General features: G+C 39.5%; 2 protein-coding genes across 6 annotated transcripts; both read left to right on the top strand.

Annotated features, from left to right (window-relative positions):
• The first annotated feature begins 6,383 nt into the window (after positions 1-6,383).
• HRG (histidine rich glycoprotein) lies at positions 6,384-17,125 on the top strand. The gene is given in 8 exon segments (XM_016200184.2): positions 6,384-6,575; positions 8,834-8,947; positions 9,785-9,875; positions 11,265-11,431; positions 12,696-12,776; positions 15,112-15,213; positions 16,335-17,048; positions 17,051-17,125. Coding segments are annotated over 8 exon segments (1,536 nt in total).
• A 3,312-nt stretch (positions 17,126-20,437) lies between these two features.
• Positions 20,438-48,035, top strand: KNG1 (kininogen 1). Of its 5 annotated transcripts, none has more exons than XM_087817895.1 (11): positions 20,438-20,632; positions 25,113-25,223; positions 26,807-26,891; positions 30,074-30,246; positions 31,550-31,657; positions 38,103-38,187; positions 39,035-39,204; positions 44,215-44,322; positions 44,439-44,525; positions 45,945-46,022; positions 47,955-48,035. In XM_087817895.1, the coding sequence occupies exons 1-11, from the start codon at positions 20,438-20,440 to the stop codon at positions 48,033-48,035; spliced, it is 1,281 nt and encodes a 426-aa protein (XP_087674021.1). The 5 variants fall into 5 exon arrangements, with proteins under 5 accessions (XP_087674021.1, XP_016055667.2, XP_087674020.1 ...); XM_016200181.2 differs by having other exon boundaries at positions 20,438-20,636; positions 25,117-25,223; XM_087817894.1 differs by lacking the exon at positions 47,955-48,035 and adding an exon at positions 38,871-38,886 and having other exon boundaries at positions 38,103-38,191; positions 39,064-39,204; positions 45,945-46,751.
• The last annotated feature ends 17,113 nt before the right edge of the window (positions 48,036-65,148 follow it).

The raw sequence follows: 65,148 nt of genomic DNA, 5'->3' as shown, positions 1-65,148 counted from the left end.
TCCACCTTTCCCGTAGTAATGATCACTGATTTGTAGCTGAGTGTCTCTGATGTCGGACCTGCCATACTTAGGAGGGAATGCCCTCCTCTATCTGAGCAGGTGCATACTGTGATTCTTTTGATCACAATGAGATAAAAATTGAAGGATACCAAGAGACTGAGATTCATCACAGAGTTTCACGCTCCTTCTACTCCATAATTATTTCAGCACTAAGTATCGGTCAGATATTGTCTGCACAGCCTTCAACCTGAAGGTGGAATTTCTTTTTCTTACCTGTCTGAATAGTCTCCAAGACCAGAACTTGATAAAGTCACTTAGCAATGAGGGTAGATGGAAGAGACAGTTGCCTGTGGCCTGTGGCTAAGCCTGGGGAGAATCAGATATTGTTCCAAGTTTGGGAGTTTTCTGGCTTATTTAATAGTTTTGCTCAGAGAACAAATTGAGAGCCTAGATAACATTCATTCCCAATTTTTCCACCTAAAAAATATACATATGGAAACAGCCCAAGTGCCTATCAGTAGATGAGTGGATCAAAAAGCTGTGGGACATTTACACTATGGAATACTATGCAGCTGTAAAAAAGAAGGATCTCGCACCCTTTGGGACAGTATGGATGGACCTAGAGAATATTACGCTAAGCGAAATAAGCCAGGCAGAGAAAAACAAACATCACGTGATCTCACTTATATGTGGAATTTAAAGAACATAATAAACTGATGAACAAAATAGATTCAGTGACATGGAAGCATAGATCATACTGATGAATCTGAGAGGGAAGGAGAGGGGGGAGGAGGGGTTAACCAAAGAATTTATATGCATATGTGCATAACCCAAGGACACAGAAAATGCTGTGGTAAGGGTGAGGGACTGGGGAGAAAAAGAGACATCTATAATATCTTGGAAAAAATATATATGTGTATATATAGATATATACAATGTATAATATTATATACATTCATATATATTGTGTTTATATAATGTATACACATAAATATATGTATTACATACAGATACACACACATACATATCTTTTGAAATATGAGAAGTGTCATGGGCTGAATTGTGACTCCTACAATTTATATATTGAAGTCCTAACACCCAGTACCTCAAAATGTGACTATATTTGGATATGAGGTCTTTAAAGAGGTAATTAAGTAAAATGAAGTCGAGAGGGATCTAATCCAATATGACTGGTGACCTTGTAAGAAGAGGTGATTAGGACACAGATATGAGCACAGAAGGAAGACCATGTAGGGACCATACTGGCAAGCTAATTCAATAGTCTTGTCAATAGTCTCAAAATGCTATAATCATTAATTATTTCAGGCCCTTGTATTCAAATAATAGTGCTTTGCAAATTGCTAATGTTAATCTTCTGTGCTGGAACTTCTAGATTTGGGCATTTCTAGTTATGTGGTATCAAGAATTCTCTCTGATGAATCTTTAAAAGTAACTTTTTTAACAATAAGAAAATGAATGACCCAATTTAAAATGAGCAAAATATTTGAACAGCCCTGGCTGGTGTGGTTCAATGGTTAGAGCATCAGCCCATGCGCCGAAGGGTTGTGGGTTTGATTCCCAGTCAAGGGCACATACCTAGGTTACAGGTTCGATCCCCCGCCCCAGCCTGGAAGTGTGCGAGAGGCAGCCAATTGATATATCTCTCTCACATCAATATTTTCCCCTCCCTCCCTCCTTCCCTCCTTCCTTCCCTTTCCCTCTCTCTCTCTTTCTCTTCCCTCTGTGTTTCTCCCCCTTCCTACCCCCTTTCCACTGTTTCTGAAAAGCAATGGAAAAAAAATATCCTCAGGTGAAGATTAACAACAACAATAAAAAAGATGTGAACAGACACCTCATCAAAAAGAAAAAAAGATGTGTAATGGCAAATAAGCATATGAACAGGTGCTCCATATCATATGTCATTAGAGAGTTGAAAATTAAAACAGTGATGAGATACCATTATTCCTCTATTAGAATGGCCAAAATCCAGAACACTGACAATACCAAATGCTGACAAGAATGTGGAGCAACAAAAACTCTCATTCATTGTTGTTGGGAATGCAAAATGGTACAGCCACTTCGAAAGACAATTTGGCAGTTCTTACAAAACTAAACATATTCTTACCATGCAATCCAGCAATTGTGCTCCTTAATATTTACCCATATGAGTTTAAAACTTCTGTCCACGTACAAACTTGCACATGGCTGTTTATAGCAGCTCTACTCATAATTGACAAAACTTGGAAACAACCTGAATATCTTTCAGTAGCTGAATGGACAAACTGTGGTACATACAATGGAATATTATTCAGTACTAAAGAGAAACAAGCTATTAAGCCATGAAAAGATACGAAGGAACCTTAAAGCATATCACTAAGTGAAAGAATCAAATCTGAAAAGGTGACAGATTCTATGATTTTAACTACATGATATTCTGGAAAAGGCAAAACTGCAGAAACAGTAAAAAGATCAGTGGGTGGGGGGTAAGGAGGGATAAATAGGCAGAGCAGAGAGTAATGTAGGGCAGTGAAACTATTCTGTACAACACTATAATGGTGGATACAGGATATTACACATTTGTATGAACCCATAGAATGTACAACACCAAGAGTAAACCCTAACATGATCTATGAATTTTGGGTGATAGTAATGTTTCAATGTAGGTTTATTGATAATAACAAATGTACCACTCTGGCGAGAATATTGATAGTGAAGGAGGCTGTATGGGGAGAGTGAGCAGGGAGTATATGGATGTCGTTTTTTTTAAAGTGCCTTGTATTACATAAAGCTGGATGTTATACAATGCTGTCAACTGATCCAGTCATCGCCAAAGAAATCAGAAAAAACACAAGGATGTCCATATTAACATTATTTATAAGGACAAGTAATTGGAAACAACACACCTGGCCAAATATAGGGGGATGTTGATATATTTTAAACATATATAACATACAATACCACTTGATCTTTGAAAATAATCTTTCTGAATAATATTTAATGATTTGGTAAAGTCCTCCTGGTATAACAAAAATTTGTTAAAAACATTTTCCTTGGGAAGAGTTTTGAAGAATGAGAGACAGGATAAGCCCTGGCTGGATAGCTCAGTTGGTTAGAGCACTGTCCCAGTGCACCAAGGTTGTGGGTTCAATCCCTGGTCAGGGCACAAAGAAGCAACTAGTGAATGCATAAATAAGTGAAACAACAAATTAATGTTTCTCTCTCTCTCTAAAATGAATAAAAAATTTTTTAAAAAATGAATAAGGAATAGAAAAGGAAGATTTAATTTTTATTTTACACATTCTGTAATATTTGGTATTCTTTTAACTTTGTGTAAGGATTATATTTATAACTAAAAATTGTATAATTAAAATAACTCAAATTTCAAAATAAAACCTTATTTTAAAAAAAACACCAAAAACCCCTAACCTTTAGAAGGCTTATATGGCTTCCAGTACTACCTCTCCAAACTAGAAGCTCTAAGTAAACACTCACTCCAGTGGAGGGAAAAAATACCTGTATGTAAAGAATAATCCCAACTATGTAAAAGCACATATATTACAGATATTCAAATAGAAATAGTCTATGAAGAAATATATAATTGTTCATGATTTTTCTCATTTTAGTAGAATCAGAGGTGAGTTTTTCTTAGAGTTTTTATATTTTCCACATTTATAAAGCTCATATGGCTTCTAGTAGTACCCTTCAAAAACAGAGGTTGTAAGTAAACACTCAACCACACTGGGGCCATTCTCCCCCTCAGGACTGTCAGGAAGCTTTCCCAAAGCCAGTAAGAAGCTTCACCAAAGCTAAATGTCACTTCCTAGATCAGACAGTTCCCCAGGACAGACTCTCTCCTACTCAACCATCATTCTATCTCCTCCTGACCGTTGCCGCCCTAGCACCCCCCATCGGCTCCCTGAGATGTCTCATCTGAAGCTGCCCCAGCAGCTGGAATGGCATCACTAGCATTTTCAATAAAGCAGGAGGGAGAGAAGGCATGGCTCTTGGGAGTACCCCTGGGCCTTAGCCAAACAGAAACGCAGGAAAAGCTTATTCTCATCCTTGGTGACTTTTCCCTTTCTCATCCCTTCCCTTCACCAGCATTTGGTTTGCCCAGGACATGGCCAATATAGCAGTAATTGAAAGGCTTAATTAAGGATCTCAACTCATTGAAACATAAAACAATTTTCATTTTAATCAATGGCATGCCCCCTACCCACCTTTGTGAGAGCCCCTTAATAACACTATGGCCAGATTTCATAATATTCCTGTCATTCTAAGTTACATTGGAGTTTGGTTATTTAAAAGCTAGTGTTTCCCAGCCAGTGTGGCTCAGTGGTTGAGCATCGACCTAGGATCCAGGAGACTGCGGTTCAATTCCTAGTCAGGGCACATGCCTGGGTTGTAGGCTCGATCCCCAGTGCAGGGCGTGCAGGAGGCAGACAATCAGTGACTCTCTCATCATTGATGTTTCTGTCCCTCTCTCCCTCTCCCTTCCTCTCTCCGAAATCAACAAAGATATATTTTAAAAAATAATAAAATAAAAATAATAAAAATAAAAGCTAGTTTTGTTGCCCCGCCTGCTAAGCTCAGTGGTTAGAGCACTGGCCTGGGCACCGAAGGGTCATGGGTTCCATTCCCAGTCAAGGGCATGTACCTGGGCCTGGTGGGGGCCAGTGCAGGAGGCAACCAATCAATGTGTCTCTCTGACATCTATGTTTCTCTCTCTTTCTCTCCTCCCCTCCCTCCCTCCTTCCCTCCCTCCTTCCCTCCCTTCCTTCCACTTTCTCTGAAAAAATCAATGGGGAAAAAAATAGCCTTGGGCAAGGATTAACTAACAAAACCCCCCCAAAAGTAAGTGTTGTTAATATTAAAAGTTTAATCTCAAACACAATTCAAAACATTTTTCTTCTACTTTTAGCACTCACTAAAACAATCTGTGACTGGAAAGTGAGGTCTGCTCTTCATATACCTTCACCTTCCCTCTCTCTTCAAACTCCCTCCAGGTTCTGTCTAGAGCCCCAGTGGTTCTCAACCTTGACTGCACATTGGAATCATCTGGGAGTTTTAAAATGACCAATACTTGGGTCCACCCCCAGAGATCTTGGTTTAATTGCTCTGGGAGGAGGCTTGGATATAAGGATTTTCAAAACTCCTCAGGTGATTCTAGTATAAAGCCAAGCCTGGGAACCATTGCTGTGGACACTTAGACACTGGTGGCAGAGAAGAGAGCAGGGAGGGAGATGCTGTTTAAGTGATGTAGTGGGAAGGAAACCTGGGCTGATTCTCTCTGGTCCTTTCTGATGCTACTGGTTCTCCTGGTATGAAGGGTCCATACAGATATATTGGATTCGTTGGAAGAACAGGGCTGAGGGGTCAGCTTAATTCCAGCTCTGTCCCCCAATGCTGAGCGCCCCCCCCAATGGTGTATTCCCTCTAAGCCCTTCTCTGGGGTGGGTGGGCAGCAAATGGCTTGACTTCTACCCTCACCAAGGTTCTTTTCCACAGGAACCAATTTTTTTTTGGCATGCTTTAAAGGCCATGGAGAACTGGAATGATAGGTGTTGTCCTCAACTTCTTCTCAGGCACAATAATAATAATAATAATAACAAAAATAATAATCAATAGCATCACTTATTCAGCACTTAAATTCATGCCAAGAATTATATTGGTTACATTATATGTTTTCTTATTTAATTATCATACAGTCCTGCCACAAGGTGTTAATCCCCATTTTATATATGAGGAAACTAAGACTCAGAGAAGTTTCATAGCTTATTCAGCATCACATAGTAAGAGGGTCACAACACAGACTTGAAATTCAGATCTGACTCCAAAGCAACAGCCTCTTAATCATTCTATTCTACCCGCACTCAGGTCCTTTTATGGTCTTAGCCATTTAACGCCTCCCTTAAATAATATAGCTGCTTTCTACTAAAGACTTCTAGTGCCATAATCCAAAGAGGGGAACCATGGTGGCAATCTCTGGCTGAGACAGGAAAGCAGATGGAGGAAAATCACTTTACTGCTAACCCTACCCCCCACACCAATGAATGAGGCAGTGCCTATGGTCAAAAACACCTTGGACCTAGTACCTACTAGAAATATCCAGATTTGTGCAAATCACAGTTTAACTCCCTCACCAGAGGCATTTCTCAACTTTCTGTCCCCAGGACTCATTAATAATTTACAGCTTGTTGACAGGTATTTTAACTAGGGGTCAAGGTGAACATCTCGGTTACACAACAAAAATGTATAAAAACTGTTTAATCAATAGTGTGTGGGTGTGTACGTGCATGTGTGTGTGTATGCATTTAAAGAGTCCATATAAAGTCCTCTGCTGTGGTATACCATAGCAAGGGATGGTTTCACATTTTAACAAAATGAGGGCATTCACGGCAGCTCTGCTTTCCATCCTTTCAATCACGCTGCAATATTCCTGTGCTGTGAGCCCCATAAACTGCAGTGCTACTGAGCCCCTGGCTGGGAAAACTCTAGACCTGGTCAATAAAGGACGTTCGAATGGCTACCTTTTTCAGTTGCTGCGGGTTGCTGATGCCCACTTGGACAAAGCGGTAAGGAACTGCCAATGGCACACCTGAGTTGGAAAACCATGCACCAGGGGCAAGTGTGACTCTAGCCACTAAGCCTACTGCTTTGCACAATGGAATGGCTTTGGTTAAGGTTTTCTGTTTAGTTTCTGCTGCTGCTCTAGACTGTTCTTATTTTTTTCAAACTAACATTTGTTATTAGTATATCCTTAACTATGAATCAATCTATGAATACTTATAAGCACAGATGCTGAGTCCAATCAATAGCTTGGTACTATTCCTTGCCCTCAAGGAAATAAGAATCAGCTCACACACACACAGGGAGACAAACTGTAAGTTCGGTAGGATATGTTTAAGTGACTGAGTGAGTAGTATAGATGTTGGACAATCTAATGAAAGGAGATCTATTACCATTGAATGGGAGAAGGCTTCATTTGGGTCCCAAAAAAATAAGCATGTTTTAAACAGGAAGATGGCCTGGCTTAAAGGCATTCCAAGGGGATTCCAGGAATACCACCTCTATGTGAGTAAAAAATCAGGAAGGAGAGTATTAGGGAGTAATTAAACATAAGCAGGGGTATCCCAGAAGTTCTATGTGAGACTTGGCACAGCCAGCAGGGTGGGAGAAAGAATGTAGGCTTATCTTGATGCAAAGCAAGCCTACTACCTTCACTTAGAGCAGCAATTTTCAGCCAGTGTGCCGCAGGAATTTTTAAAACATGCAATACGTGACTATTCAGTCATTGGCACTGACCTCTTGGTTCCTTAGATAATCAAATTAGAAAAGGACAACAGCCAGCACAACAATAGCTGTCCCATGTGAATGAATAAAAATTATACCTTTTTTTTGTCAGATTGGCAAAAGAATGTATTTTTTTGGTTTGCCACAAAATTAGTTTATGTGTGCCATGAGATGAAAAAAGATGAAAATCACTCACTTAGATCATATGCTTATTTGCAATAGGTTTCAGGACTTTATAGAGATTATGGAGGGAGGCCTTCCTCCCCAAAACCCCAAAATAACTTACCCTTTGAGGGAACCACTAAAATCAGGGAAGTCAGACAACAGAACACCACAGAGGACAAGAGATAACTTTATGCTTGTTAAAGCACTAGATGTGGAGGCAGTAATGGAGCCAGAGAATGAGTGTAGGGACTGAGTGTAGGTATGTAGGATTCAACCAGCAATTCAATGATGACTAGTCTCATCCCATGTTCTCTGCCACATTATAGGACACAAGATGAATTGGCCAGTGCTACCTCTGAATGGTAGTGTTAAGGGTGAGGGTGGGAGGCATGATGTGCTTGGGAGGTGGATGCAGGTGACATGGGCTTGAACTAGAAAGCTATTTTATATGTCCAGGAATGAGGAAATGAAGACCAGACACAGGCAGTGGGATTTGGGGCATTGAGAATGAAGAAAAGATATGAGACATTTCAAAGAAAGACCATTCAAGGCCTGGTAACTGGCTAGCAAAAGCAAAGGAAGAAATCAAAGTTGATGTCACATTTTTTTGTTATTTTTTTTTAAATATGTCTTTATTGATTTCAGAGAGGAAGGGAGAGGAAGAGAGAGAGAGACAGAAACATCAATGACAAAAGAAAGTCATTGATTGGCTGCCTCCTACACGCCCCCTGCTGGGGATCCAGCCAACAACCTGGGCATGTGCCCTGACCAGGAATCGAAACTCAACCTCCTGGATCCTGAAATCTCCTGGATCCTAGGTCAATGCTCAACCACTGAGCCATGCCCGGCCAGGCTGATGTCATGTTTTTTAAGCCAAAGACTAAGGTAAGAAATAATTAATGGTGTCACTGACAAAAGACAAGATAAGTTGAGACAGGTAGCTGGTTTATAAGAGAAGAGAGTGGTTTTAGCTTTGGGCAAGTTGAAATTACGGCAAGAAGTCCAAGTTCAGGAATAGAGCTGAGTGAAGGGACACAATTGCACATACAGATTGGAGCTCGTGATGTGGCTAATCATCACTTATAAATCAAGGTTTACACCTTCAACATCTTCACCCAAACCAATGCCGCCATTTAGTGACTGCTTTATAAGCTCATGTGCAGAAGCAGCATCATGACCAATTTAAAAGGACATTGGAAGTAACTTTTTCAAGCTACTTATTCAAAATAAATAGATCAAATGACACAAAGGTAGACATCTGCAATGATTTGGAAAGGAATAGGAATTCTGTTTAAGAAATCAAGAGATTGCTTCTATTGAAAACATACTGGGCTCCCACATGCTACTCACCTGTTGCTTTCTTGGAATTTCTCAGGGATCCACAGATGTCTATTATTTAGTCTTAGATGTGAAAGAATCTGACTGTCCAGTCCTGTCCAGGAAACACTGGGATGACTGTGAGCCACCTTCTAGACGTCCATCTGAAATAGTAAGTAAACATGGTGTCATTCTCCTCTTCTTACCATTCTTGACTTCTGTCTACTCTGCTTATTCAGGGTAGGTGTATTCCTAGGCTAACACAGCAAAAGACTATGAATAGTTTCTGCCTTTTGACTCATGGAGATTATGTTGACCTTGGGTAATATTCTCTTGAGGGCCATACCTGGGAGCCCAGTGGGGCTTGTGGTCCCTCGTTGCTGCATGGCCAGCTATGAGACCTTGGGCAAATCACCAATGTCACTAAACGTCCATCTCCTCAGCTGTAAAATAAGAGGAGTGGTTTGGAATACATAGACTCTAAGATCCTATCTGGCCCTGAGAGTCTATGGGTCTAGAACCTATGAATTTGTAATTGTGTCCTATGAAGATTGGTCCCATTAGCAGCAAGGGCCAAAGGGCTTAGTTGCAATTACCATGAAGAAGAGGGTCTTATCCTGCACTTTGCACATGGGCACTCAGATCCCAGGCTCTCTGCCGCAGGAGAAGAACACAAAGATGAAAAAGCACAGATCTAAGATTTGAGTTCCAGAAAATAAGATATTCACATACCTAGAAATTTTAGCATTTTTTTCCTCTTAAAAATGTTTGAGATATGGCCATGATCTGTTTAAACAGTTTCTCTTTGGTTCTCATGAGGATTTTGGATGCCTATAGCATCAAACTCACAGAAACAGATTAAGAAAATACAGGTTTTGAAAGAGGACTTGTTGAGAGAAACCACAAATAAATTTTAAATGGATAATAAGGTATGTTGCATCATGTTTTCATTTCTTCATATTCAACCTGAAGAAAGCAGTACACAATGACAAATTCCTCTTTCTTACAGGTGATTGGACAATGTAAGGTAATAGCTACAACACATTTGAGTGAATTTCAGGATCTTAAAGTGAGTGACTTCAACTGCACCACAAGCTCTGGTATGGTAATCTGTTAAAATACTACCTAATTCTATATTGATATACAATTCAATCATAAAGTGGTATTTAACCAATAATATTATGATGCACATATAAAAAATGTCCCCTACCTATGCTCATGGACTTAATTATTACTTACTTTCTTGAGAAGCAAGAGGGGTTTCCCCTGTTACTGATGCACTTTTATTTAAAGAAATTCAACATATAAAAATAGAAGTCTACATAAGGCAGTATAGCATTGTTGTAGGGAACAGGGGCTCTGGGGTCAGATTTGCTTGAATTTGAATTCCAACATCATTGTTTACTAGTTGCGTGGTCTAGAGGGCAAGTTACTTAACCTCTTTAAGCATTCCTCATTTGTAAAATAAAACTAGTAATAGTACTAGCTCTCCAGGGCTTTGTGAGAATTAAATAAGATGCTCTGTGTAGTACAGTTCCAAAGTACTTAGCATTCGGTAAATATTGACTTCAACATCTAAATGTTATGCCCATGCACCTAAAGGTTGCTGGGTTTGATTCTGGGTTGCAGGTTCAATCCCCAGCCTCTGCTTGGGCACAGGTGGGACACAGCCAATCAGTGTGTCTCTCTTGCATCAATGTCTCTCTCCCCCCATCCCTCCCTTCCACTCTCTCTAAAAATCAATGAAAAAAATATCTTAGGGTGAGAATAACTAAATAAATGAATAAATAAATGTTAATATTAATACTACAGTCTACAAAGCAGTTATACATATGTCATCTCATTTAATCTCACAACAAGACTATGAAGATTATGATACTTTCTATTTTAGAGTTAAAATAACTGAGGTTCAAAGAGGTTCAATGACTTGGCTTCAGGAATACAGCCAAAATGTGGTGAACATAAGTCCACCCCACCAGTGTTGACTCTAAAGACCATGTTCTTTTTATTTACTTTTTCCAAAAGGATTATCACAGAATTCCTTTAAAAATAGCAAATCTCAACATGATTCAATGTACAAAACTTCAACAGCCAAGCAGCTCCTTCAAGAGGTTTCCTTAAAGAAGATTGAGCTTACCTTCTCTCTCTGGGCAAAACTTCAGGTTAATAATGCTCTCCCTCCTTGGCAGAGATAGGAAGAGCTCCTTAAAATATTAACACTTTATGAATGATGAGGGCGGGACATCATGAAAAGGGTCACAACAGAGACTTGAGCATCAAAAGGATCTGGGTTTAAGTTTAGCTCTGCTGCTGATTGGCTGATTGGCTGGAACAAGTTTCTTAGCTTCTCTACCTCTCAATTTGCCCATCTGTAAGACAGAAGCTACTGTATTGTTATGGTTGCCACCATGCTTATATGTATTAAGTCACAGCATTGACATTGCTGTTTCCAACCCAGTAGCCACAAAGCTGCCATTTTCTTTCTCCAGTTTCTTCTGCACTCGTCAATACTAAAGACAGCCCTGTACTCTTCGATTTCTTTGAGGATACTGAGCCTTACAGAAAAGAAGCAGAGAAAGTCCTTGAGAAGTACAAAAAGGAGAATGATGACTTTGCCTCTTTCAGAGTGGACCGGGTGGAAAGAGTTACGAGAGTGGTGAGTTTCCACTAATGTCCAGCTATAGTCTGAGGGCCTACACTGCAACCTCACAGGAGCAAATTCAGTAGCATTGACCCTCTCCAGTGGCCTTATTGGCCCAGATGCTTTTCATTATTATAATTTTAACATTTTTTCAATTAGAATTAATATTCAATATTATATTGGTTTCAGCTGTACACAAATTCAAAAAGATATATGCATCCTTATGTTCATTGCAGCATATATATACATATGTATATATATTTATATACATATATATATAATGAAATATTACTAAGCCATAAAAAAGAATTAAATCTTACCATTTATGACAACATGGATGTACCTAGAGAGCACTATGCTAAGTGAAAGAAACCAGACAGAGAAAGACAAATACCAGTTGCTTTTTAAATTGAGACTCCTGTTGCAGTCTCAAGAGACAGGCAGGCAGCAGATACCACAGAAGGGCCCTCCCGCACCTTTTTTTTTTTTTTTTTTTGGAGCTGTGGAGAGTGTGATATCTAACAGAGAGGAGGTGAAACCCAAATAAAATGAGCAAAAGACAGAAAAGCATACTAGGATTATGTGAGTCATTAAAATCACCTTATCCTAATCTCCATGTATTATGATGGAAAACTGAGGCACAGAGCAACTACCTCACCGCACCTCGTGGTATGGCTGGAGCTACTCAGTTCTTCCCAGTCCAGGGACCCAAGTGCCTTCCACCCACAGTGGGCTTGTAGAACAGCTAGTTGATGTTGCCTTGTATTTTGAAAACACAGAATGAAATAGATTACAGTGCATACAAGCAATCTAATAAATACAACGCAATTGCTAAAAAAAATGTTTTAGACCTATATGCATTAGAAAGAGTTTAAAGATACATTGCTAAGGAAAAAAAGCAGGTTACAGAACAATACTTAGACTATGATCCCCTTTATATTAAACAATTAGATATGTGTGTATATACACAACATATTTAGGAAAAGGCTAGGAAGAAAGACACATCAAATAGTGGTACCTCTGAGAAGAAGAGGTTGGAGTGCAGGAAGGATGGCTTTTCACACTATGCTTGATTATGTCTGTATTATCTGAACCTTTTTAATGAGATAATATTCACCTTATCACTTGATAACTTTTTAAAAGGCTGAGACAATAAGAAAAATGGCACATATTGGTGATTTTGAATCCTCATAGTGCTTTTACAGAATATTGGATAATAGGTATCTACTGCCTTTTTAAAAAAATGTTCCTGAAACTGCTTTGATCTGATTTGTTCTAGAGAGGAGGGAAAAGAACCAATTATTATGTGGATTTCTCTGTGAGGAACTGCTCCAGTCACCATTTTCACAGGCACCATAATGTGAGTATAAGAGATGACTGTGCAATACTAGTAACATTTAGAGACTACTTACTATGTGCCAGAAACCCTTGTAAGGGCTTTACACATATGTTAACCTATTCCTCCCCCCCCCGCCCCCCCCCCGCCACACACACACACCTTATGAACTAGGTGCTATTTTACTAGGTGCTATTTTTATACATGATTTACATACAGGGAAGCCAAGGTATGGAGAATTAAGTGAATCATAAGAATATTGTTTTACAAATATACATCATAGCCCGGCCGGGTGTGGCTCAGCGGTTGAGCATAGACCTAGGATCCAGGCGATCGGGGTTCAGGGCACATGCCCTGGTTGTGGGCTCGATCAATGACTATCTCATCATTGATGTTTCTATCTCCCTCTCTCCCTCTCCTTTCCTCTCTCTGAAATCAATAAAGATATATTTTTTAAAAATAAATAAATAAATACATAAATATACATGATATATACCTAAACTTAGCACTGAGGTGTTCTTTAACTCATTAGAATAAAGACTTAGCTAAAACTAGTAACTAGAATGCATTAAGAACCTACACTCATGGGTGCTTTCATTCACTTCATCTCATTTGCTCCTCGAAGTGACCATATTTGACAAATGGGAAGGTAACGGGCTCAGTGAAGTAAGGGTCTTGCCCAATGTTCACAACCAAGCTGAGATGAAAATTCATTTATATACTTAGTCCAGTGGGATTTTCCCCCTAATCATTTATAAATTGATGCTCATGTGCCTGCAGGAAGATGTTATGAAAGGTATGCAGCATTTATATAGTGACTTATAGTTTACAAAACACTTTTACATATGTTATTGCCTTGTTGGAGCCCCGTGACAACCCCATTGAAGGGACACAAATGTCTGCTTCCATTTCCCTGGGACAGAAGGGCCTAGAAAAGTAAACACTTACCCAAGGGCACTTAGCTAGAAAGTGATAGGATACAGGATTTTAATTTTGATCTTCTGATTTCAAGTCAAGGATTTTTCTGGAGTTTAAGAACTTGTCCTCCAGGCCCTAGCCAGTTTGGCTCAGTGGTTAGAACATTGGCTCAGGGACAGAAGAATCCTGCGTTCTATTCCAGCCAAGGGCAAGTGCCTCTGTTGCAGGCTCAATCCCTGGCCCCAGTCGGTTCGAGAGCAGGGGGCAACCAATCAATGTGTCTCTCTCACATTGATGTTCCTCTCTCTCTCTCTCTCTCTCTCTCTCTCTCTCTCTCTCTCTCTCTCTCTCTCTTCCACTCTCTTTGAAAAGCAATGGAAAAAATATCCTTGGGTAAGAGTAAAACAAACAAGAAAAAGAACATGTCTTCCAGGGCAGAAGAAAGAAGGCATTCATTAATTCCTTTTCTGGCTGTTCAACTTTTCAACCTGAAGTAGTTCTAGAATCCTGCTTAGTGACCACCAGAAAAGACACCTACCTCCCTTACTCCCATCCCAACAAACCCTTAATGATCTTGGTGTGGGTAATGCAAACCCAGTGCAGAAACATGGAGGCTGGAGAAGAGGAGCTCAGTGTAAGTGTTTTACAGCATTATCTCATTTAATTAAGCCCTCCCACAATCTGTGGGTAGATATTATTGTACCCATTTTATTAAAAAAGACTAAGTTTCAGAAATTTTATACAACTTACCTAAACTTCACACAACTAATAAATGATGAAGCCAGGATTAACATAGGTCTGTCTGACTCCAAAACTGTACTCAGAACCTCAATGCTCAACAGTCTCTTCTGAAAAAGAGTTTTCTTCTTAGAACTTTGACAGCTGGGTTTAGAGATCTCTGGGGCAGAGGGGTGCCAGTCAGGTGTAGCTTCTGAACTTAAGGTAGGGCCAGCAGGCAGTCACTTTGACATGGTCTGTGCAAACCCATTTTTATACTGGCTCCCTGCTTTCCAAGACTTTCCTCCAAAGTACCAGTTAAAGTTGTACAAATCTCTCATCTACACCACTCTCCTTTCTTTCTAGGCACAGGCAACTCAGGTCTTCAGTGCAGAAGGGTTGGTCAAGGCATCAGTGACATAACATTCCCTACTACCACCTATGGGGAGGCCCAGACTTTCATGACTAGTGACCAGTCATGGAAAAGAACCATAGCAACTTGTAATGAAAATCTTTGGAACCTGTACTTTTCCCAAAGTGTTGACTAGGAAATAATTGTTCAATAGCTGATTGAGAAATTTGATGATATCGCTTTGATTTTTCTAGAGCTCTCCTTCCTTTCCAGAATGTCTGGAGGTTCACAACTCTAACTGGGCACCTTCACACCACCTGCACACATACACACAAATACACAGACACTAACAGGCTTTTCTCTTATTTATAGGTCTTTGGATTCTGCAGATCAACTTTGTCCTATGATGTAGGAACCTCTGACATGGAAACTCCAAAAGACGTTGACATAGACTGTGAAGTCTTCAACCTTAAGGTGCGTTGCCTAAGCAGTATTTGTCATGAGCAGTGCTAGACTATGTGATATTTTCACAGACATAGTGTATTTTGTTCTTATGGCTCTGTGTGTGTGTGTGCGTGCACACACGCGTGTATGAACAGAAGGAGGGAGAGATGAGATGTGATTGGAGATGGGGGAGTTGAGAGAAAAACAGAGAGAATAGCCCCTGGGGAAAGGAGTGCAATTTCTGGTATGACACCGAAAGTGTGATTTTTTTTTTTCAAGAATTGGGAAGGTGTGAGATTTGTCATAAAAGTAAAATCATGACAAATTTAATCAACCTTTAATGAATTTGAAAATGGTCCCTGTAGTTCAGGCTCCAGTGCTGTCTTAGTAATCCTAGTTTTATTATTAGGCACATAATGTAAGGGGAATGAACTAACTTCAAATTTATTATATAAAGATATATAAAATAAGATGCAAAACAATATTTTATGAGAATATCTGTGTATAGAAACCTTTGTTCTACACACAAATATTCTTCACAATATTTTTTTACATCATCAAAAAAACTGAAAATAATTCAAACATCCATGCACCAAATCAAAAAAGGGGGCAGGTTTGTCACCATGAACATGGCTGCACAGACTTTTTAAAAATATTAAAACCTGAATAAGGAGAGTGAAGAGGTGAAGTGCTCACCCTTTAGGAGGAAGAGGTGCTGACACCTTAGAGTCTCAGAACTCTGTTGAGAGCCTAAATTATAAGGCACTAGTTTTCCAAATGTTGATCTACAGATGAGTACCATTCTGTAATATAATTTTACCACTTTATGTTGAAATGAGAAAAATAAAGATAATAAGAAAAGCTTTTTGTGGTATAACATATTTCATTTAAAGAGCCATCCTTTACTCTGAGATTATCATTCTGTTATCAAATATTATTCCTATTGTGAAATGATAGTGGTAGATGATTAGTTTTTGTTTGTATTTTAAATGCCAACTTGGCTAGATAAAAATTTGAGAACTCTTTTTTGGTATGCTACCTTTAAAATTTATTTGTGGAATACAAACTATGGAAGCCATTGGTCTAAATCAAGTTAAACACCTAATTTCTCCTTTACATGATGATATTCACTTTTCTGTGTCCTTTACCAGGAACATAGAAACATCAGTGATGTACATCCCCATCTGGGCCATCCCCTCAACTCTGGTGAGCATGGGCATTCCTCTGCTGGCAAGCCTCCATTGAAGCACAGTGGATCCAGAGATTACCACCATCCCCACAAATCACATAAATTTAGATGCCCACCTCCTCTAGAAGACACAAATCGCTCAGACAGACCACCACATCAAGCAGGAGCTCCTTCAAGGTATCATCACCTCTGTTTTGGCACCAATAGAACACACGCACCCTCTCATAATAACAGTTCCAGTGAGCACCATCCTCATGGACACCATCCTCATGAGCATCATCCCCATGGACACCATCCTCATGAGCATCATCCCCATGGACACCATCCCCATGGACATCATCCTCATGGACACCATCCCTATGACCATGATTTTCATGACCATGGACCCTGTGACCCACCACCCCATAGTAAAGGTGTCCAAGATCACCATCACTGGGGCCATGGCCCACAACCTAGGCACTCAGGAGAAAGAGGTCCAGGTAAAGGACACTTTCCCTTCAAATGGAGACAAATTGGATATGTTTACAGACTCCCTCCATTAAATAAAGGTGAAGTTCTTCCTCTTACTGAAGCCAATTTTCCCAGCTTCTCATTGCCAGAAATTCAGCCCTTCCCTCAATCAGCCTCTGAATTATGTCCAGGGATGTTCAAGAGTGAGTTTCCACAACTCTCAAACTTTTTTTTGCATATACATTTCCAAAAGAAAACCTGAGTTCCTTGAAAAATGCGTCATGTTCAGAATTAGAACCATAAATAAAGTGTAACCACTAATAAATGCAAAACTACAAGTTATTTTGTCCTTACTTTCATAATTAAGATAGGACAAAATGTGGGTAGGGAAGGAGATGACATGAAAAGAGCAAGATAAATGGAGAGGAGAGGAAAAAGCTCAGTGTCACGAGTCAGAAGCCTCACACTGGTTACTACGCCACTCCAGACAAATCTCTGATCCTCAGTATTTCTTTATTTCCTGGACTCAACTCCTTTCATTCTAGCATCATTCCCCTATTAGTACTTATGCTGTAGCTGGGCATACCAAGAAAGTGTGTATTGTCATGTAAATTATTATTCCTATAAAAGTGACCCAAATTCTCTCCTACTTCTTATTTCTAGTCCTCTAAATTTCCTTTTGGAAAAATAAGTTCTAAATTTCATTATAAAGCAAACAAAGCTCAGGCTATAATTTGCAAGGACGTTCATAGGCATGAATCATGACCATAAATTCAAGTGCACCAGAACTATCACTTTATTTTCTTTCTTCTTTTTTTTAAAAAAATATGTTTTTACTGATTTCAGATAGAGGAAGGGAGAGAGAGAGAGATAAAAACATGAATGATGAGAGAGAGTCATTGACCAGCTGCCTCCTGCACACCCCCTCCTGCATAGCCCGAAAACTGGGCATATGCCCTGACCTGGAATTGATCCATGACCTCCTGGTTTCTGGGTCAACAGTCAACAACAGCCATGCCAGCTGGGCCACTTTATTTTCAAAACACATTAATTTCTATTTCAAGTTGCCATCCTACTGGGATAATAGAAAACTTAACCTCAGTCCTTCTTGGATTTCCCCCCACTCTGGTGCTCCCCACACAAAGTTATACCACAGCTCGAGAATCTTACGTAGTCCAAGGTGTTTGGGGGTAGGCATGACAAGATCTGACTCTTCATCATTGGTCCACCAGGTCCCCCTGCTAAGGGATGCTTACTACCCTGTTCACATCACTCTTTGGGTCTAGTTTATCTGCTACTTCTGTATCAAACTGGGGGCACAGGAGTCTCTGTGAGGTTACTGATGAACATGACTGCCAAGAATACCATGTGACTCTTCTCTCCCTGGGATCTTGCTGCCTTTCTGGCTACATGTCCAGAAAGCAGGGCAGAGGTGTCCTCTGCTTCCAGAACCCCAAGACTCCTCTGTTCTTCTCATACCTTCTCCCCATGCTAGGGGCTTTTCTAGTCTCAGAAAGTTTTCTTTATTCATTTTTGGTGCCAGGGGACTCTTTTTTTCACATTTGAATTGTCTTTCTTTTTCTTTTTTCCCAAACCAGTCTCAAGCAGTTAGACACAAGCTAATAAGACTTTAGATTCTATCTGTCTTACTGAAGCAGTTTCAGGTGTGTGGTGATGGCAGAAGGTAGATTCTAGTGGGGAAAGGAGGGGAAAGAAAAAAACTAAGGGTGAAAGAGACTTGGGTAAGTTCTTAGTCTGGGAAGAAGGAGGGGTCCAAAAAGATGGAGAAGTAAAGTGGGAGAGCAAGGGGACAACTGATGGGCATCGTCCAGGAGGAGTTGGAAAGGAGCACCACGCTGATTATGGTGGGTGTTCCAAGTGAAGACTCAGAGAAACACGACTTGGAGGAACAAGAGAACTTTCACTCTGGCCAGTTTTGCTCAGTGGTTAGAGCATCGGCCTGCGGAGCGAAGGGTCCCAACTTTGATTCTGGTTCAGGGCACATACCTCGGTTGCAGACTCCATCCCCAGCCCCGGTGGAGGCAACCAATCAATGTGTCTCTCTACACTGATGTTTCTATCTGTCTCTCCCCTTCCCTTCCACTCTCTCTAAAGAAATCAATGGGAATTTTTTTTTTAAAAAAAGATGCAAACTTCCAGTTTTAAGAGAAGTAAGGACTAGGAATGTAATTTATAGCATGGTGACTATAGTTAGCACTACTGCATAATATATAAGAAAGATGTTAAGAGAGCAGATCCCAAGAGTTCTCATCACAAGAAGAAAATTTTTCCTTTTATTATATCAATATGAGATAATTAATGTTAACTAAACCTATTTGGTAATCATTTCAAAAGATATGTAAATAGAAGCATCATGCTGAACACCTTAAATTTATACAGTGATGTATGTCCATTATTTCTTAATAAAACTGGAAAGAAAACAGAACTTGGCAGTGGGTTCAGGCAGTATAATAAACAGAAAAAAATTGACTTTGGAGAAGGCCCATCCAGATTCTAACCCCCGTCCTACAATTTACTGACTATAGGATCCTAAGAAAGTTATTAAACCTCTCTGGGCCTCATCTTCCTTCTCTAAAAAATGGCGATGGTGGCAGCCCATCTCCTTTTCCTCCTTAGAGTACAGCTAGACTTCATTTCCTGGAGCCACATGACCATACCAAAAATATTTAATAACCAATGTGCCACCAGCACTGACCTACAGAGCAGATACAGCCAGTCAGAGACCTTATCAGCAACAACAAAGAAGTCAAACATCTTTTGGGGGAGAAGAGGGAAAGACTTGAAAGCAAACAGCTCCTAAAGGCTGGTCCATATCTTTAACCTACCTTTAGACCTCCTCTCCCTGAATAGTATAACTTTATCGAAAGGTCACTTAGGCTTGGTGAATGAAAGACCCCCATAATGTCCACCAAACAGAAACAAGAAGAATGGACAGGGTAAGCAGGCTTCACTCAACCCTTCTCTCCTTAAGTTTCTCTTCTGTCTCCTCCACCCTGGGGAGCGTTTTCTTCTACAACTAATCCAATTGAGTGGAGAGAGGCTGGCTTGGCCAGAGACCAGATTGGATGCCCATGTTTTATTTTTAGTTGTGCCAATGTCTTGGTGTGAGACTCCCTGCACTCGCTATGTCCCTCTGCATGGGCTTTCCAGGTGTGCAAAGAAATTTTATTGAAAGGTGTCTGCACTTGGTTGCATTGTAGTGACCTTCATAAATGGATTTGGGAAAGGGAATAACAAGTGGTTGATGTTTTTTCTCCTCCTTTATTAGATTGTACCCTGATTTGCTATGCAAAGTTGTGCAATTACCTGGAAATGTGCTCTGTGCTCCCACATGCCTCCCAAATGCAAACAAGCAAGTCAATGACCCCAGTGTTGTAATGTACCAGCCTGAGATCTGCGTGGATAGGCCACCAGAGCCAGTTGCCCTTTTATGATAGGGCAAATAGTGGTTGGCAGCAGGTATTCAAGCAGAGCCCTGAAGTGCTAAGGCAGAGAGAGGAGAGACAGAGAGATAAGAGGCTGAAGAGAGTTAATATCAGCATCCAAGTTAGCTCCCAGTTCTTGGTGAAATTCCCAGAGTGAGACTGTTAAATGATGAAGTTAATTACCATTCTTTTCCTTTGTTCCAAGTTGCTAACAAGTTTAACCCAGGAGTACCAATCACAAGAAATTGACTGCAATGATGAGGATGTATTTAAGGCTGTCGACAAAGCTCTGAAGAACTATAACAGTAAAATCCAAAGTGGCAACCAGTTTGTATTGTACCGCATAACTGAAGTCAACAAGACGGTGAGTAAGCTGTGTTTAACCTTGAGGTCATTTGGGATTTGTGCTATTACTTGAACCCAGGACACACACACCATCAAAATCTGATGATTAAAGGTGGAGGCTTACAGCTCTTAGAAAAGACCAACCCCACTCTCTGGGCTGGGGGTTGTAGGGCAGGGTATGACTAGTCCTCAGACCACCAAGGTTGGCTTCCTGGGTGATCAGAGGAGAGGTACCCTAGGGTGAAATTAGAGAAAGGTAGATGGAGTCATTTGAAAGGGACTGTGCAGAGTGGGAAAACCCAGGAACTCAGGCCACAGCAAGAGGATTTACTGGGTGACCAACCTTAAACTAAAATATAAAGACCTCCAAACCTCAGATGGGGAGGGGGTGCTTACGGGGGTACATCTAACAAATACTGTATAATCTCACATGTAAGTGTAATCTAAACAAGTCAAACTCAACAGAAGCAGAAAGTAGAATGGTGGTTGCCAGGGGCTGTGGGGTGGGGGTAGGGAGGTGTTGGTCAAGGGTACAAACTTTCAGTTATAAGATGAATAGGTCCTGGGGATCTAATGTACAGCATGGTGATTAGAGTTAATAATACTGTATTGTATACTCAAAATTTGCTAAAAGGCTAGACCTTAAGTGTTCTCACCACACACACAAAACAAGTCATTATGTGAGGTTTCAATATGTTATTTAGCTTATTTGTGGTAATCATTTCACAATGTATACATATATCAAATCACTTTATTGTATATCTTAAATATGTACAATTTTTATTTGTCAATTATACCTCAATAAAGCTAGGTTAAATGAGGGGTGGTGTGGTAGTCTAAAAGGAGTAAAAAATAAGATTAACATATTTCTACTATATTATACAAAATATCTATCAAGAAGTCCCTATGGTTGAATGCATCAAAGGTACCAGTAGTGTTCTAGTTGGTTTTGAATATTTTTTTTATCATCTATGGAAACACTCAGGTTGAAGATAAATCCTGATAGAATGTGTGATTCCAAGAAATACAAACTTTCAGACAGGGAAGGGGTGGTCTCTGTGGGGGAGAGACTCAGGTAGGGTGGGAGTGCTTGGCAGCTGTCTCTTCAGCCCTCTACCTGGGGCCCCACGGCCAGTCTCTTCCTGCATGGCTTCGGTCTACTCTAGGCCGCCTTCCCTCTGCTGGAGCACAGGTCTGTACAACCCAGTCCTGCCAGTTCCAGCTCCAGCTCCAGCTCCAGCTCCAGCTTCACACAGTCCCAGACTAGGCAACAAGGTCCTTTAAGATTTATAATAAAAGATCTGCATTCAGATGACAATTTGGACTAATCAGATGAGGCAGAGAATGACAATGACTCCAAAATGGAGAGACCTGTAAATAGAGGAAGCCCCTGAAGTCTCGAGCTACTGGCAGCAACAGTGAAAGCAGTTCTCCTTCTTCCCCCTACATCACGAACCCCTGCCACCCATATTAAAAATCAATAGCAACCGGATTCTTGAAGTGAAAAGCCTAATAAAGCAAAGTAAAGCAGATAAGGATGGTGAGTGTGACAAGGCATACTCAAAGGAACTGGTAGAGCTTCACAGCCGGTGAAGGACGCTGAAGGACGTTAAAGGAAACACATTCTGCAGCAGACCCTGAACCTTATCAAAGAAACTGGACCTTTTCATATGATAAACACAGCATTGGATTTTGACCTTTACTCACCGGACAAAACCACAGTCCATAAACTAGTTACCTGGAACCATCTGGAACATCCTGGGGACACAACAGCTGGATGCATAAAAACTATTGGGTTGTGGTTTTTTGTTTGTGATTTTTTGGTTGTGATTTTTTTGTTGTTTATATGAAAATACTCAGAATTATGCAACTGAAAGGGAAAAAATCAAACAACTGCTAGCTTTTATTTTCCTTTAAATCCAATCATCATCTCTTGATAAAGGAAATATTAAGCAAACCAGGCTCAGTGGACCACTCTTCTCTCCAAGGAGGTCCCTGGGAAGAGTTTGCCTGGGTAGCTTTGAAAACAAACAAATCCAACGCAACACAAGAAAACTTAAAGAATGTGTACGGTGTCCTGCACCTCTCTCTGCAGTGGTTCATTCCATAGGACGAATGCATATTCAACACACTGCCTTATTGCATGACTGACCTATTTATTATTGCATGCAGATATTCTAATGTTGAGGGAGTGACACCATAGGACATAATTAGTATAGTACTTGGTCCTGTGGATGCTCTTTTTTGCAGCGCCCTTGCCATCCCAAGCCCAATGACCTTAATCTTATACTGTGCCACTCTCCACCACATTTTCCCAACTCCTTTAACTCGTTGCAGTCTGTATTTTTCACCTTTTATTTTTCCAGTTCAAATGATCATCTAGGGAAACTAAATTGTCACCTTGATTTTCTTCTTTGTGGTCTTTTTCCTGAAAGTTGGGGCCCAGTCCTTAGCTGTATCCACATAGTGATCATGGACCATGGTAGAAAAAGTAACAAATAAGAGCATATGACTTGCTGTCTATCCTTAGTCAATAAACCTGTAGGACTTTTAAACAAAAGTGCACATGTAAATGTCCTGCATCTGGCATTGTTGAGCTGTCAACATTTTGTGTCTGTTTCACTGTTATAAAATATTATATAAACACGGAAGTAAAGGCATTCTACAGGATCATCATTTTTAAAGAAGGAATTCTGGTTCTGTTTTCTAAAGAAATGTAGAAAGTCTTAATTTGGATCTATTTACAGTAAGAGTTTTAGCTTCTTTGGCTGCCAGTGTGTTATCTACCCTAAAACCTGGAATAAGAGATTTTTGGGAAAATTAAAATGTTTCTTTGGGGGAAATTCTTGATTATTCTGCCATAACAGATTATGTGTTAACTTGTAGATTCAGTTGTTCAATACTTGCTTATGTTCCAGAAGGTTTTCTTGTATTGGTGAAAATAAAGATGGTATGCAGGGGGAATATTTTTGTTCTTGATGTACCCTGTTTTGAAACTAGAAATCTGTCCTGTGGAACACAAAAGAAAGCAAATTATTTGTAAAGAAAAAACAAAACCAAAGTAAACAAAAATACAAACTTTCAATAGTTTGTTCAAATGAATTTCACTATGTCTCTGTGATAGTTTACTTCAGTGGAAGAAAAAAACCAGCCATTTGATATAAGGAGATTAAAGAAAAAGCCTGAAAGTAAAATTGAGCCACTCTGTTTTACAAACTAGTGTAGTCATGTGAGTCCCGGTGCCCTCAGCAACATTTTATTGGCCTTATCTTCATTGGCTGACATCCGTGGCAAGTGTGTTTTTTTGTTCTAAAATGTCCATAGAATCGCTTTCTACTTTGCTATGTATACCACTACCACCTACTGCTTTATCAAGATCTGAGACCTGAAAGAAACCTCAGAGGCCACCATGTTTGGCTCCATCATCTCTCAGATATAAATATTCTGATGTGTGCAGGCTCTGAGAGAGCACTGCCCCTGGGCTCTGGAGACCTGGGTCTGGGCTGGTATTGCTTTTCCAAGGTTGGAGGCTGCCTAAGCTCAGCCCTACCTACTCAGGCCTCCTTTCTCTCACCTGCAAAGTGAGGGACTGGGCAACATCACCTCTCATATCTCTTGTTGCTCCAACATGCCAGGATTTTGCATCTAAAAGCTCATCTAACTCAGAACCTTTGAGTTTTAAAAGTTATTATTTTTATGACATGCTAGAAAAAATAGAAAATAAAACAAAGCAAATAAAAATGCTAAAATTACCCATAATTTAATCCCACCATCCAGAGATAACTATTAACAATTTTTTCAAAAATGAAAAAGTCCTCTTGTTTTATGGTTTGTTTTCTAATTGTAAAAGTAATGTATGTTTGTTTTCCAAAAACTACTCAGACAATTTAGGAATGTTTATTTAAAGAAGAGAGTGAAAGACAACCATATACCCACCACTGAGACACAAACATTTTAACAGCTTTGCTGCATAACTTTCAGACTTTTAAAATCATATCTGTAGCCTGTCGGGGCGTGGCCCAGCAGTTGAGCGTCGACCTAGGATCCAGGAGATCGTGGTTCGATTCCCAGTCAGGGCACATGCCGGGGCTGCGGGCTCGATCTGCAGTCGGGGGCATGCGGGAGGTGGTTGATCAATGACGACTATCTCATCATTGATGTTTCTCTCTTTCTCTCCCTCTGCCTTTCTCTCTCTGAAATCAATAAAGATATATGTGTATATATATATATTTAAAATCATATATGTACATATAAACTGGTCTCTACAAAAATAGGCTAATACTATGAATACTACTTAGTAAATTAAAAATCCATATGTTTACAAATATATTATGAATATTCTTTCAAGTATTTATAACTTTCAGTATTTTTAATAAATGTTTTGCTCCTGTTGAATTAAATCAATATCAAATATTCATAACTGCACCAGATCCCACTCAAATGGTTTGCTGTTGCGTCAGCTGAATGAACCTTATGTATCTTTGGTTGCTTTTTTTCAGGAAGACCAGAACATATTTTTTTTTGTCAAGTACGAAATCAAGGAAGGCAACTGTTCTGTTGAAAGTGGCAAAAACTGGCAGGATTGTGACTACAAAGAACCTGAGCAAGCTGTAAGTGTGATGATCTGGAGCCTCCAGGTTTTTTTTATCTTATTTTACTAGTGCTGGGGATGATGCTTATTGTTGAGCCTCTTTGTGAGGGGTGCACATAAACCCTCAAATGTGTAGAAAAGTCAAATGCTTGATGTCTATGTTCTTGCAGAGACAGAAAGGGCATAGAGGCCAACCATGAGATGTGGAGAAAGCCCTACCGTGGAGAGGGGATTCTTATGACCAATTGGGGCATATAGACCATGTCCCAGAGAGTCAACAGATTGAAATTTGGGCTAAGATTGAAGGCTGGTAGAGGAGACCATGGGAGCTTTATTTGTACAGACCTGAGTTCAAATTCTGCTCTGCCTCTAGCTGGTTGATCACTCTTAACCCAGGAGTTCCCTGGTAAAAGGGAAATAAAATTGACCTCATCTGGTTGTTGGAGGATGGAAGGAGGTACATTATGAAAAGACCTTGTTTTAATGACAATGTATCTTAACCAAATGCCTAGCACCTGTGTGTCAGACCACACCTGGTGATTTGGCCTTAACTGAGGGAGATTACAGCTGGTATCTGCCAGGAGCAAGCCACTCTTTCCACAGCCATGGATGTACCTCTTTAATGTCAAAATGTTATCGGTGGAAATGGGGTGTCCACTAGTGGAAGTGGGGGATCTCTTTCCCCACTGAGCCTTGGGGGTCAGATCCTTACGATATCTGGAGAAAAATAACTTTCTAGGACTTGAACGGGAGGATGAGTGATCTTTATTTGGTGTAATTATATCCTTGTGTTTCTAAAGTCCCAGTTCCCTTAAACCAGTCCTGGAAGAGGTGCAGCTGGGGATTCAGCAGAGCTAAAAGCAGAGCCAGTGTCCCAAGTTTTCGTTCCATGGTGGAGCTGGGTCCCACACAGCATCAGGCTAATTCCAGCCCATTAGTCCATCGTGTGGGGTCTACACGGCTGTGAGCCATGTGGGCGATAGCAGGGAAGCATGCCCCCTGCAACAAGAGAACCAGGAGCCCAGCGCACAAGAGAGCGAGAGGCAAGAGAGGGAACTCCTGTAGGAGTTTAAACATCTGAAATCTCCCAGGCTTACAGTGGCCATGCCTACTATGGCCACTGACCCCTTTCCAGGTGTGACTGACAGACAAGTGCCTTCCCTAAGTCTCCCAGACTTTACTGGGCACGTGTCTATTTGGCCTTCCCTTTGCTCCTTTTCAGCTAATTAATAACTGGGTTTATTATGATGGTATCAAAAACACCACATCCAGTGTGCAGTTGAGTCCTGAAGTTGAACTGTAAGAGGAGAGTTTAGCATGCTGGTTCTAGGGCACTGTGCTCATCTTGGTGAAAAAGAAATATCTCCAGTGCCCCAAACATAAAACTACTTTAAAACCTCACCATCTCAATGTTTCATGAATATCGATGGCTTGTAAATAATGATGATTAGGCTACAGAAACATTCATTCTTGTGTTTCAAAACCCTGTTAGAAAAAAATCTTAAGTTTTAAATAAAAGAAAAGTCATATTTAGTACTAGGTGCTCTTCTCCATCTGAAAGATTAAGATAAATGGTCTCCTTTTTTCTTTCTTTCCTTTTAGGCCACAGGAGAATGCACTGCGAATGTGGGGAAGAGAAACAATGGGAAATTCTCCGTGGCTACCCAGACCTGCCACATTACTCCAGGTAGCTGATATATTCAGCGGCTCTGTCCTGGGGGATATGAACCATTTTCTTGTGAGGCCAGGAACATAACTTAGACAAAGCTCCTTCCTGGAGGGCAGCAGGTGGCTATAGCAATGCCGCTTGCAGCCTTGGTAAGGGTTGGGGTCAGGGGTAGCAGAGTACTGAGGCTGGGGCCAGGTCCTGCCAGTCATCCCCTTAGCACTACCCTGACACTCTCCCTGAAGAGCAGCGCTGTATTAGGTGTGTGCAAGGGCCTTGGGAAAGGGCTAGAAAGCATACCACATACCTTCAGTTGTGAGAGTGTCCTAGGGCCAGAAAAACACAGGCTTTGAGGTCAGACCTGGCCTGGAATCTTTCCAAAACTCTTTACGTTTTTGGTTTCCCTTTTCCTTGTCTATGAAAGGGGCCAAAGTAATTCTCACCGCAGAGGATTATTGTAGTCTGAAGCTAGATGAGAGGACTGAAGTTACAGTCATAATAAAGTATTAATAATAATCAGAATAAAAGTAATAATAGCTGGCATTTATTGAGCACTTATTGCCAGCCACAGCTCTAATTGATTTACCTACGTCAACTTATTTAATCCTCACAACAATTTTATGAGGCAAGTGTTAATATTCTCATTTTACAGATGAGGAAACCGAGGCTCACCACAGTTAAGTATCTTGCCCAAGGTCCCACAGCTAACAATTAACAGAGTTAGTATAGTAGACCCTGTAAGTATAGAGCAACTTATGAACAGATATAACCACTATTAGCTCCTTCCCTCTGGTGGCACAGCGACTGGGTGCAGAAGAGTGGGCATATCTAGGTAATGTCAATCACAAAAGCCAACCCAGAACTGGCTTTCTGCAAGGTAAGGTTTTAGTAGCTGAGGCTCCAGAACAGCATCCACAGCCACACTCTTGAACATCAGTGGAGGGGCCACTGTTCTCTCCTGGCCTTAGTCATCCACATGGAACGCACAAAAACTATACCCCTTGAGTTTCAGCCCTAGCAAGAAGTGGCATTCAAAGAGAAACAGTCCAAAACAGAAAAGAAATCACAAGTAATTAAAAAAAAATTTTTTTGGAGTAGCTTTTTATTGTTCAGTTTAAGAACTTTAGCTCATAAGCAAATTTCACATTATCCAGACTACAGCACTTATATGCCATGAGAGAAAAAGCTCTTTGCCACACCTTCTAGGTCCACAATCACTACTAGGTCCCCAATCCCTTATATGAAACCTTTTTGGCCACATATGTTTCAGAATTCAAAATTTAAAATCTTTATTTTAGTTTTTAAAAATCTCCCTAGAAATGTTGGGGCAGGGTGAAAAATCATTCCTTCACCAGGAAAACCTGAATTTGCATCTTTCCCACTCCTCTCACCCTCAAAAGGCTGCTCCATCTCTTCTCTTACCCCAGTCGGAGCTGCCCTTGAGGTCAGCAAAAAGTAGCTGCTGGCCTCTTCTCCATCTCCCCTTTCACCCCCTGTGTTGATCAATCTTTTGTCTTCCCATCAGTAATTCTCTCACCTTTCCCATGTAATTCCCCTCCAATTTTTAAACTTTGTCTACTACCCTGATGCTGCATAACCTCTGCAAGAGGAACAGTGAGGAAAGCTACGAACATTCACCCAGTAAATTTTTTTTCTGACACACATACTTATGGAGTGAAAGCCAAGAAATAGTTGCAAGGGGAGTTGTGTTGACTTGCTAACAACTGAGGGACACTGCTGTAGAACACTGTTGGCCTCCTGATTCTGTCTGGATTTTCCATACTCTGGCAGTGAGAGCCCTGGGGGAAGGGGCCTAGGACTCCTTCATGACTCTCCCCTCTACAGCGTGTGCCTCTACTAACAGCAGGTTAAAACCATCTGTTATAAACATTACTTGGTAACTTAATACAAACTCACTCCTGTTTTAGTATTTTACATTATTTTATCAAAACCCCTTCAGTGGCACCCCATGTTACTGCAGACTACTCTTAATTCACTTCAGTGGATCTATGAACACCCTGAAATTATGTGGGGAACATTGTGAGTACCCGCATTTTCCTGGAAAGGGCGCCATAGCTTTCATCAGGTCCACCAAGGAGCCCATGACCCTTGGAATACAGTCTGTAACTCCTGGCCTCCAGAGAGTGGCCCAGGCTCAACAGCAGTGGACTCTCTCTACCAACTGTTCAGACCTCAATCACCAGTTCCTGCCTTGTGCTTCAAGTCCTGGTAAAATGAATATACACCACATCCCACACGGCTGCCCCTGACTCCTGCTTTCTTGGGAGCCATTTGTTCTTTCTTAGGCTTCGCACCTTGTGTTGCCCAGTTGATATTGACTGCTTTTCACCCTTCTTAGCTCAGACCTCTTCTCTTCAGGAAAGTCTTTCTTGAGCTCACTCTGGGCTCCTGCCTTTCTAAGCTCTTGCCAAATTATTTTGAAATACCATCTACAGTTCTCTCCCCCACTTGACTTTGCCCAGCTCCTTCACCACAGTGACCATTACTAACACATTAACTTATCCACATAGTCTAGCTCAGCACCTGACATATTACAGCAGGTGCAAAATATGTACAAGTTTGTTGAATTGAATTGATACAAAACATATTATACCCTGAACCAGGCTTCAAGGAGCTTTAATTAGCACTGAGAAATAAATAATAATATACCTGTAATGTTTTGCTTTAAAAAAATTTTTTATTTAATTTTTTAGGGGGGAAAGAAGGAGGGAGAGGGAGAGAGAGAGAGAGAAACATCAATGTGAAAGTGACTGGCTGCCTTCTGCACAACCCCTACAGGGGTAGAGCCTGCTACCCATGCATGTGCCATCACCAGGAATCGAACCAGCAACCTTTCGGTGCATGGGGACAATGCCTAACCAACTGAGCCACACCAGCCAGAGAACATTTTAATTTTTTGTAAGTGGATAAATCCATGTATTATTTCTATAATTTATTATGATTTTAAAATAATTATGCACAATAGTATGCATGTAAGATGTTCTTAAGTCAATGGTAGGTTTTTTTTCCCTCTGATTGACTAAAAAGCAGTCTTGTGTTCTCTTTTTCTAATACATACTAGAATTTACTAGAAAGTTTGTATACCACGGCCTTTGAAATTATCTTTCTTATTTAGGGCAATGTATCTGAATATGGATTTTCCTCATTAATGCTGCCCTTTTGCCTGCTCTTTCTTTGTCAAGCCAAGGGCCCTGTGATGACATCCAAGTATGAATGCACAGGCTGTGTGCACCCCATATCAACTGCCAGCCCTGACTTGGAACCTGTTCTGAAACATGCCATTCAACATTTTAACAACCACACAAATCATTCCCACCTCTTCACTCTTAAAGAAGTAAAAAAGGCACAGAGACAGGTTTGTTCTTTAGTTTTCATTTCTCACAGTATTGTTAAAATGTTTTGGATCTTTATGTTTAGGGTTTCATTACCTAAAATAAACCATTGGTCAAAAGAAAATATATGATTCCACGTGCAGAGGGAGCTCTTTTATGTCCTCATGTGACTATCATAGAAGGTAAAGAGCTTTCTCTTTAGTCAAAGTGATTCGGATACTGCAACATGTAATGGGCAAAGGAGTTTCTAATCAGACCCCTTGCTCTGAGGTTGGTTTTAATGACTGGGTCACATTCTTCTTAGAGATGGTGAAATGTAAAGGTCATTCTGGCCTTAAGGTTTGAAGAAAACTACATTATCACCTAGCTATCATGAGTCAAACATGGCTCCAAAATATTAAGTGGTACCCAAAAAGGTGGGCACAGCTTTCTGAATACCCTCTAAATTATAGTTTTCATATCATCAAAAAAAAAAGTAAATACTTGTAAATCTGGTCTTTTTATTGACTTGGTTCACTAAGCCTTTACTGACAGTTGACTGGGTCCCTTGTATTTCAGTGTCTAATTATGAAGGACTCACTTTGGTCAATAACATTCCCTGCTTTTAATAGACTGTCCATCTTGCTTTCATGCAAGATGCATGTTCTACTCAACTACATTCAGATCCAGCTGACAGGTTGGGACTAGCCCAAGATAAAGCAGAAGAAAACTTACTGCCTGACAGTCTGAGAACCTGAGAATCTATCAGTAATGACCATTCTAGCTCCAAAGTTTTCTTTAACCATCTAAAAGAGCATTACTTCCCCAGCCGGGCGTGGCTCATCGGTTGAGTGTCGACCTAGGATCCAGGTGATTGGGGTTCAATTCCCAGTCAGGGCACATGCCCGGGTTGTGGGCTCGATCAATGATTCTCTCATCATTGATGTTTCTATCTCTCCCTCTCCTTTCTCTCTCTGAAATCAATAAAGATATATATTTAAAAGAGCATTACTAATATTTCACAAAATTCAGGAGGACATTATTTTTTTGCTGCCTGGCAGGGGAAATATTGCTAGGTCTTTCTTAAGAAAATACAGTAACTCCACTTACTTTTTATATTTAAATGTGTAGGAGTGTGTGCATGTGTGTGCGCGTGTGGGTGTGTGTGTGTTGAGGAGTATGAGAGTCATAAAGTGCTCAATATTTATTCAGTCATGACTTTTGCCTAGTAATAATAGTTTCTATTTTTGAGTACTTGCAATATGCCAGGCAGTATTCTCAGCTCCTCATAACACAGTGAATAATGTTTAAACTGCCCTTTAACTATTCAATTCAAAATTGTTTCAGGTGGTAGCTGGATGGAACTATGAAGTTACTTACGTAATTGAGCAAACTAATTGTTTGAAGGAGAATTTTCTATTCTTAACTCCAGACTGCAAGTCCCTTCAAAACGGTGTAAGTAGAAAAAAATCTAATTATGAAGTCACTAGCATTTGGTGTCTGGTATTTACAGGTGTGGGAATACTCAGCTATATAGGAAGACTTGGTCACTGAAATTTTAGGTGACATTCATGAATTCATAGTCACATTCACCATGTCACTAGTGCTGCCTTACCCATCTGGTCAAAAAAATCTCTACATCTAGCAATAAGCATTTACACATATAACCAGGGCCTGAAATAAAATGATGCCATGTCAAGTTTGTCAGCTCATGTCTTTACACTTTCCTCTCTCCTTTTCTTCCCCATTGTGCTTAACATCCTTCCAGTGTTCCTGAGCTCTAATGCAGGATAGTCCCTAACTTTAAACTTGGCTCTGCTTGTTTTCCATTCCTCCTTTCCCCTTCCTTTATCTTGAATAAACACATCCTGAGCCTCTATCACTTTCTAGGATTACATCTTGTTATCAGAACCAAATTTATGTTAAAGGAGAGTATCGCTAAGTGGCATTCGTTAATGCATGTTGAGATGACTAAGGCACCATGACCTTCCCAGGAATACTGGATTTGCATTTTAGCAGAAGACTGTGCTTTGAGCAAAGGATTATTGCAAGCCCTTTAGTCTATTATTCTATGTCTAAAAGTCTATGATATGGGAAGAAAGTGAGAAATCCAGACAGTAAGATGTTAATTTCAGCATTATTATTACTAGAAAAAAAATGGAAATAACTTATATTTTCAACATTAGGGTATGTTTAAATAAATTATAGCATACCTATGCAGTAGAATATATGCAGCCATAAAATTATACTTACATATTTTTAATGACTTATTAAAATGGTTATAATATGGTAAGTAAAAATATAGACTATGAAACTATACATACATATTCATTCAAATATATAAAGTAAATGTGAATATTAAAAGTGATGGAGGGGAGCATTTGAGGTCTTGCTCCCTGTCATATGTTGTTAGTTTGCCTCAAATGAACTCTTATAAAAAAATGTTTAAGTGATGAAAAAAAAAAAGCAAAAGTATAAAACATAGTTAACTTTCGGTTGGGACTATGGGTGCCTTTTTTTGATTCTTTATACTTTTTGAAACTCTTTAATACTTCCCAATGTTTCTAATCAAGCATATATTTATTTCATAATTGGGAGAAAAGTTAAAAGGATACTATTAAGAGAGTGAAAAGACAACCGACAGAATGGGATAAATTATTTACATTATATATCTGATAAGGATTTAATATGCAAAATTTATAAAGAACCCCTACAATACAACAACAAAAAGACAATCAGCCTAATTTTTAAATGGGCAAAGGACTTTAAAATAAACATTTCTCTAAAGAAGCTATACAAATGGCCATTAAAGCACTGCAAAAAGATGCTCAACATAATTAGCTATCAGGGGAGTGTAAATACCAACCACAATGAGTTGCCATTTCACCCCTAAAAATGGCTATAATTTTTTAAAAATTGGAAAATAGTATTGGGAGGATGTGGAAAAATTGAAACATTTGTTCATTGCTGATGGGAATATAAAATGGTACAGTCACTGTGAAAAACAGTTTGGTAGTTCCTCAAAAAGTTATAAATACAATTATCGCATGATTCAGCAATTGCACTCCTAGATATATACCCAAAAGAATTAAAAACAGGGACTCGAACAGATACTTATGTCAGTTTTCATCACAAAATTATTTACAGTAGCCAAAAAGTGGAAACAACCCAAATGTCCATTAACAGATGAATGGAAAAGCACAATTCACTGTATATATAAAACAATGGGATGTTCTTTTATTTAGAAAGAAATAAAATTCTGACATGAGCTACAACATAGATGAACCTTGAAAACATTATGCTAAGTGAAATAAGCCAGACACAAAAAGATAAATATTGTATGATTCCACTTATATGAAATATACAACATATGCAAATGCATAGAAACAAAAGTAGATGAGAGTCTACCAAGGGCTGGGAGGAGGGAGATGGGAGTTTATTGCTTAATGGGCACAGAATTTGTGTTTGGGGTGATGAAAACTATTGGGAGTAGATAATGGTGATGGCTGCGTAACACTCTGAATGTAACTAACATCACTGAATTATGCACTTAAAAATGGTTAAAGTGGCAAATTTTATGTTACATATATTTTACCATAATAAAAAATAGTAAAAAAGGAGAGAGAGAAACCCTCTAAAAATGTATGCCTTAGCTACTAGTTAGCTTTGTTATTTTTAGTCAAGTTTGGCCTTTTAACACCTGTTTTTTACATTTTTTAGTTAGTCATTTGAGATTATATAGATGTTATCTAGCTTTAATCTTCCTGCATTTGTTTTAAGGCCTCAAGTTAGTCTTTTCTTTGCAACACAGAGAAATGCAAGGGCTAGTTGGAGTCACAAAGCCAATCAGATTCTTGGTATAACTCCTCTGAGCTTCCATTTCCTCATTTGTCAAATAGTGATGAGTAATAACACCTATCTCACAGTGTTGTTTCAATAATTAAAGGACTTAAAATATAAAGGAACTATTTTGCCTACAGCTGGTGAGACTGAAGGCCTTGCTATTGAGTTTGATCCCTGAACCAGCAGCATCAGCACCACTAGGGAGCTTGTTAGAAAAGCAGAATCTTGAATTCCACCCCACACCTACTGCATCTGCATGTTAACAAGGTTCTCAGCTGATTCACTTGCACTCTAAGTTTGAGAAAGCACTGAGTTAAGAGGTTTCATAAGTAGTTCTCATGCCATACTGCATATTAGAATCATTTCGCCAGCTTGAAAAATAACTCTTCCTAGGCCATTCCCCCAGACGTCAGATTTCATTGGTCTGGGGGGGGTCCCTGGAGTCAGAATAATCTAAAAGCTTCTAGGTGAATCAAATATGCTGATAGAATTGAGAACCTCAGGGCTACTTCAGGAATCCTTCTCCCCATCCAAAATTAAGGTATTGTAAATGTAGCAATCCTTGTATCTTTAACAACTATAACATTTATTACATAGATGTCTCCTTATTGGAAATAAACATTTGTAGAAAACGTCAAGGCAATGCAGAAACATAGAAGAAAAAAATTGACCCATATCCCCAAATACCCAAAGTATATTTCCCTCTGATCTTTTTTTTTTGGGGGGGGGGAGATATTGACAATTTTGGGTGATTTCTTTGTCTGTTAATCATTGTGATTATTTTACATGCTGCATTTTTTTCACCTTAGAATTTTCCTATGTCATTAAAACTCTTGATAAACTTTTTTTTAAATAACTATAAAATCCTATTTAAGATATGATAGATAGTTTTTCAATTACTTTTCTATTGTTCGACATTTGGGTTGTTTTCATTTTTTATTATAGTTAGTAACTCATCAAACATTATTGAGAATAAAGCTATTTCTGTATTTGGTATATTTTCTTATTTTCATACATTTGTTAGAAATTTATGGGTTGAATTTATGAATTATTTCCTATATCCTTTGTCCATTTCTCTTTGGAATAAATCTTAATGATTTGGAAAAGAGCATTTGTATACTAAAGGTATCAGTGCTTCGTCATATTTTCTTAGTTGTTCATTGTTTAGTTTTCATTATGGTATTTCTGACTTATAAGTAGATTTTGTTTATAGGTGATCAAACCTAATAATATTTTCCGTTAGAATTCTTCCACAATTTGCTCAGCAGTCACCTTTTTCCCCTAGTTTGTCTATAGTCAGTGTTTTTAAATAAAGCTTTTGAACCTGTTTGGAATTAACTTTAATGTATCTTGTGAGGTCTCTGAATTGAGTCTTTTTCAAGAAGATAACCAAATATCTCAACATTCTCCCCTTATACATAAATTTATGACAGCCTTTATTCCATAATAGTTTCTTATGAAAAACCTGTTGTCTATATTTTTGTATCACCATGTTTTAACGGTAGGTTTAAATTTGTGATTTATTATTCCAGTGTTTATATCCTCAAAACCAACTTAGAATAAGTTTGTCAGAAAAACTTATATTGTCGTATAGATTGGAACTGCATTACATTTCTAAATTAATTTAAGGAGAATTGGCATATGTACTATATTTAGTCTTCTCAGTCAATAATTTGGTATATATCTCTACTTAGGCAAGTGTTATTTTAAATTTCTAAAAGTTGTATGATTTTATTTATATATATCCAGAACACTGTTCACTAAAGCTATTTCTATGTAATTTTATTAACCAATATCATCCCAATACATTTTTTTAAAATTTAAGATATTGGTGTTATAATTTAGCAAATGCTTGAAATATATATTGAAATATCATGTTATATATTTCTAATTTAATGTGTTATTTTTTTTGACAACATTCCTAATAGTAATCTCTAGATTCTTAAACTCTGTTTGCTTAGTGTTAATGATTCTTTAAATATGCATTTGGGTTTTATTTCTAGTTTAAGAACTCTACATCTATATTTAAAGGTGAAAATGGTTTGACAGTTTTCTGGGTATGTTTGTGTGTGCATTCTATTTTTTCAGGTTTTGGTATCCAGATTATAGTTTTGTAGAATGAATTGGGTGTGTGTGACATGCAGTTGAGTCAGCTTTGACTCTGGTGACCCTATGAATGAGTGATGACCATACTGTCTTGACTTCAACAGCTCTGCTGAGTGCCTGTAGACTCATTTCTATGACTTCTTTTATGGAGTCAGTCCAAGTCATATTTGGCCTTCCTCTTTTCCTGCTACTTTCTATTTTTGAGTTAGGTGGTTAGCCACTATTTTTTGAGTTGGGTAGTTTATGACTATTTTCTATATTCAGAAACAGTTTATATAGCATGGAACTATGTTTCTTTAATTTTAAAAATTATTCATCTATAAAACATCTATGTTGTTTAGAGGAGAGAAATGGAATGGGAGTTGAGAGTAATGATAGCATCCCCTAGTACTTGGGTTATTGGTCCACTCGAGTTTTGTTCTTTGGGTTAAGTTAGTGTTGGTTATTTAGAGTTTTCCAGAAAAGTATCCATTTCTTTGGGATTTAAATTAGCATACACTTGTTCATAATTATCCTCTTATATTTTTATATTTCTCTCTTTCCTTTGCTATGTTGCCTTTTTTTGCATTTTGACTTTTTCCCTTACCCCAAGAACGATCATTTGGATTTATTTATTAACGCTAGTGCTTTCTGTTTCCTAGTTCCTCAGTTCTTGCTTTATTGTTTCCTCCTGTTTTGTTTTGCAGGAGGCTATTTATGATTCTTTTCCTTTCTCTAACTTCTTGAGAGAAACACCTAGATTTGAGGTTGTTTTGTTTGTTTCTTGCCTCTCTCTTTTTAAATTATGAAAGTAGATAAAGCCATGAGTTTAACTCTAAATGCTGCGCTGGCAACATTATGTAAAATTCTCATTTTTCTTGTTTTGCTTTTTCTATTTTTTCTTATCCAAGGAAGACCCTGACTATTTAGGCAAGCTTGTTTAGATTTCCAAGTAGTTAGTTTCTTTTTTATTTGTTTAAACTTATTAATTTTTAGGAATTTTTTTCTTTTTGGTGCTGAGGTCAAAGGACATGGCCTGTATTGTTTTGATTTGAAATCAAATCATGGCTCAGCGGTTGAGTGTCGACCTAGGATCCAGGCAATCAGGGCACGTGAGCAGGTTGCAGGCTGCAGCCAATCAATGACTCTCATCATTGATGTTTCTATCTCTCTCTCTCCATCTCCTTTCCTCTCTCTGAAATCAATAAAGATATATATTTTTAAAAATATCTGTATCATACTTTAAAAATATCATTTAAGTCATATGTATCATATGAAATCACCATCTAAATACATTTTTATTATGTTACTCTTTTTCTATGACCTTATTTATTTTCTATCTCTTTGGTCTGTCTTAGATTTATAGTTGTATATTAAATTTCCCCACCCACCACCATTATTTTAATCTATTTCTATTCATATATCTAATTTCTGCTTTATGTATTTTGACTCCATGCTTCTAGACTATATCTGTTATAAAAATAAAATTATCTTCTTTACTACCATCATGAGTTTTTTGTTACTTGAATTTTACTTTGTCCAATATAAATAGTACTATAGTTCCTTTTTTGTTTACATTTGCCTCATATAGCTTTGCTCATCCGTTATGATTAATCTTCCTTTATCTTTTGTATTACAAGATATTCTTGAAAATATAATACATTAATTTTGTTTTTAACTTCATCTGGAAGTCTTTGTTTGCCTTTCTAAAAGAAATTTTACCCACTCAATTATATAATTATTTTTCCTGCCCTAGGTATTCCTGTCATCTTACTTCGCGTCTTTGCGTTCATGTATGTGCATTTACTGTTGTTGGTGCTAATACCTAACTATTTCTTATTCTCTCTTTTGCAACTGGACTATGTTTTGTTTTGTTTTCTATGTAAAGCTGACATATTTAATTTTACTAAATGTTTAAAGGTTCTTAAAATGTTTTGAACTTAAATGCACTTATTTACTTTTTAAAAACTAGGAAACCGGCGAGTGTACAGATCATGCGTACATGGATCCTCAGCTAAATATTGCTTCCTTCTCACAGAAGTGTGAGCTTTTACCAGGTATGCGATAATACATGTTTGTTCTCTAATAGTACACGCTGATCCCAGGCAACTGGCTAGGTCTTTTCATAGGAACTTTGCTTTGGGTCCCATGATATGATCGACAGGCCTTACTGAGAACGCTGCACCCCATTTCTGCACAGCTGTGCCGTAGCGGGTGCAGTTGAGACTGCTCTGCCAAGTGGCAGAGGGAACATGTGACAGAAGAAAAGATTTATGTTCTTTGGGCAAAGCTTGCCTCCAGATACAATGTGTCTAAGATGTCCCTACATAAGGTGTTATAAATTGGGGAAGCTGTATCTCATTTTTAATCACTCAGAATAAAATCCTTTTAATTAAAGACTTTTTTCTCCTGCATGATATAATGGGGGGGGGGGGGGATAGTGTGAGTTTGTAGTCAAGCCAGTATTTCTTATACCAAGGGCTGGATTTTCTCATACTTGGAAGATATTTGCATACATTCCATGGTGAGGAGCAGCACTGAAGCTGCTTGCTCACCAGAATCACAAGACTTAAAATTTTCCCACTAGAGCATCATTCCTTTAAGTTAAGCATTGCTTTTTACACTTTCTATCAAAAATGCAAATACTTAGGAAAAGTGCAGCATATTGATTGAGTCACTAACACCTTCTGAATGAAGGTTTCCCTAAATACACTTGACTCTGAGGAGAGGAAGAGAGCAGAGGCAGTAAGGTGAAGGTCAGACAGACAGCCTCCACCTACACACCGCTGGGCTTTAGGCTGGCACGTGGCCCTCCGCACGTGGATGCTGGACCATGCGCAGGAGAGGTACTAGGCCAGACTGTTTCCTGAGTGCATATGCTGACTTAAAACCTGATTCTTCCAGGGGACGATTTTGTACTACTACGTCACAAGTGTGTTGGCTGCCCTGCAGAGTTACCTGTCGACAGCCCAAGGCTGAAGGAGCCTCTGAGTCATGCCATCACAAAGCTAAATGCAGAGAATAATGCAACTTTCTATTTCAAGGTTGACACTGTGCTTAGAGCCACATCACAGGTTTGTAACTTATGCTACAAAAATAGTGATATTATAGTAATTTTGCCACTGATCTTGGCTCTGGGTTGGGAAATAGTATACCTGGTGAAAGGAATTTAAATGTCAAGCCTCAGCCTTACTATGTGCTTGCCATGTGATCTTGGACAAATCACTTAGGACTTGTTATAGGACATTCTCTTCATTTTGTGTCTGTGAAGGACTGAAGTGAGGACCAAATGAGATAATACACGTCAAGCCCTGGCCGGATAGCTCATTTGGTTAGAGCATCGTCCTGATACACCAAGGTTATGGGTTTGATTCCTGGTCAGGACACATACAAGAGGCAACCAATGGTCAGGCCGGTGTGGCTCAGTGGCTGAACATCTGACCCATGCACCAGGAGGCCCCTGTTCAATTCTGGCCAGGGTTTCAGGCTCAATTCCCAGCAGGGGGCATGCAGGAGGCAGCCAATTGATCCATGTTTCTCTCTCATTGATGTTTCTGTCTCTCTCCCTCTACTTTCCTCTCTCTAAAAATCAATTAAAAAGTAGTTTTTAAAAAATAAAAAGAGTTAAGACCTCAGAAAATTTAAAAAAGAAGCAACCACTGAATGCATAAATAAATGGAACCAAAAAAAAGAGATAATATATGTCAATACATTATCTTTTCAAACTCTAAAGTGTTATATAAATTCTAGCAACTATTATATAATTAATAAAATGTAGGGCTAGGAAAAGCAAGACTTATTCTCTGCCCTTCTAGACTCATTTCTTATTGTAGCATCACTTAGTGCTTTGATCTCAGCCCCATCACTCAGTGTATCATCACCCAGACTCTCTTCACAATCTCACCTCCATGTCACCCCCGCCCTCGTCCTTCCAGGCCACAAATGTACCCTCTAGGAATTTGTCTCTCCTTCCATGCCCTGTGAATAGATAAGGAGCATCTTAGTCTGGGGGTCAGGAGACCAGTTTCAGCACAGCATCAGCCACTCATGTCCTGGGTGTCATTCAGACTTACTCAGTCATTGTGGCCCCATCTGTAAAATGAGTGGCTGGGTGAAAAGAGCCCAAATTCCCTCCATCTCCAACAGCATATGACTAAGCTATTCATGGACAGATTCGTGTTATAAATCTCAAAACTGGGCTCCCTAAATATAAGCTAAAGAAAAGTAATCAAAATAGAACCAAACTGTTATAGCAAACTACCATGATCTTTATCATCTGATGAAAAAAACACACACTTCACTTAAAGCAGTTCATGCTTTTGGCCCAGTAACTGAATTTCTAGAAATCCAAAATAGAGTCTTTATAGACAATGATATTCATTGCAGCTTTAACTATAAAAGAAAAAATGGTAAACTGTCAAAAGGATCAGTAATATAGAAATGATCAAATAATATCTGGCATATCCTTAAAACGGAGTATCAAGAAGCAATTTTAAAGCGTCTTTGTGAGGAGTTCTTGATGTGGGAAATGCCTTGTGTTAATATATGCAGTGAAAAAAAAGGAGGCCATAAAATTGAATACACACTCTGTTGTCAGTTGTGATATTTTAAAAGTACAGAAAACAATACCGAAAAGAAACCAATGCCTCCAACTATTCACAGCGGTGGCTTTAGGTGATGGTACGATGGGCTGTCTATTTTCATCTTCTAACTTCCTGTATTAGTTTCACTACTGGGGGAAACACCCAAGCAAATGGTATTAAAATAAGTCAAAGCTGACCCTTTGACTTCTCTCCTATTCAGGCATTATTCCTGCCCCGGACACCACAATTTTTCTTCCTCTTTTCAAGGGCACATGACCCATGTTATGCTTACGCACAGGGTACACCTATCCATGCTACTCTTGTGTTTGTCAGCTTTTCTTCTCACTTCATATGTCTGCTTTCTTGTAAAATTCCCATATTCTTGGTGCAGGAATACTGTACTACTCTGCCGAATATTGCATGTCAGAAGTTTGCTGTCAGGAGAGAAGCACATGCATTCTCATACATGACTATCTAGTCCTCTTGGTACTTGTGGGTCTCTGTAGATTAATCAGCATTATAGTGCGGGTCTGTGTGTGTGTGTGTGTGTGTGTGTGTGTGTGTGTGTGTGTGTGTGTGTTTATGCTAAGGATGCCAGGGGAACAACAGGTAATGCTGTGATTGAAGGGAACTGACATTCCTTCACTTGCCAAATCAATCTGAAATATGGTAAGATTCTCAAACTTACTTACAAAAGATGAATTTTACTGATTTTTGTGCTTAGAGAGAACCAATTTGGCTGTTCTGACATGGTCATTTATGAAAGCCCTGGTGGAAGCAGCCAAGTTACTGGAAATCCATTTACAGTATGATGAATTTGCCAAAAACCAATCTCCAAATGACCAATTTGCCAAATTGCTAAAAATTTATTTTACGTATTTGGTCTTGGCATATTTAGTCCTATTTGGATGTATGTCCATTTCAAGTTTGTTTCATATTTCAGACACCAAATATTTCTTAACTCTTCCCTTTGCACATGTGAACGACTGCAGTTTCTGTCACAGGCTGTTTGTTTTGCCTGGCACCGACTGCTGCTGTGCCCACTGTTGTCTAGATTTCTCCCTGTCTTTGCTCAGGTGAATATACTTCAAGGATCTGTGTGTGCACTTTCAGGAATTTTTTCCTTTAACAAAGTACTAGAAATGTCAAGGCATATATATGTGTCTAAGACTTCTGATGCAAATTGCCAAACAATTTACAATTATGCCAATTTACATTCATACCACCTGGGTATAGGACATTGGTCATCTTGATTTGAGCTATATTTCTACCAACAGGGATTGAGGCTTCATGCTTCCCACACATGGCCAGTGCCAGGTATCAACACTGTTTTTCATCTTTGCCAACATACAGGTTAAAAATGCTATTGCATTGGTTTTTTAGTGGGCACACCTTTGGTTATTAATAAAAGTAAACATTCTTTTCAGTCTTAATGACCATTTTAACTTCTTTTCTGAAATACCTGTTCATGTCTTTTGTTCATTTTTTAGTGTTGTGCTTTATATGCATAAAAATATTAATCCTATACCGTATTTTTCCCAGGTTGTTTTTTTTTTTAAACTTTGCTTGCTGTGATTCTTGAGAATCAGTTTTCATTTTTGTCTGGATAAATTTAGGCAATTTTCCTTCCCTTAGGTTTCCTTCCTCTGCTTTTCACCTAAGAAAGACCTTCCTCATCCTGAGATCTGATGGATATTTACTTATATCTTTTGAGTTTATTTCTTTAATTTAAATTTTTAATGCACTTGGAATTTATTTTGCTATGTGGTATTCTCTACTTTAAAAACAAAACTTGAGCAGGATGGGTTTGAGCAGGGAAGACTTCTGATTAGAACGACACCTGATAATAATAGCCAAATAGATTGAATTTGAGGCCCTCAAATGGAAGATTTACATCTACTTAATTCCTTCTTCTGGACCCTGAATAGAGCTGAGCCATCAGTTGTGGTTTGTTTTACATATTGTCAAGTTTCTTAGGCAACATTACCTTGATCAGCATTATTGTTAAAAACTGGATTAAGATATATTCTGAAAAGAGCAAGAAAACTTATGATCACCAAAATATAGACCCTAGAGGAAGGTTAGAACCTTCCCCCCCACTTACACATACACCTGGATTTTTAAAGGCTAAGTAGCAAATTTTACTTAAAAATTTAACCATGCTTCCACAGCAGAACAACGCCAGAAAAGGTGGAGAGGGAGTTTAGTCCTTCCTATGACTCCCTTCTCCCACTCTTCTTCCGCCTCCCCACACTTCCTCCAGGCTTTTAAAAAACACAGAGATAGGGAAGACTGTTGTGCTTTACTTTTACAAATGAGATTATTCTGTCAGCCTGTAACTTCATTTTTTTAAATAATGGTCATCTCTCCAGGTCAACAGATATATTGATGTATTCTTTTTGATAGGTATATATAACATTACACACTCGCACACACATTTAAACCCTAGAATTAAGTACTGAATAACTTGGTCTAGAAATTGGGCCATATCAATTAACACTTTAACACATAATTTAAAGTCATTTTTACCAAGCATATTTTTCAAGTGTAAGAGATGTAAGATATGGCATCTTAAAATGACCTTTAAAAAGCTACATTTGCAATTTTACTGATGTCAGAGTATTTTAAAAAGCGTGAGTTTAATTTTTTAAATAAATAAAATGTGCCTCTTCTATATAAAAAAATAAATAAATTGGGCTTCAAAGTGTTCATTGTGCAGACAGTATTATATGATGATTTAAACTGTTGCTAGAGCCCTGGCTGGTGTGGCTAAGTTGGTTGGTTGTCATTCTATGCACCAAAAGGTTGCCAGTTCAATTCCGGTCAGGGCATGTGCCCAGGTTGCAGGCCCAGTCCCCAGAAGGGGCCGTGCAGAAGGCAACTGATCAACGACTCTCTCTTATCATTGATGTTTCTCTCTTCCTCTCTCTGAAATCAATAAAAACATATTTTTTAAAAATAAAGTAGTTAATTAAAACCTGTTGCTAGAGATTGCAATGGTTTCTTAATATTAAAAATTAAGAGAGGCAAACTAGAAAATCCAAATAATATTCCTAATCACATAATTTAACTCACATAATTGCTATAGTGGCACTAACTCAGTGTTTCTCTGATTCAAGACTTGGCAGGACAATAACGCATACTTAAAGAAAACGTTTAAGTTTTTCCTCCTGCTCTTCTTTGATTCTATTACAACTTGAGCACTTGAATGACTAATGAATTTTGCAGCTCTCGAACCATAAAACTCAGAAAAGTATAAAAATAAAAATTATAGCCTGCTTTTCTTTTCCTATGGAGAAAAGGAGACGAGACCAACCAACAGCCAAATATTTTACTAAAAGTTTAGTTGTCAAATATTTGTACTTTTTTGTGTGTAGCTCTCATTTGGTCAGTGTATAATTAAAATTTTAATATTCTCCCCTAAGATCCCTTAGGGTAAAAACTCATGATTTATTATACAATATTAATTAAGCTTCTACTTTGTGCTAATTAATTTTCCAGGTGGTGGCTGGAACAAATTTTTTTATTGAGTTCACCGCCAGGGAAACCACATGTTCCAAGGAAAGTAATACAGAGTTGACCGAAAATTGCGAGACCAATAAACTTGGAGTGAGTAGTCATGCAACACTCTACTTATTCCCTGGAAATCTACTTGATGTTTTATACTTGTTTGAGTATTTCATGAATAACACTGTTCTCTCTTTTGCTTTTGTTTTCATGGGTAGGAAATTCTCACCTGCACTGCTGACATTTATGTAATACCTTGGGAGGATAAAGTTTTCCCTACTGTCAACTGTCAATCACAAGGACAGGTATGATTCTAATTAGTCAGCTTGGGTAAATTTTGCTCATTCTGAAAAGTCCTATTTGGGGGTTGAAAGCGAACCATTATTTATATGAGTTAGGAGACTATCTTTTTAAAATGCGGAGAACTCTCACATTTCCATGCTAATCTTTCTTTTCTATGTCTAGAAAGGAAAACAACAGTCCCCTTAATCACTTCTCACATTCTGTCAGTGTCCTATCCTTCAGCAGGCTCTTTCTCAGTGAAGTGCAGGCCCTGGTGTGCAGAGCCAACACTAGCTCTGTGGCTTCAGAGTGTCTCTGAGATGCTTCAGTGGCATCCGCTTACATCCAAGGATCTTGGGAGAAATGCAGATCTCAGACCCCACTCCACATCTACTGAATCCAAATCTGCATTTTAACATGATCCGCAGGGGGTTCATACCCACGCAAGTCTGAGAAGCATTAGATTGTATCATTCTTTCTAATGCTTAAGAGAACCTTGGGAGGTAAGTAATACTTTCCTACTGTCAAGGATGAGACACTAGAAATTACAAAGATTCTGAGATCCTGGAGTGATTATTAACATTATCAAGTGCTCCCTGTGTCCCAGGCTGTACTGAGACTTCACACAACCCTATGAGGAAGGTGCTGCTGTTATTCTTACTTTAGAGATGAGAAAAGTGAAACTAGTGGTGTGGAGATTCAATCATAGGTCAAATCAGAGCCCTCCATATGCACATGATGCTGACAACTAGGGTCTGGCTTGTTTGATTCCAAAGACCATTCTCTTCCCACCACTGAACACTGCCCCCAGCCATCATGTTCTCACAGGTAGTGAAAGTGTAGGTAGAAATAATCCATGTCTTCTATGCAAGTTGCCTCTTCTCCCTTTTTTCTGATTTAGGTTTTTGCCCTGTGTAGGTATGTATGTAGTCTAACACAAACATTATGCAAAGGCTGCGTTTCAAGCTTGTGAATATGTCCTAATGTGTTTCAGGCCAACAAAGTAATCGTGGATATATGTTTCATATATATTCAGTCCATAAAGCCACTGAGGGCCTTTTAGAATGAAAGCAGTAATTGTGCTAATAGAAATAGTATCAATTAATAAATAATGCACCATGGTTTTACATAATCATAGGCTTAGAAGGTACCCTAGAAACTATGTAGTTCAACCTCCCAATTTTTCCAGATGAAGAAAAAACTCTCCAACTTAGAGGAGTATTATTAAGAACAATAATAAACATCCACAAATTACAAAATCAGTCAAAAGAGGAAAAGATAATCATTCTCATCCTTTCTACAATATTAATATAGTATTTAAAATCTGGCAAAGACTTGCTCCATTGTAAACCAAGATAGCGTTGCCAGGTCTCAGTCCCTTCTTTCTTCCTTGATAGTGTGGTTTTCACAGTAATGCATTCATCTTAATATTTCCTGTTTAGACCTCATTGATGAAAAGGCCTCCAGGGTTTTCACCTTTCCGATCAGTACTTGTGCTGGAAACAAAAGAAGGAACAACTGTAAGTCCACCCCACACTTCCATGGCACCTGTACAAGATGAAGAGCAGGATTCAGAAAAAGAACAAGGACCCACTCGTGAACATGGCTGGGGCCATGAAAAGCAAATAAAACATGGCCTTGGCCATGGCCATACACATGAGCATGACCAAGGCCATGGGCACCAACAGGGACATGGTCTTGGCCATGGACATCAACGAAAACTTGACTATGATCTTGAACACCAAGGGAGGCATGGACTTGGCCATGGACATCAAAGGGAACATGGCCTAGCCCATAGACATAACCATGAACATAGTCATGGCCATGGAAAACATAAAGATAAAGGAAAAGAGAATGAAAAGCACAATGATTGGAGAACAAAGCATTTGGCAAGTTCTTCTGAAGATAGTACTACATCTGCACAGACACAAGAGAAGACAGAAGGGCCAACATCCCTTCCCTCCCTACCCCACCCAGGTGTAGCATTTACCTTTCCTGACTTTCAGGACTTAGATCTCACTGCAGCTCTGATGACTAATATACCACCAGCTCCCACAGAGAATGATGATGTTTGGATCCCTGAAATCCAGATAGAGCCAAATAGTCTTTCATTTAACCCGATACCTGATTTTCCAGAAACAACCTCCCCCAAATGTCCTGGACGCCCCTGGAAGCCAGTAAATGGAATGAATCCAACTGTGGAAATGAAAGAGTTTTCTGATTTTGATCTCTCTGATGCTTTTTATTAATGTATGCAGCCATGGGTGTTTCTTTAATACTTCATCGTCCCCTTTCCCCACTGTCCAAATACCCTGATATAATGCACCAAAAACCATGAAGCTTCAGAACAGACTAGAGAGAAGTGGGGAGATTCCCAGTGGGGACACCGTCAATTTCTATGGACAACATAAAACTGTGTGCAGAATTCTAAATCCTTTCTGAGTTGCTCACAAGTTTTCTTAACTAGCACAGAAAATGGACAAACAGATGTACCTTGTGACCCTACTGCAGTTTGCTTTTCTAATAACAAATGTGTACCTTAGAATGGATGTCATCGATTTTCATACAAAGATTCTTACCATCTGAATAAACTGTGGCATCTGGTCCCTGAACACATGAAAATAAGGAAAGTCAAGAGACTGAATGCTGAACTTCTTAATGGGGGAAAAATAGTAATAATAACACCAGAGGTGAAAGAGGGACAACAAGAAAGACAGACTAATGGAAGGGAGGCTAGAGGAAAGTAAACTAATTGACTTTGTTTCCAAAATGGGCTAGTTATATATCAACTAGTTACTCCCACTTAACAAAGCTATTCTGATTATTCTCTTTGTGAGTGAGAGTGTTTCTCACAAGTCAGTAATTTCTGTTTACTCATTAACTACTTTTGCATCAAGGCTTTCAAATAGGAGTTTTCTGTTAATTTGTGGCTGAGGCTAGAATGAGTAATCCTTAGTTTTCTGCAGCTCTGAGTTGAATGAGAACAGTGGAAAGCAGAAGTAGTAATGAAGAGACAGCCTTGTGAAGGAAATCTTTTTTCATAATTGTTATAAATTTTATGAAGAAATGCCTCTCTAGCCACACTTTATTATCACGTCATCTTTCTGCTACGGTATTGAAGAGCGCTGATTTTTGCAAAAAAGAACAATATGATTGTCTTCAATTGCTTCTAATGTGAGGAAGGCACACATTTCATAATCCTTGCTGTGTTTTGCCTAGGGAAACAAGATAGGGCTTTAAACAGCTGCAGTGGCCTGTGGATGCCTATATCACTGCTCCTTCATTATTGGGTGCATTTGAGCCTCTGAGCTTTTATTTCGTTTCAAATATTATCTGTACTTTTCAATGAAAAACCAATGATGTCAGGAAAGTCTCATTTTGTCAACTGGTTGCTTCACTCTTCTCTTCTTAAATGATAACATCAGATTAACAGGATTTTACTATACTTACAGAAGCGACTAAAGCCCTGCGAGTACAAGGGCCGACCTCGGGAGGCAGGGGCAGAACCAACATCTGAGAGTGAGGTCGCATGACTGGTGGGCAGAATCTCCACGCCTAGCACAAAAGCCCCAACAACCTATCTGCAGCCCTGAATGGAAAGACAAGATGATGGGATAGAATGTAGAGAAGAATGCCGTTTTATCACTCTGTTTCTGGGTGAAATAAAGTTTGATTTTGACATTTTCACTCCTGGTTAATTCACAGTAGTCTTCTTTCAGCCACATCCATCCTGCAGCAAAGTCCAATCGATCACAGAGCACTCTGCCAATGGAGACTTGCAGTGCAATTCTGGAGCACTCTTGCTACCTGAGGCAGGAATCCCTTAAGTGGGCCTTCCTACCACCAAGACCTCATCACAGGCTCTAAATTAAGGGTTGGCAGTTCATGTTTCCACCAGCAAGCTAAGGAGTCTCTCTACCTTCCCTTCCTCCTCCTTCTCCTGATTCTCAGCTCCAAGTTGAGTGGTTTGTCTTGTTTTATTATTTTTTATGATCTAGGTAATTACCAAAAAAAGAAAACAAAAAAGCCTTCTTTGTTAATATCATATTTACCAACTTTTCATTAGCAAAATATATCTACCCCCAAAGAAGTTTAGGCATGGGGTGGGGAGTGGGTGGGGGTAGAAGGGACTAATGAGGGGGAAAAGGGACATCTGTAATATTTTCAACAATAAAGATAAATTAAAATTTAAAAAAATAAAAGATACATTAAAAAACACAAACAAAAGTTTAAAGAGAATTTAAAGTCTTTCTGGTTAGAATAAAGGTGAAAATAGAAATCTAATAGAATAAAAAGTGATATGAGATTTTTAATTTTCTGTAATAAAACACATTTACTGAGTGCCTATTATAGACATTTACCATGCTAGACAATTTCTGTTCTGTTTGGTGGGTGACTTAATCTTCATAGCCACTCTGAGGTCCCTGTGGTCACTTCTCTTTTACGATGAGGAAATTGTAGCTCACAGTGCCCTGCTCAGGGTCACAGTGTTAATATGTGACAGAGTTGGTGTTCACACTCATACCTTTTGAACTTCATTACACCATGTTGCCATGAGGCATTATTATCAATGTTGTCATTACAAAAAAAAAGCAACACATTTCTGAACCTCAGATGATCATTACAAAACCCTTATTAATTATCTCATTGTGGCTGAGGCTCTTCTGAGTACTGCTCAGGGTGAACTATAACTGAGTAAAGCACTGGCATCAGCTTTTTGCCATATGCTTAGCACTAGGTGCTGAGGAGAAGAGAAACAAATGTTAAAAGACATAAATCCTTTCCTTCAAGGAACAGTCACATGGGGAAGTCAGGACTAAAGCATGTGGAGCATAGTTAATCGAGCCGTGATCAATGTGGAGCAGTAAGCAGACCTGACAGATGTGCTAGACAGACGTGGAAAGAGAAAATGAAGCCCGTTGAGAGTTTAGCTCTGAAGTAGGCAGTAAGGAGCCTCTTCCAGTCCTTGAGCTAAGATGCCCTGAAGGAGTGTATAAAACACGTTATTTGGAAGATTCTGGAAAGCATTGATTAGAGTGAGAAGAGATTGGACTCAAGGCAGTAGTTCAGGTACTTTAACAGAAGACGGGTATATAAGGCCTATGGTTCTCAGGTTACTCAACAACATGAAGTATTTCCACTTTAGACCTTTGTTAGATAAAATAATCATGGGTTTTCCTTCTCTTCAGGGCAGGAATTTCGTCTTCTTCAGCCCAACCCATTTCCCTCACATTGTCTAGGCCTACCACCTCAAGCAGGATGCCCTTACTGGTTTTTTACCACTTCTTCCATTTCCTGCTAAGCCTCATCCCAGTCTGTCCAGTGCTCACCCCCGCCCCCGCTTCCCCCCAAGACCCTGCTGGTGCTCTGTGGGAGAGGCCAGACCTCCCCAAGCCTCCTATGAGAAAACTTGAAAGAGTCCAGTAGATATAACAACCCAGTCTTCCAGAAGTTGCAGTGTCTCTACCTATAAGTTAGATGCTCAGCAAGGAAAATATTATCTAAACACCTTGCAAAAAATGCTCTTGTTAAATTATTTACCTCTGGCCTTCATTTTACAAGAATCTCCATTTAACCACCACACTCTGTGTTTTGCAAAACTTTGCCTGGAGGTATTGCCCAGTATTCACATTAGAGGCAGTGTAGTAAAATGGTTAAGAACCAGGGTTCTGCAGTTAGCCTGAATCCCCAAACTGGAAATTTATTTAAGTTATCAAGGTCCCAGTTTCCTCATCTAAAATATTAGGTTAATAATATGTTCACATCATAGGTGTGTTGTGAGACTTAAAAGAGAGAATTCCTTTAACTGGCATAATGCTTAGCACATGGCAAGCACTCAGTAAGCGGTAACTATTGTTGCATTACTGAGGCATAAATATATTGTTTTTAGAATTTAACTCTGGGAAAATAATATTTTGTCAGGCAAGATGTGTTTAACACATATTCCTTTTTTCCTTTTCAGCCATACACAGGTTTCAAAGGTTGTAATCAGCTCATATCAAGTGGCTGGTAACATCTACTCCCTCATTTTCAGTTTCACAGTTCTCAACCTTGGCTGCACATTTGAACCACTTAGGGAGCTCTAGACCATATGAATCCAAATCTCTGCAAGTTGTTCTGAGTATCAGTATTTTTCAAAAGTTCCTCATTGATTCTAATGCATCTGAAGGTGAAAACAACTGATTTAGGCCTAATCTATTTCCTTTTCATCTTAGTTATCCAGTTTTACAGTGTTGCACTTTATTTTTATTCTCTTTCAAATCTTTTTGAAAATAGGAGAGTTATGAAATTTATAAGGCATGAATGGATGGATGGATAGATGAAATGATGGACAGATGGACAGACAGATAACTAAGTATTATTTGCACTAGGATTGTTGCAATAAGAATGGAGAGTACAAGAGGGGCATAAGTGACCTTTCAAAGACTTATAAACAAATTATTTACTGAGTATGAGGAATGAAGGACAGGAATAAGTCACAGATGACAAAAAGTTTTCTAGTCTAGGCACCCAAGGGAATGGTAATGTCACTACACAAATAAGGAAACTGGGAGCTGGTCTGTGCTTTCTAGTAACTCGTATAAAATCAGACTGACCCAAAATGCACATAATTTAAGATATTTCAACAGCTGAATAAACATATGAAATCATTGTGCAAATGAGTGTAAAACACTACTATGACCCACCTCAAACTATTTCATTTACTGCGATACCTGTGGCATCTGCCATATTAACAGGGAAGCATCAGCTACTCATGGACTACGCCTGTGGAAAACATTGGGAAAACTACAATTACAGGACTCCTCATATCAAAAAGAACAGAAAGGAAAGAAATTATTTTCTGAAAGTAATCTTAACTTCTATGTGACTGATGAACTAGAAACCTGAACCTAGCAAAAGATCTTTGTTATGACAGCTTTTCTATCTCCTATCTTCTCTGTATGGCATTTGGAGATGGTACCATTCTGACTGTGTGGAAATGCCGCTATTCTATCATGGCCATTAAAAGTGGACGGAATCATCCCTCTTGATAAAAATAGAAGTATCAGCTATTTACGTACCAGCTGGTGATTTAGTACTGTGTCAACTGGCTCAATGGGAATTGTTTCCAAGAAGCCCCTTTTCCTGTGTGGTTCTAGGTTAGAGTTTTTCAAAGAATATGGAATGAAGCAGAGCCACTACCCCGGGAAGTCACGGGGTAAGACGCAGTGAGCGCCGATGCCGAGGTGCTGAGGGCTCCAGCCTGGCCTCACCCTCCCTTAGTTTGCGTGCAGCACTCCCCACCGCTGGCCATGTTGACTGCAGCCCCACAAGGAGCACTAGGCACACTCCTGCAGGTTTCTTCACTAGCTCCCTCCACAGATCCTCTGGCAGCTGGACGTGCTTGCCCAGATTTTCCTAAAATCTCTGACTGGCCCTATAGCACCCATGCCTGGGGAGGCTGACTAGTAACTTTTCTCTGATCCCCCAACTTCTTACTTTCCTAGCTCCTCCCACAACGGTGTAAGGTCTAATTCCTAAGATAAATCCTTTATACCCTAAGACTCAGTGTGGTTCTGCTTCCCTGATTGAACTTGACCGACACTTTTCCCCCTATCATTTTACATCAGGAAAACTCGTTCCATTGCTTTCAAACACAGAACCAGGCCAAGCAATTCAACTGCATTAGAGAATCTCCTAAGAAAATGAGTAAAGGCTGTTTCTGCCCTAAGGAAATCAATTTAGTGGGGGACACAGACATATAAAAGTATATATAAGGATCACAACGGGAGGTAGAGGTGTGCTTGTGGGGAAGTGAGAGCAAGAAGAAACAGTCAAGTCTGAGAGGCAGTAAGCAAGTTGAGAGGGCAAAGACCTGTCTCCTACAGCACCATGTTCCCAGGGTCCAGGCACGGTGATTTAACAGAAAATTGAATTGAATTGAGGTAAACTGAATTTGCATATGGCACAGTGGTAAGCCCTAGGAATAGGGCACTGAACAAGACAAACAGCTAGTTCACGCCTACACTTAGCTAACAATCCAGTGCAGTGGTTCGCAAACTTGAGCATGCATTAACATCTCCTGGAAGGCTTGTTAAAACCTGGGTTGCTGGGGCCACTTCCAGAATTTCTCATTCAGTACATCTGTGGTGGGTACCTGGAATTTGAGCTTCTAACAAGTTCCCAGGAGGGGCTGGTGCTGCTGGCCCAAGGACCATACTTTAGAACTGCTAGTTTAACAATTCTCAACCTATCTGCTAGAATCACTGGCGCAACTTTAAAAAAATACATTGCTAGGAGCATCACCACAGGCCCATTAAGTCATGTTTTCTAAGTTCTGCAGGTGATTTTAATGTGTAGGTCAGGGTCAAAACCAATGAAGTGATGAATAGTAGCAGTTGCAGGGTGGAGGGGATCATTGGGGAAATTAAAGGGTACATCTGTAACACTTTCAACAATAAAGATACATTTTTAAATAAATAAATAAATTAATTAATTAATTAATTAATTAATTAATAGCCAGGCCGGGCGTGGCTCAGCGGTTGAGCATCGACCTAGGATCCAGGAGATCGGGGTTCGATTCCCAGTCAGGGCATATGCGGGTTTCGGGCTTGATTCCCAGTCGGGGGCGTGCAGGAGGCAGCCGGTCAATGACTCTCTCATCATTGATGTTTCTCTCTCTCTCTCCCTTCCTCTCTCCGAAATCAATAAAGATATATTTTTAAAAAGAAAAAGAGAGAAAATAAATAAATAAATAAATAAATAAATAAATAAATAAATAAATAAAATTATTGTTACTTGCTGTGTGCTGGATACCATAGGAAGGTCCTTTAACATTATCACAGTGGTGAACCCCATTTTACAGGTAAGAAAACTGAGGCTCAGAGAAATGAGATCAGCTGGCCAAGATCACATAGCAAATATCAGTAGGAGAGGAAGGATGGAACCCAGGTGTCTCTAACCAGAGTTTACACTTATAACCATAGATGCCTGTGTCACATGGGCCTCACAGAAGCAGCACACCTGATTAGATATTGAATGAGTAGAAGTTCTCTAGGCAGACAAAGAGGGGGAAGCTTTTCAGGCAAAAGTACAGGCACAGTGTTTTATTGGATTTGGCTTTATTGCACTTCACGGATGTGTATTATACAAATTGAACGCAAGACCCTCCATCACCAAAAAGATTGGGGCACTCCCTTTATTGTGGCACTGGCTTCACTGCTGTAGCCTGGAACCAAACCTGCAATGTCTCTGAGGTTCGCCAAAACTGAGCTCCGCGTCTCTGGAGGCGCCAACGTAGAGGCTGGAGTCAGAGGTGTTCTGGGGCGGATTACCTAGCTAGGTGGGTGGGCAGGGCAAGGTGAGAGCTATGGCCCACCCTCTGCCAAGAGTCCAGAATTCTGTAATGAGGCACTCGGGAGAAGGAGCTGGACCAAGAGAAGGAGAAAGATACAGGCAGTGACTTGCTCAGAGTTTCCCACAAGGTTAATGAGACAGATGCCTCTTTCCTGCATTTAGTCTCTCTGTTTTGAACATCTACTAATGCTTGATTCTGAAGCCTTGTCCTCCCCAAAACAACTTTATGCTGGTTATATGTGCCAGATAAATATTAGTCAATGAAAGATAGAACACAGGGGAGGCAACCATAGAACTAAGATTGAGGCTGTTCATTTTTAAATATTAATTTAAATGTTGAAATTCACTATTAATTGTTCTTTCTTTTTATATATTCTTTCTGAATACATACTTAAATGTAAAGGGTGGAAAATTTAGAAAATACAAAATAACATAAAGCAGAAATTAAGAAATTAAAAACTATTGAAATCTCACGAGCCAAAGGAAACTACTGTTGAAATTTGGTTATAACTTTTCAGAAATGTTTTTTTCTTTCAAATGTCTGTAGGTATGTGTACTCAAAAAAAGAATTATAAATATAATACATAATCTCTATTTTTTTTATGCAACATATATCATGACCACTTTTAATGTCCTTAGATTTAGATTTAACTCCCATAAATCCTTTCATAATTATAATAAATATATGAATACCTTTTAATAATGATATGCTGCTGAAAAACCAGTGGGTAAGAAAAGTCTGTAAGTATAGTATTTGTTGTTGCTGTTACTGTGTCTGATGTTATCAAAGGTGGACCCATAAAATAGGTGGGGACCCGTCTTTGAGTAGCTGACTCAGAGGGCAGCCAACAGTTCTTTCTTTCTAAATATGTGTTACTATATTTGAGAAATGACTCAGCTTAAATATTTAATCTTATTCATCTGTGTGAGGATTCTTAATGAGATTCCAGCCCCAACGAGAAGCAAGATTTTCCTTAGTGCTAATAAAATGAGAAATACAACGAATGACTGCAAAGAGCCCAAACTCTTTTCCCGAAGGTTATCTCTCCTCCTTTACAGGGAGATGCTGCCCCCTAGGGGTGAAGGTCTTCACAGGTAGCAAGGCTCCTGGGAGAAAGTGATTTCTTAATGAACACATTTCCATCTTTCTTTTTCCTGTTCCAGCTACTGTATAATTTCAGTTTGCCTAAGAGTTTACGAATTCCTTTTGTTATGTAGCTGTGATTTCTTTTCTCTATGTGAAAGCTCATATGCCCAGGAGGATGCAGGATCCCAAAAAGGACTCTAACCTTTCTGAAGCCTTTGACAGTAAAAGCTTTCTGTCCCTGGGGCCTGGTGTAGATATGCCACAAATGACAGAGGACAGGACCCTCCCTTGGAGAGACCTTTGAATTGTATAGGATAACTCACCACCGGAGGAAATTAGAAAATAAAGTCAAACAGAGTATCTCAAATTCAATAGGGCTCCTATAATTGGTTTCAAACGACCACTAAGACTTGATATGAATCTGAGAGAAAGAATCATGAAGAGTCTCAAGACAAATGTGACGTTAAGCCTGAAGAAAAACCCTCCAGGCTGGGAGAGAAGATCAGTGCTCTGCTGTTGCCGTGTCTATAAGGGCCCAGGAGCTAAACTGCAGCATGTTGCTGGGCCGGGTGTGGCTCAGCGGCCGAGCATCCACCTAGAATCCAGGAGATCGCAGTTTGATTCCGGTCAGGGCACGTGCCGGGTTGTGCGCTCCAATCGGGAGCGTGTGGGAGGCAGCTGATCAACGGCAACTCTCTCATCATTGATATTTCGACTCTCTCTCCCTCTCTCTGAAATCAATAAAGTTTTATTTTTTTTAAAAAATACAAAGAAACCCTGCACTCTGTTGCTTCAAAGAAATGCATCAAGTAGCTTAAAGTTAGTTTTCAGAAGACTGAAATTTAAAAAGGGCTTTTCCTAGGGAAAAGTGAGATATAAATATAACTAAATTATTAATAACAATTTAAACTGTATGCCTATTGTTTTTAATAGAAACACTCTCAAAAACATTTTATATGAGAGAAATAAAAATTTAACTTTTATTGAATGACCAGGTATCCCTCTTAATTATAAAATTAAAAATAGGAGAGGCAAATTGACAGCAAGCCAACAATTAGTAGTTATAAAAAGAGAAAGAAAAGACCAAAAAAAAGACCCCTTTTATTTGTAAAATGATTCATTATAAAGATGCAACTTCCAACTGAAAAGGCTTTAAGAAATCCTGTTAACCAACATTTATAAGGTTCTCATATTACTTTTAAAAGACATGAATAAAAAGTAAAATATAAGCAAAGTTTATTACACAAAAACTCCATATAAACAAAGTTTAATACTACACAAACTCTTGATAAATTATTTTTTATATTCTGGATGTGAAATATAGCTGTATATCTTCTGGTTTTGCCATGTGAGAAATAAAAATGCTAAATTAAAGTTGCAAAATTTGAAGCACTTGCCTTAGAAATTATTATTGCTTGTACTAATATTTTAAAGTATGTAAACACATGTGGGCATATAACTAATTGAGTTTTTATTTTAATGACTGGTGTCATTAGAAACTAGTCTCAAAAACCTCAGACAGTATTATAATTTATGAGAAACTGTAGAGTTCCTCCACCTACTCTTCATATACAAACTTATAAGATGTGATCTCTCTCTGATAAAAGTTTTAAAACAGTATTATATTGAACTTTAATGCCAACTTATTATATTTTTCTAAAATCCCAAATTGTCTTTGTAATTTTGAACTAATAGATTATTGAGATACTTAGTTAATAATCAATATTTACCTGAAGACTTTTAAAAACCTTAAAATTGTGCCAAGAACATTGAAGAATCTAAGATTTTACTCCAGTTTCAAGTAACAAGTTAGTCTTCCACAGTTTCATGGGCACTGGCAGAAGACACAAGACTCCTGAGTCAGAAACAATATTACAGCAAACCCAGCATTTTACAGTTCCCCAAGTCCCAATGCCCACAAGGTGACACAAAGAAAGTCAGATGATATCTGTATTGCACACACAGTGGACTGCAGTACAGGAGAGGAACCCCGAGTTTAAAGAACACAAATACTTTGTAATGAGCAGTAAGACAGCCTGACCCTTGTGCTGGAAGGAGGCATTATTATAATAGACAGTAAGTAAAACTGCCCTTTGCTCCGGAGGGAGTCATAGTCTCTATCTCCCAGGGCTGTTCTTTGTACAAACAGCTTTGAAAGATAGTCCAGAACAGGGTTAGTCATTGTCTTTACTCTTAAGACATGCAGAATAATGCGGAAACTAAGGAAGAATTGTCTCCCAATACAGAGAGAAATAAAAAATAAAATACATAGTTCCTACACATCTACGCATGTTTTTATGTATATATCTTTATTCATGCATGAACACTTTTTCCTTCAGAATACTCAAATTAAGATGAAATAAATATAAACATCAAATTATGACATACAGGGTGGGGCAAAAAGTAGACTTACAGTTATTTGTATGGAAACCAATACAATAATTAATAAATAATAATACAAGAATAAACTCTCTTTCACATACTCACAACTGTAAACCTACATTTGCCCCACCCTGTGCTTGATAAAGTTCTTTTAAAGCTAGCACTTTAAAACTTTCAGTATAGTTATTCAAACTTATAGGACTATATAAGTATATATGTACATATCAAAGCTATATTAAGGGATGTAAATTTTTTTAAATGATATGGAATAGGGGAGAGATGACTCATAGTTTGAAAAAAGAAAAGTGGTCTCTGGCTATGTCATCTGTTGTCAGCATGTAAAAGTTCTTTGCCTAAATTATGTTCTGACATGGTAGCAGAACTTGCTGTTATGCTTCTGGGTGTTTACACTCACTTTGCACAAGTGCACCATCTCTGTACGTGATGCTTTTGAGTCCCTCATGATTGACCACAAGCGTGAAAACAATGCAGTTTCCAGCTGCTGAGAGAATGACAACTTGCCCTTATGAAATATCCATCTTTATTTTCAGCCACCTTTGTTACTATTTTCATCAACTGTCCAGTCTCTTAGGTCTACTTTTTCATGTTATTCATTTCTACAATTTGACTGCAAATTCAGAAGGTTTGGACACTTACAGGTTGTTATTTTCACTCCAACCGTCTTCTCTGCTTCCCAGAGGGGTGGAGGCTGGCTCCCCCACCTTGTGCAGGTCAGCACTGGCCAACGAGGGGGGAGTCCCGGAGTGAACAGGCATGATCTGTATGCTGTAGTTTTTTCCCCCAGAACTGTTGTACTGTCTCATACAAGCTGCCCTTTCTTGTGAGGCCCTTAACGTTGAAAATAATGTTAAGACTAAGAGGCAGCCCTCCTCCCCTCCTTGGGAGCCTAGTGAGAGGTTGTTCACATGCGCACACTCTCACGGTTGTGAGCACCTGTTTAGAATGGGTGGAAACAGGCCCGTGGAGAAAGGTGGGCACAATGACCACACAGAAGACTTCTAAATGACAGTTTATTCCCAGGTTTGGAATACTCTTGTCTGCTAACAAGAGTTGGGCTACACGTTACAGGATAGATTGTAAAGGAATTTTGTGTGAAGGCCCTGCATATATATCAATGCCTTCATCCGTTCTTTCAGCTTAAATCAATCAGGAGTAATGAAATGTCAAAGTGGAAATTTTAAAGAAGAGAAAGGAGGAGGAGGGGAGGAGGGAAGGAATAAGGCAGGGAGGAGGGAGTTAAAAGGAAGGAAGGAAAAACCCACTGGCCAAGGATTTTTTTAAAATTGGATAAAAGTGGCCAGAAATAGTGCTCACAGCAAAGAAGCAAGTGGAAGTGGTCACCTCTGGGGAGAGGAGCTGGAGGGAAGGGGGTATGAGACAGACTTCTTTTCACCAGCGACTGGGCAGCCCAAATGCCAGGCCAAGAGGGGACTGGCCCGCTTTCCAGTACCACTTCGGGTGACAGGCCTTGCATTTGAACAGAGCGGCCAGTTCCCCCAGCCACTGTCGCATTGGAGGCCCAGCGGCCCAGAGGCAGGCAGGGAGGGCAGGGTGTCCAGCCACGTTCACTTTTGACAACCGCGTCTGAGGCTCAGGAAAGGGACGGGTGCTGCTGGACAGAGTCGATGGGATGGAAAAAGGGGGGTGTCTATAATTTCAACAATAAAGAGAAATTTTAAAAACATATCTTCGGGTGAGGATTTAAAAATAATTGTTTTGATGACTAAAGGGAGAGGGGCTGAGGAATGAAGGACTAATAAAGGGAAATTCCCAATAGGACCTTCAAACTGCCCGCTTGTTAAGACAAAAATCTTCTTTCAGACTCCTTATTTGTTTCTTAGAAATTAGATTGTACTTTGTTTCTCCTAAGTACAGACTTACTTTTGCATATATCAAAATTTGGCCTTGGCCACCTTTGGCCTTAGTGAATTGGTTCCAAAGACTACGAAATGATTACGGTAAACTTCTATGTGGCTAACCTCTCGGCTGGAAACCAACCAGGAAATGAGTAGAGGCAATCCTGGCTTTGCACAGTTCTGATAGGCCTAAATTTCAGTCTTGTTAAACTAAGACCAGTCTCTCAACAACACCGTGCCAATTTTATTTTATTTATTATTATTATTTTTTAATCTTCACCCATGGACATGCTTAGAGGGAGGAAGGAAGAAAGAGACACACACAGAGAGAGAGAGAGGCTGATATGAGAGAGAAACATTGATCAGTTACCTCCCATACATGCCCCAACCAGGGGTCAAACTCGCAACATTTTGGTGGATGGGATGAAGCTCCAACCAACTGAGCCACTGGCCCGGGCCAACACCGTGCAAATTTTAGTTACCATAGTATATTACCTGTGGGTAATTACATTGTACAAACTTCACTGTCTTCAAAGCACCAGAGAAATAACAGCTGTGTGTCATGGGCAGTGGCCAATCACATGAATTCTGTCAAAGTCTCTGTGCATCTGTTACTCAGTTTCCACAGTCTAGCAAAGTATGTAGTTGCTTCTTTGTCTCCAGTGATAAACTCATATGACATTTTACAAAAACGGATGATTGAAAGAGGGAATTGTCCAATAAAGGTGAAAGTGCAGCAAAGAAAGGTAAAGTGATATTGCTAGGAGTGAAATTGGATGTGATGGGATGTTGATAAAGCTGCAATTCTAGAGGCTCTAGGTACGCAGCCAGAGGAATTTTGTGAAGGTGAACTTAACAACATAAATGAGGAAAATGGTTGTGACACAAAAGGTGAAGCTGTCCTAGGGAAAGTGCTACCTGCAAAAACCTTCACATTAAAGGACCCCTCAGAGATATATCACAACATTAAATCACAAAGGATAAAATCTTGTAAGCAAAAATAAGTTGTCAAATTGTACTCCCCTGGGAGCTGGGGCCTATTAGGCGAGTGGGTTGTTACACTTTCAGGGAATTAGGGCCTGAAAAATTGTACAATGAGTTTGAAGCATTAGTTAGGAGATTGTAGTTGTGTCTTCTTCCATAAGTTTAATATCGTGCTGGTTGTCATGCTTAGTAAATTACTGGTCTGGTAATAATATTTAAATTATTGTCTTTTCTTTTCTGGAAGATATAAATACTTGTGCATTTTCTTTATTAAGTTAGAAAATGATTTTTGGCTCTTCTCCCAGGTTGATCGTGATTAAAAGGAAGGAAGGGGAGGAGAAAGAGAAGAGCACAGGGGAAAGGAGAAGAGGGGGGATACAAAGAGAAAAGACTGGAGAAGAGGAGGAGCTCTGCTCCCCCCTCCCCTCTTCCCCCTCCAAGTTGTTCTTTGTATAGTGTCCTATTTTTTTCTTAGGAATTCTATTATCTGAATCTCATGGCCACTGAATCCTGCCTCTTGTTTTAAGTACTGACTCTCATGCATGGTGAGTTGTTTCCATGTATGTTTTGGTTATGAGCTCATCTGTAGCAGGGCCCGCTTTTTCCTAAGAGAACCCACTGCGCCCTGTGTGAGAAAGAGTCCTCCTGGTAGATCCATTCTCTGCTGACTTCTGCCAAGAGTCTTGGGGTGTCACTTTGCTTGGACACATTTTTATGTGAAGTTCTCAGCTTGGGGTTCAGGGGACTTTATTGTAAAATAAATTCAAACTCCAAACCTGTTGAGGAACTGGACTCTAAGATGTTAACAATGGGGAAACCTGGGGGGGGGGGGGGCGTATACAGGAATTCTGTGTGCTATGCAACTTTTCTGCAAACCTAAAATTATTCCAAAATAAAAAATTGATTTTCAAAAAATGAAGCCCCGCCCGGCCGGGCGTGGCTCAGAGGTTGAGCGTCGACCTAGGATCCAGGCGATCAAGGTTCGATTCCCGGTCAGGGCACATGCCTGGGTTGTGGGCTCGGTCAATGACTCCCTCATCATTGATGTTTCTGTCTCTCTCTCTTCCTCTCTCTGAAATCAATAAAGATATAAAAAAAAAAAAAAGAAAGAAAAAAATGAAGCCCCTGCCTGGCTGGGCGTGGCTCAGCAGTTGAGTGTCGACCTAGGATCCAGGAGATCCGGGTTTGATTACTGGTCAGGGCACATGCCCAGGTTGTGAGCTTGATCAATGACTCATCATTGATGTTTCTCTCTCTCTCTCCCTCTTCTTTCCTCTCTCTGAAATCAATAAAAATATATTTAAAATAAAATAAAATAATAAAAAATGAAGCCCCTAGATTACTAAAACCAGTTAAGGCCTTGGGTAGCCATAGAGTCTGCTTGTATGCTTACTGGTCTTATTTTCATTTCCCTCTTCATTTTGGGTATCTGCAATACCCCTTTTAAAAGTTCAGCTATAAATTGAAAATAATTTTTGTTGTGATTTACCCAGCACTCCTGGGAGTTACTACAGGTGGATTTCCAGATCGTATCAGTTCACTACCCGTGGAAACTTAATTCCCCATTTTCTCTTTCATCCACACAAATAAAGCTTTCATCTCTGCCACTGAAACTGCTCCAACCAACCTTACCAATAACATTCATCTCACAAACCTAGTGGTCAGTTCTTGGTAGTCATGTACTCAGTTTTTCATCAGCACTTGAACAGATGAGCACACCTTCCTTGAAACCCTCCATTCTCTTGGTCTGGCACACGCTTCTCTTTCTGCTCAGGCTTCTTCGTGGACTTACTCCTGAACTTACTTTACTGAACTTTAAATGTTAAACACCTCTGGACTCCGTCTGCCACCAAGCTCCTATAATTCTACACACACTCCCTAGGTGATACTATCCAGCTCAACGATTTTCAATGTCTACATATACCAGTGACTCCTAAATTGAGATCTTACTGATTTCTTTGGCCCACCCCCAGGACCACAGACTCATATATACAACTGCCTCCTCAACATCTCTACTTGAATGTCAGACTTAATATGACCCAAACAGAACTCTCCATTTGGTGCCAACAGTAACGGAATAGATTGTCCAGTAGATGCCTGTGGTAGGCCTTTGACAGGCCTGGTGACGTAGCTGCAACTAGAACAGAAAAGTAAATCATTATGGCACAGCAAAACCCTCTCTCTGGGGTAGTAGGTAGACCTTTGAGTATGAACGTGGCCCTTCCCCAAGTCTAATAGTACCAGACGGCAAAACCTTAGTTCTCTATGTTGACCACCAAATTTTAAGTACAGTTTCATAAGGGGCCTCAGCTCAGAGATCTACTATTTTACTATCTTTGCAGAAAAAAATCTTGAGACTAGCCAGATTGAATGAGGAAACAATGCCTAATACATGGAGAAAGGAATTCCTGAAGCCTGCTTTTTCTTTTTTCTCATTTAATTTCACATTTATTCCTATTACATTGGGAAGGGAAATAAGAGTCATGGGTGTTTAGAATTGCACTTTTACCCTGGCTGGCTTCGCTCAGTGGCTAGAGCATCGACCGTCAGACCGAAGGGTTTGATTCCAGCCAAGGGCACGTGCCTCGGCTGCAGGCTGATCCCATGAGCGGGAGCCAACCAGTCTGTGTGTCTCTTTCACACTGATGTTTTTCTCTCTCTCTTTCCCTTCCATTCTCTCTCAAAAGCAATGGGGGGGGAGGGGTGGAATACCCTCAGGTGAGGATTAAAAAAAAAAGAATTGCAGTATTTTTATTTCTATTGCCTTTCAGACAGATTTGGGATCCAGATTCTAATTTTCTTTAAGTTGAGGATCTGAATCAGAATCGGAGGAGGTCAACTGCTGCTGGAGCTGGAGGCTGCCTGGAGAAAGGCAGGAAACAGGAATGTACTTCACCTTAGAGGGTTCATATTCCAGGGTTCCCATCCAGGTACCTGAGGATTCTCCAGGTAGATTACATATGTGTGTGGCAGGGGGAAGGGCACAGCAGCTTCCCAAAGGGAATGTGATTGGCACAGGCCTGGGACTGGTACTTAGGAGGTGGGGGGTTGGCCACATGTGCAGGGGGAGGACCTGAGAAGATACTGTCCTCTCATCTATATCCTAGGATGCTGTGAAGGGCCTCTCCATAAGGACAGGGCCAGGGTTTGCTCCTTGGCCTCTGGTTGGCCTCTTTAATAGTAGGGTATAAACCCTACAAATTTATATGCATTTGTGACATTGTTGCCACTCTTCTTTATTCCTCTGTGCTTGAGACCCTGGGCAATTACTTTTAACCATACACGATTCTGAGACAGATTAGCAAGAAGCTAGGAAAATTCCTTGACAAGTAGAATGGGGAATCTGAGACAGATAGTTTAACAATTTACAGCCAGATGATAAATCACAAGGTCTTACCCTCCCCAACCAAAAACACTTAAGAACAAGTGGTTTACACATTCCAGACCGTGCCAGGGCAGTTTCTGGAACAATAATTTTCAAATAAATAAATAAATGGGTAAAAAAATACATGTGGTATTTAGAACCAAGTAGCCTGTCAAATGTGATATACAATTATAGACAAGAGTCAGTTTTACCAGTTCTCAGACTTTAGCTTGGTCTTCTGAATTGAGAAAATGTTTTCCTGAGTATTCACGATAACTTGCAGCATGAGAAGGATTGTATTTAAAAGTTAAATGAGCAAATACATTGTATTTTGTTTTTTCCAATGGGCCTCGGTTAAGACTTGTTAACGTAAGAAACATTCAAACCTGTTGTGAGTTTATCTGAGCCAAACTGTCAATACATGCCAGGGAGCAAGAATCTCAATGGATTGAGATAATGCTCTGGAGAATGACAGTTTTGCACCTTATTTTACATATTACAATACAAAGAGGAGAGATAAGTGGGTTACATGAAATACATTGGTGATAGATTAGGGAGGCAAGAAAAAGCAAAGTAGGGAAACCTTGGAGGTTGGATAAACAGTAAAATGATTGAAACACTTCTTTTACTTAGGTGGGTGCAGGACAGTTAACAGTCAACAACTAACTCTATAACAATGAGGGGATCTGTGGTCTCTCCAGAGCAGTGCCTGTGCTTTGACGGGGTCTGGAAAGAGGAAAGTTACTTTGACATTCCAACAATATGTTATCGTAGATGCGGAAAGACAATAGACAGACTCAATTAAGGTAAAGATTGACCTTTGTCAGGGAAGATACCGGCCTAGGACATGACTACCCACCATAAACTGCTTTTTAGTTAAAAAGTTTTAATTTCGGACCAGCCTTTGTGGTTACTTTAGGTCTCCGAGTTTGCAAGGCTGCCAGGCAGGCATTGCCTGAGCTAGTCAGGTCGGCATGTGGCCCTTTTTCCTCCACAGACTACAGCTGGAAACCTCTAGAGCTTAAAGAATCATGCAGTTTATTCAAACAGCCAGTGTTGTATTGATCTCAATTTCAATAAATCAACATTAGTATAAGGAATTAAAACTGTCTTTAAAAAAAAAGACCAACATAGACCAGAACCAAAACCTATGGTTCCAAAACAGCATGGAGTTGTATCTGTCAGAAGCATCCATTTAACTCTCCTTCCTTGTAAGGAAAATCACTCCTCCTTTGCTGTTTTACATTTACAGAAGTTTACAAGGATTTTACCAGGCGTTCCTCGCGCCTGTGAAAATTATTAGCATTATTGTAAAGAGAGGTAGATTCCAGAGGCAACCGGGGAAGAAGAGAGTTGGCTGCTCCAGAGACATTTGCAAATGTCACCGCACGTTTTCACTCGCCCGGCCCCATGCCCGGCGAGCCGCTTCTCTGGGCAGCACCGGGTGCCCACATTTTCCCCAGCGGGACTTTCACGCTTTTAGTATCCAAATGGATGTTAAACGCTTGGGCCAAAGACCCGGCGGCTCTTTATTGTCAAAATAAGAGCCTTTTCCCAGCGCTATTTGCTCGGGCGGAATAACCCGACCCGCGTCCAGGGCAGAACGCGAGGCGCCT

The sequence above is a fragment of the Miniopterus natalensis genome, chromosome 6 (assembly GCF_054644295.1).
Source record: "Miniopterus natalensis isolate mMinNat1 chromosome 6, mMinNat1.hap1, whole genome shotgun sequence".
Classification (NCBI taxonomy): Eukaryota; Metazoa; Chordata; class Mammalia; order Chiroptera; family Miniopteridae; genus Miniopterus; species Miniopterus natalensis.
Note: the sequence above shows the minus strand (reverse complement) of the source record. Positions and strands in the feature narration are given on the sequence as shown.

What these genes read in the sequence shown, in the direction of transcription:
- KNG1 (XM_087817893.1), top strand. Translation starts at nt 20,438, where the DNA reads ATGAAGTTAATTACCATTCTTTTCCTTTGTTCCAAGTTGCTAACAAGT. An exon ending in TAACTGAAGTCAACAAGACG is followed by an intron (nt 20,633 to 25,112) that starts GTGAGTAAGCTG and finishes GCTTTTTTTCAG; the next exon opens with GAAGACCAGAACATATTTTT. An exon ending in GCGAGACCAATAAACTTGGA is followed by an intron (nt 44,323 to 44,438) that starts GTGAGTAGTCAT and finishes TTTCATGGGTAG; the next exon opens with GAAATTCTCACCTGCACTGC.